This window comes from Gorilla gorilla, chromosome 23, assembly GCF_029281585.2.
Source record: "Gorilla gorilla gorilla isolate KB3781 chromosome 23, NHGRI_mGorGor1-v2.1_pri, whole genome shotgun sequence".
Lineage (NCBI taxonomy): Eukaryota > Metazoa > Chordata > Mammalia > Primates > Hominidae > Gorilla > Gorilla gorilla.
In genome coordinates, this window is record NC_086018.1 from 10398135 (window position 1) to 10470223 (window position 72089).

At 36.9% G+C, this 72089-nt stretch overlaps 1 protein-coding gene across 2 annotated transcripts; it reads right to left on the reverse strand.

The window, feature by feature from the left end:
• Positions 1-4987: 4987 nt before the first annotated feature.
• LOC129529430 (protein FRG1-like) lies at positions 4988-27087 on the reverse strand. Of its 2 annotated transcripts, none has more exons than XM_055374338.2 (8): positions 26912-27087; positions 25947-26100; positions 24736-24805; positions 15975-16100; positions 15138-15195; positions 13006-13117; positions 10643-10747; positions 4988-7455 (listed from the first exon to the last, which is right to left on the reverse strand). In XM_055374338.2, the coding sequence occupies exons 4-8, from the start codon at positions 16042-16044 to the stop codon at positions 7342-7344; spliced, it is 459 nt and encodes a 152-aa protein (XP_055230313.1). In that variant the 5' UTR covers positions 16045-16100; positions 24736-24805; positions 25947-26100; positions 26912-27087; the 3' UTR covers positions 4988-7341. The 2 variants fall into 2 exon arrangements, with proteins under 2 accessions (XP_055230313.1, XP_063560639.1); XM_063704569.1 differs by having other exon boundaries at positions 7342-7455; positions 26001-26100; positions 26912-27081.
• Positions 27088-72089: the final 45002 nt, after the last annotated feature.

Below are 72089 nucleotides of genomic sequence, written 5' to 3' on the forward strand. Positions count from 1 at the left end.
TTTATTCAACAAAATTTAGTGCTGGTTATGTTGCAAGCTCTTAGTGAACTTCATGCTGTACGTGCCTCAGATACTTTTGTGAATGTAATGGCAACATCAAAAACTTTGCCTTTATGCACCTTATAAACCTTTAATTTCAAGGCATGTTGATGAGTGAGCATCTGCTATAACATACTTTCATTGTCATTTAATTAACCATTATTTGGGTATACCTTATATTAAAACTGATTATTAAAAACTGGAAAATATTTAACACATCTTCATCTTGCCTTTTTCCTTAACATATGTAGATCAACGGAGTCACTGAGAATCAATTTTAGGGATAGTTATAAAAATCTTAACTTTGCAATATAACTTTGTCCTCAATGTAATAAGTGGAAAAAATAATTTACGTTTCAAAGGCTTTAATCTTTGTATTTTTTTGAAAAGGAGCCTTCACCGAGATTCTTTAAAAATTCTTGCTCTGTCTTACAGTAGAGACTGATAGACTCATGGATATGGTCCTCTAATGGATCTGTACCACCTCAGTTCTCTGATTGTCGCCCTCCTGTGGTGAAAATTAAAGCTTATTTTCATTTCATGTTTAGGATGTAGTATGTTCTTTTTGGAAAAAATGATGTTTCTTGAGAAATAAGTGCCCTCAGTATCACTGTGTGTCACAATAAATATGACTAGTATCTACTTTTACCAATTGCTGCAATTTGATCCTTAAACAGCCATCTTTAAATTATACTTTTTCTTTGGTTAAAGAAATTATAATAGACATTAATTATTTTTACATAATTTTCTTATGTGGACAGCCATTCTTAGAACTAAAACTTTCAGATGTTTATATTACAAGTACAATTATTATTTATTATTATTAATGTCAGTAGCCAAATGTAATCAACTCTCTTCCTTTTACTTCCTTTTTTGAATCAAAATGTTACACTTATACAAGCAAGAGCAACAGCTCTATATCTGCATCACTGCAGTGCCTAGAAGATACAACAGCACAATTTACAAATCCAAATTTCCAGGAAGTCTCTGCACATACCTCTAGTACAAAAGATGCTTCAGAGACTAGAGGGTCAGAGGGCAGAGAGGAAATATTCAACTCCCAGTTCAGGTCAAAAGGGAAGAAAGCCTGGTGTTGAAAGAAATCCAAGAATGACTGTATCTGCAACTCGCTCCTTTCTGTAAAGTATTCATGGTGTTTTACTTAAAATATTTGCTCTTATGATGGTCAATAATATTAATAGTTATGTTTTGTAAAAGAATTTATTCTTTACTTATAATTAATGGATCATTCTAAGTTATTATATGTTTAGTAGCTATAGTAAGATGATGTGAAAGATTTGTTGCCTGTTAAATGTTTCTGGGATCTTTGCTTTATTTTTATATTATGATATGTGCTTCCAAAGTTGAGCTGTAATTTTATTGTTTATATGAACGTAGAATAAAGCTTAAGTATGGGGAAAAAAATAAAAGCTAGAGTTTTCCTTTCAGCTATAGAACAGTCATTTATTTCTATAAATGTTCTTTATGTAGCTTTCCTAGTTCCACGTTTAAAAAGATAAATATGGGGATCTAGACAGGTCTCAGTAAATAATAGTTCTTGATTAATAATGCATGTGTTATAAAGCTTCAAGTTTAAAGTAGAATTTTGCTCAGCCTACATATCTTTTATGGTCAGGCTGCTCTAATTATGTAATACCCAGTTAAATTTCAATTTCAGATAAATAAGGAATAATATTTTAGTATAAGCATGTCCCAAATATTGTATGAGATATACTTACACTGAAAAAAGTATTTGTTTATCTGAAATTTCAAATTAACTGGGCATGCTATATTTTCTGTGGCAACCTGTTTTATAGAGAACAGAGTAAGTCAGCTGAAGTTTAGAATACTTAACCCTAACCTGGTGTTCTAGGTCTTTCCTTTTTGTAATTATTATTATTATTTGGAGTCAGGGTCGTGCTCCATCACCCAGGCTGGAGTGCAGTGGCACAATCACAGTGCCCTGCAGCCTTGAACTTCTGGGCTCAAGTGATTCTGGCACCTCTGCCTTTGCCTCCCAAGTAGCTAGTACCACAGGTACGTGGGCCCAGCTAATTTTTTTTTTTTCCTCATAGAGACAGGGTCTCTGGCTGGTCTGGAACTCCTGGGTTTAAGCAATCCTCCCACCTCTGCCTTTACTTCCCAAATAGCTGAGACCACAGGCACACACCACCACCATACCCAGCTTATTTTTTATCAGGCTGGTGCAAGAGTAATTGCGGGTTTTGCCATTGAAAGTAATGGCAAAACCAGCAATTACTTTTTGCACCACCCTAATAAATTTTGTGGAGACAGGTTCTTGCCCTGTTGTCTAGGCTGGTTTCCAGCTCCTGGGCTCAAGTGACCCTCCTGCCTTGGCCTCTAAAAGTTCTGGCATTACAGATGGAAGCCACTGCACCAAGCTACTTTGTATAATTTTTAACATAAACACAAATATTTTGAGAAATAGAAATGTTAAAACCATTGGAGGAAAATATATTGTAAAGTGTACAATAGAAAAAAAATCAAACAAAATACAACAAATACAACAAAAATTTATCAAAATATTCAGAGGAACAAAACAAAATCTAGTTTTACAATCTTCAGAATTCAATCCCATTATATCAAACATATAAAGAAACATATTCAAAGAAAAAGGCAATCAATAGAGACTAACCTCGAGATGACCCAGATGTTGGAATTAGTGTGGATTTTTAAAGTAGTTAGTTATTGTAATTCTTACTAAAATCAAAACCCCAAAAACCCTTAAAATAAATGGATAGAAAATCACAGCAGAGAAGAAGAAACTACAATAATAACAGGCTCAAGTGGAAATTCTAGAAGTGAGAAAGTTTTCAAAATTAAAAAATAGTAATCAGTTGTGTTCAGGAGCAGCTTGGAGGTGGAAAAGAGTCAATGAACCTTAAAATACAATTGAAATGATTCAATCTGAAAAATGTGGGCAGTCATAGGTTGGGGTGAGGGAGCTTTTCCTTTGATTAATGCTTTTAGGTAATCTTGGTTTTGATAAGATTACTAGACTGATCCTTCAGGGGCATGCTAAGCCAGAGTTTATCTTGGTTTCAGTAGTGCTTTAAACAAACTCATATCCTTGTGTACAAGATGGAAGAAGAGTGGACCAGATGACAATATTTAGATGCAGTCATTCTTAACCTCCGTTGCTCTCCCAGTGGTCTAGCTGGGGTTTGTATAAAGTGGAATGGGAGGAATAGGGAAGGAGCCCACACCTACCCTCTCCCCTTGTCCACTTGTCCTGCTTCACTAGTGGATAAAGTCCACGGAAACATGCAAGTTATTTTAAATCTGTATCTTCTGTTGTCAAGATCTGTAATCAGTTCTGCTCACTGGACTGGGGACAGGAACCAAGGGAACATGAGGGTGAACGGGTTGACATGGAGTCCAGGAACACACTGTGCCTACATGCAGAATATTTGTGCCAGGAAAGCCAGTCAGCAGGCAGATGGTCTCACGTACCAAGCTAGTGTTGTGAAGCAAGATTCAGTGTCTTGAAGGCGGTGTTCCTCATTCTGTGGTTTGTATCACTTGCTCAGAATGACCTGGAGTACTTGTTAAAATACAAATTTTGAGCCCAATCCTAGACCTCCTAAGCCTGCATCTCTAAGGATGGGTCTCAGTAGTCGATATTGGAAATGTGCAGGTTCCTAGGAGATGCTTATGCATATAGATTTGAACTGTTGTGTTTAAGGGTTAGGGAGCTGGCAAAAGCAAGGAATAGACCAAGCCCTTGGGTGGGAAGGCTCCACAACCTTGACACTGTTAGCATTCTGGGCGGAACAGGATTCTGCCGCATGCTTTGCAGCATCCCTAGCCTCTACTCTCTAACACTGTATTCCAGTTGTGAAAACCAAAAATGTCCCCTCGGAGGCAAAATAGTCACCAGTTGGGAACCAGAACCACTGCTTTATGGGATCAGAGTGGTTACTTTGTTCCCAATCCAAGGATCAGAACACATGATGAGAGAAAGTCCAGCTATTGGAACTGGAGTGCCAAGTGGAAGCTAGACCTACAACAAAAGCTCCAAAAGCTCCTTTATAGGGCTGATCCCATGCCTCAGCTACCTAGCTTGTACAGATGCCATGTAACTCTAGATTTGGTGACAGAAGGAATTTAAGGCTAGAACTAGATAGGGTCTTTCAAGTTAGGCCAGCACACAACGTGGACTTTTGACATCATCCAGATGCTTGAACCAACCTCAGTCCTGAGGCAGAATTTCCCGTGGCATCTGATACACAGCCTGGATTTGGAGCACTCACTGGGATTAGATGCCAAGGGAATATTGTGTTTAGGAACTCTGAAAGAGACAGGCTTCAACAAAGCAGACCTAAGCAACACGTAGCGTCTGAACTTCTTTATCAGCTTCCATTCCAGCCCACGAGGACAAAAGCATCACATACATACCCACTGTGGCAAACCTGTCCTCAGTAGGGAGTTTCCCCAGTACTACTCTCCCCTCTGTTCTGAGCCTACTTGCTCCTTTGTAATGTTTCCACTTTCTGTCCCACTCCCTAATAGATGATTTGTCCTCTCTGTCCAGCCCCCTAGTTCTGATATTTGGATTGTCTGTGATCTGGGTAGTACTTAGGAGGTAGAATCAAAGCCTTTTTGATTGGATTGGGAGTTTCTAACTTCCTATGAAAGGCACTGATTAAGCATCTACTGTTTAAAGTAAAGTAAGATTATGATCCATTAAGAAAGATTCCACAAGTAGCGCAGGAAGAATTGGTTTCTAGTACACTTCATGCTTCAGGACAGGAAATCCAGAAAAAAATTTTGTGGTACGTTAAATGTGTACTGTAAGTTTCATTTCCATGTGAAAAACCGTAGTTAGCTAAAAAGTACATCCATGAAGAATCCTGATTAAACTTGTTTAATCCTTGTTATACTAGCTACTAGCTAAACAATAATTTCACAACTACTCAAGAACTCTGTAAAATCATTTCCTCTGAATATTTTATTCAGAAAAAAACACAAAAAGATAAGACAGAAACAAAAATCCCAGTCATCTGCAGTATCTGTCGGCTTTCAATTTGGTTCTCTTGTTTAAATAAAGAAAAATAGTAAAATTAATCTATGTAAAACATGCCGTATATATTCAACTGCTACTAAATATAAAAAGCTTTAAAACTGTGTGTTCAGTTCTGGTTATTGTATTACCACAACACTTATATTAAAACATGTATACTTTTAAATTTGGTTTCCATAAAAAATGGATTCTAATCTTATAAAAGTTATTTCCTAATGTTCAATAAATGTTGCCTAAGGGCTTTTCAATCCAAATAGCAATTTTAATTTTTCTGGAATTTAAGGGTGCTCTAAATTTCCATTTAACAGGGTGAGAATGCTGTATTATTACAAGTGAAAAAAGCTACAGGACATTGAGCTTATTCCGTTTTAGAGTCCATATCCTGATTATATTTTATATCCTCTTCTTGATTTCTTACAACTAGATACATATTCATTTGCTCAGCTGGAAAAAATTCTTAGCATTATTTACTGACTTTAGGTATGAACTCTACCAGCTAGTTAACAGGAAATATGTAATTAAACATTGCCTTTATCAAGTAATGTAAAAAAAGGGTAAGAGTAACTTTGCAACATAGGACTTGAATGAGCAGCTGGTGATTATCAAAATCTGGCACTTAATTGATTTATACTTGTACACTGACAGCTAAACGTCTTTACCTGTTTTTCTATGTTGTAAATCTAGGACATCACTTATCTACATAGGAAGAGTAATAAATATTAATAATGTGCTATGATAAACATCCTGCACTCTTCCAAATCTTACAATAAAACTGCTTCAATTTCACTTATTTAGCTTTTATACTTAGTTTTTTAGTTGATCTATGCTTATTTTAAGGGACCTGAACTACTCTAACAGAATCCACATAATTTTTGTATTAGTCAAACTGCTTCTTTCTAACTCTGGTTCTAATAGTTATAAAAAGATAATGATAAATTTATGAAGTAGATACAGTCAAACCTGAATTTCTTAAAGTATATACTTAGAATCGGTTATAATTTTTAGATATTCTTTCTTGACAGTCTTTTCCCAAACTCATGATGTCCTCTCTAGGTAATATTGCCACACTCATAAATTATAAATAAAGACAAAAATGTGAAAACTACAGTAATTTAAGAGAATATAGGTTTTCTACATGCCATTTGTATTGGCTACTGAAAATAGTGAAAATAAGTAAATAGCTACCTGTCCAGAAGCGTTTCATGCAAAAATCCATCTTTCTGAGCCTTTTTAAGAATTTTACTGTATTCTTTACTTATTTTAAGTTTGTGGTCTTGGAAGCTCTGAAATTTCTTTCTGCAAAGAAAATGTCTTCATTGAAAAATACCTCAAACTCTGATTATACATATTTACTATTAAATTTATAAATACTGTTAATTTCTTTTTCACTTATTAAAAAAGTCTAATTGTAGGCCAGGCGCAGTGGCTCACGCCTGCAATCCCAGCACTTTGGGAGGCCAAGGCAGGCAGATCATTCGAGGTCAGGAGTTCGAGAACAGCCTGACCAACATGGTGAAACCCCGTCTCTACTAAAAATACAAAAATTGGCCGAGGGCAGTGGCTTGCACCTGTAGTCCCAGCTACTCGGAAGGCTGAGGCAGGAGAATCACATGAACCTGGGAGGCGGAGGTTGCGATGAGCCAAGATCATGGCACTGCACTCCAGTCTGGGGGACAGAGCGAGACTCCGTCTTGGGGGAGAAAAAAAAAGTCTAATTGTATTTTTTTAATAAGCTGGAGCTTTTGAACAACAAGATGAACTTTGTGACCTCTCAAGAGGAGGGCCACTCATTGACTGGGTAGCACAAGACCCCACTTCTATTAGGGCATGCTGGCTGGAGTCCCCTGTGTCCTGGCCAGAGAACAGCCTTTGACTGGCATCACGCCCATTCTATGAATGAATAGAGAGGGTGACTAACCCGACTGAGTAGCTTTGGGAGCTGGTAAGATGATTAGGAAAACCGAACCCTCAAGAAAAGAAAAGAATTTAGCTCAGTGCTCTGTCCTAGAGGCTACATCGTGTTGCCTCTTCTTGTCCATCAGTTTTTATTTTTTCAGACGGGATCTTGATCTGTCACCCAGGCTGGAATGCAGTGGTGATCAGAGCTCACTGCAGCCTTGAACTCCTGGGCTCAAACAATCCTCCTGTCTCAGCCTCCCAACTAGCTGGGCCTACAGACATGCACCACCATCCGCAGCTAATTAGGTAATTTATTTTGAAAGCACTTTGAGAAGCACTTCACTATCAAATCTGTAGGTCTAAAAGGAAAAGCATACACACACGTAATTGATTTCACATTGTTTTATATTTCCTTTGTCTTCTTCTGGAATGTCATCTTTTTTCTTGGTTTCTCTTTCAGCACAGGATCTAATCTAGATATTGGAAAAGAGAATCCAATGGGTTATATGTTTATCTTCCACCTTCCCCACTTTATGTATCACATAAGAATATTCGAGATGATTTCTTATGCAGAAGAAAAAATTAACTGAGCAACTATATTCAGAAAAAGACAGGTTCTGGCTATGCGTTTTTAATTCATATATATAATCTATATGAGTAAGTGCTATCACATGCTTCCTCCGCAGCCCTTGTGTCAGAAACACTACAGACAAAATTATTTCAGAAACATTTTACACATCAGATCCTGCTAGGCAATAAAGAAATCATTCATTTAATTTTGTCCTCCAAGTGAATACACTAGGATCAAATTATCCCTAGTAGACAAGTGTTCATTTGATCAGACTGAAAGCTTAATAGCTATTTTACATTGCACAGACTATTATCAAAGTATTAAAACTTTTAACATTACACAACTTGTTTTTAATTAATTGGAACCCACCTCTTTTACTGGCTTCTTATATTCTCCTAAGTTTGGACAGATGTTTGCTATCACATGTCATAAGTTAATTGATCTGCATTCAACAATTAGGATCGCCCACAGAACAGGCAATTGGCAATGGTAAGGACTCATGTCTCCTAAATGATCTCTGTGGCCAGAGTCCAGTTCCAGGGCTGCTTAGAAAGTGATGACAAATAACGTGTTTGTGCCAATGACATCTTTGTGACAGTTTTGATTAGAGGGGTCTCAGACCTGAAAACATTCCCTGCTAGGGCCTGTAACACAATGCTACCTTTAGTAAGAGGGATCTGTGTTCTGGTAGATAAGGCAAGGTCATAAAGGTGAAGGGCTGACAGAGATTAGGAGAGCCTGCAATTAAATGGTATGAAAAGAGTCCTAAATAATCACTCTTCAGAGCTTCCAAGTACTTGACTAACCAAAGAGACCCAGAAAACTTTGTATTTCATCTGAAAATTGCTTTAAATTGTGAAAAACATAATCTTTGTGTAAGTATCTTTGTATCTTTGTATAAGTGCAAAGCACTGCACATATACTTGTAATTGTTGCCTTCAATAACACTTTTGTGATGATATCCAGATGAAAAACAATTTACACATGATACAATAAAATATAAATAAATAAAATTAAATGTAATCACAAACCCATCTGCATTTCCTCAATGACCTGTTTCCTGAGAAGCAATGTGCTATGAAATACTGAGAGCGGCCTCTGGAGTCAGCTGGACCTGGGTACACATCCTGTCTTACCACACCTTGAAATCACTGTGATTTCCATGAACTGACTGACAAAAACCACGAGGATGTAAGGAGGGTCAGAGGCTGTCTTCCTGTCTGTAAGGCTGAGCTCACATCCACCTCACAGGAGCATTATGGAAATTCAAGACTACAACGCATGTGCTGGATGCATGCAACGAAAAAATATAACATTTCACTTCTCTAACTGTAAGAAAAACCTACATTTTAGATTGAAATTGTTTGAGCTTTAGATTTGAAATTATCTGAAATCAAGACTATTCTAAAAAGAAAATCAAACATATGACCGGAAATCTAACATGAAGCACGTACAGAGAATTGATAGATGCTTTTAAATTACACTGGTAGTAGAGAAAAATGTAACATTAATTTTTATGCTCTAATTATAAGAACGAAGGGCATTTTAGAAAAGGCATTTGCCCCCTCTCTTAGAGCCTTCCACTCTGGCCCCCACAATGCCTTACAGAGCAAACCTGGGTCAGACTGGATGCAACCTGTGATTCCCAACAGAGACAAACAAAGCAAGGTTCAGGATGCTCAGTACTGCGATGGAATGCCAAGACACAGAAAAGCCATGTGTCAAGAAGGGGGGAGTTATTCTTTAGACACATGCTGGTATATGTTTATCATTAAAGATCAGTGGCTTTTGTAAGTCTAAAAAATGAAGCCTTAAATGTTTTCATCACATTCCAGTTAACTACCTGATTAATCTAGGTTATATTAACAGTATTATTTAGAATTTCACCTTGAAATGAAGATCTCTGTATAACATTTACAATGATGTAAAACAAAGAGTAGAATTAGGGAGGCCACAGTCTACTGGTGCAATAGCTAATGCGTCTGACTATGGATGAGGGAATTTAGCCTGGAATAAGGAACTTTTATTTCCAGCTTAGTGATGCACACAAATTTTAAAAATAAAATAAAATCATGTTTTATGTGATTCATGTTTCTCCTAATGCAAAGAAGATGGGTATTATTAATAAAAATATTTTTAAAATGTAAGGGCTAAGGCCCCAGAAGTTCTGCTATGATTTTTTATGTTTCGTAGAGTGATTATCATCACAGAAGCTCAAGCATTACATAAATACAAACATGTATACCCCGACCTGGTAATTCTGCTTCTGGAAATTTATCTTCAAGTCCACCCGCACATCTACAAATTGATGCATATTCAATATTATGTACTGCAGCACTGTTTATAAGAGCAAAAGACTGGAAACAGCCTAAATTTCCATCTACAACAGACTAAATAAAGGTACATCCCTAAAATGGAATATTATGTAGCTGTTAAAAAAGAGAGAGAGAGAAAGAGAGGAAAAGCAAGAAAAAGAGAAAACTTTCTACATTCAAACTAATAGTAGAAAACTCTCCAAGATACAATTTTAAGGAAAAAAAATCAAAGTCGAGAAGACTATAGAGGAGACTGCCTTTAGTGTAAAACAGTTGAAAATTATAAATATATTCATATGTTTATAAAGAAATTTTAGGAGGCTATAAAAAAACAAAGGGAAAGAGGAAAAGGAGGTGGGAAACAGGTGAGTAAGATGCATGGCAGGCATATGTCTTCAACTTCATATGCTTTTATTTAAAAATGTTGGACCACGTGTACATGTTATCTATTTTAAAAATTAGATTTTAAAGTACAAGCAAGAAAACAAGAAAATGAATGCTTAAAAAGAGCATGTGGAACTACCAGAAAAAGATACTAATCCATGGAGATAATGGCAAGGTAGCTCCTAGATGCACTGATTTCTCTACCACATTGTATAAATAAGCCATCAACTATGGGATTTATAATTAAAAATGACTCCATTTGAAACACCACATTATAAAAAGCCATTAACAAATCTTCAAAATGACTGTAAATGATGACTTAACATTTTAAAAAGATACAGTCACATTGCATGTGTGAATGCAGTCATCTGTATAAAATGTCATCATTACCTTGATCATTTCTTTTTCTCCTGCTGTTTTACTTTTTGCTTCTATGTCCCCTGCTTCACTGCATCTAATAAAGGAGCTATTTGAGGCCGACAAAGCCATTTTCCCCTAAGTGAAACAAAATAACAAAATAGCCATGAGGATTCTTCTTGTAGAAGAAACATTAAGTGTTTACACTGAATTAATTTTTCCACCCTGATTTAAAAATCACAGAAAAGAACTTAGAGAAAAACCTGAAAAATATAATACAAGAACATATAGAAAAGGAAACCAAAATCACCTTTCATTTTACTATTCAGAGATTACCACAATAAATATTTGTAGTGTATCTTTCTAGTAGGACTATTCTAATTAGATGAGGTAGGATTGCTTCCTTTCTAAAAGACCTACTGAAGATAAAACTGATTTAGTTCTGTTTGAAAAATCAACTTTAAAGAGGAGAACATAATTATGAATGCATACTTTATTCAAATATTAGCATTTTAAGTAAAATTTATTTTCTTCACAATTAGAAAACATGAAAAGGTATATACAATGCCTTTGGTGTTTTTAATTTAAGAATCAATGTCTGAGGGACTTTCGTGTGCGAAAATAAATATTCATATACATTTTTAGTTGTTTAATGTTTGATGTATTACACTGCTTTCTATTAAACAAAACTTTAAAAACTGATTTTCTTGTGTATCTAAATCTGGGTTATAAATTTGGTTAGCTTAACTCCCGTAACAAATATAACGTTTATTTATAACTTGTATTTGGTTGATTCTTTTGGAAAACTTGGAATAGCATAACATTTAGACAAAATATTTATAAATACAATGATTACAAAATATGTTAACTTTATATCACATCCAGTTAAAAACGTGCTGATAACATCGATTTAATTTCTTAGTCAAGTCACAAGGGCTGGGTGGTCTCTCATCTGGATGGCTCCAGGTAAGCCCTGGAATATGGTGGTGTGGTCCAAGGCGATTTAAACCTGTGTCACAGATTATTCAGCTGAGTCCTTTTTGCAAGAGAATTTTAAGACCCTCTTTCATTTAAATTTAAATTTTTGAAACTTAGTGTCCTTCCTAAAAATAAAATGAAATGAACTTTCCTAAAGTGTTGTATTATTAGTACTATCTAAGTCATCATCCTGGCCTTATGAAATATTGGCATTTTCTACTGGTGTAACTTTTATTAGAAGCATCTCATCGTAACTAGTAGGATCATCTCAAAGGGGTTGCAACACATTAGCAGGTAGTGAAATCAATGTAGTGTTTCCTGAATGGTATTGGGTGGCTGGGTGGGGGGGGGGGGGGAAGGAAAACACACAGACACACAGAGGAATGGTAAAAGAGAATAAGAAATGTCAAAGTGCATAACACATGGATAAGTAAGTATTGTTAAGTACAACTCTTGCTTCAGTTATACATATGTGTGTGCTGGGCTGCAATGTAAAAATGCATTTCTCAATGGATTGGGTCAAAATACTTTTCAAGTCACTGACTTAAGATTTTATCCTAGGGGATGAGGAAATTAGTCTAAGTGATTACCTCTTTCTGGTGGGATGTTTGTTTAATCTGTCATCTTAGAAAACACTGCTGAGTTCCTATTTTCAGTTCATTATTGTGTACTACCAAAGCTGCTACTCAAAGGCTGAGCTTGTCTTCTATTTGCTTGTTCTGCGTGGTGCCCACTGGTCCTTACTGTTTTTGATATAGTTATCTACTTTTTAAAGACAGTTTAGCACTCACATATTTTTGTTCAATCTTTATTTCTCACGCAGAAAAAGGAAATTATGCATTCTGTATCAACAAAGATTTAACAAAACATCCATATACTATAACTACTTACTAAAATTAAGAATTAGTATACTATCTTTTTTCTTATATTAAATCTTTTCATACACTATTTTAAGCTTATGAACTGAAAGTCTTTTAGAGATAATTTACTTCAATGAACTATTATTATTTATATTTTATATGCAAATTGTCACAACTTGGTCTTAGCTAGCTCCACTGTTCGCTTACAGTCTGTAATGTTTCTGAAAGCATCCATGATTTCTGCTGCAAAGAAGATACTTAGGAACTATTCTGTTTTCCTACTCTGTGACCTAAAATTGACTGGTTCTTCAATGGAAATGAGATCCATATCTAGGCACTAAGGGTATACAGAAATAATTGTGGGCAAAAGTACTAATGCTATTTTTGTTGCACTATATTTTGAGGCCTCTTTAAGGCTCTATGTTCTTACCGATTTATTCCTATTTAATGTATTATACTATTGCATCCTACTTTTTCTTTTTAAATATGTTATGATTGACTGTTACAGACTTTCTGTTAAATTGACAGGGAGTTTTTATAAACAATAACAGCACTTACATTTTTAAGGACTGGTTCCCATTGTTCTCTTGGTCCAATTGCATCTGAACGCCCAACAAGTTCACCTGAATTTATACCAAAATATTTTCCATAGCCAGATTTCAGGGTGATTCTGTACATTAATAAGATAGATAAAAGTTAAAAACTGAGAGAAAATTAATTATAGGGCATCAAAACAGGACATGTGTATGTGTGTGGGTGTGTACATATCTAAAATTTCAGACTGGACATATTCCAAGTGTTCAAAAGATGCATGTGGCTGAGTGGTGACTCACTCCTGTAATCTCTGTGCTTTGGGAAGGCAATGGGAGAATTGCTTGAGGCAAGAAGTTCAAGATCAGCCTGGACAACATAGTGAGACCCCATCTCTACAAAAAATTTAAAAAATTAGCTGGGCATGGTAGTGTGCACATGTAATACCAGCTACTTGGGAGGCTGATGCAGGAGGAGTGCTTGAGCTCAGAAATTTGAGGTTATAGTGAGCTATGATCACACCACTGCCCTCCAGCCTGGGTGACACAGTGAGACTATGTGCCTTCAAAAAAAAAAAAAAAAGCTACATGTGACTGGTTGTTGCCATATTGGACACTACAGATTTAAATTTAGTTTTATATTTTGCTTTTTTAATATAAACATTGTACCTTATATATTACATAACAAATATTTTCAAAATTCATCATTCTTCAATTATACCTCTTTAGTTATAAACTTCAATAATAAATTACTAAAATTATGTCATCAAACTGTTTTCCAGAAAATGCTGCTTCCATTTACATTCTTACCTCAAATTAACAGAGTATGTTTTGTATCATGGATTTTTTTTTAAACATTATGACTCTAAAAAAATACTCAAAAACCTGATATGAAAAAAACAGTATCTTATTAATTTGCATTTTCGTAGTTAACTAGAATAACAATTGTTTTTCTTTTCCTTTCCTTTTTACTTTTTAGATTATCTGGTAATGTCCCTTGTCCATTTTTCTATTCAGATCTGATTGTTCACAATTTTTCTACTGGGGTCTTCAGTGCTATGAATTCTATACAAAATACATTTGAACAGTAAGAACTCACTGCCTATTAAGATTGTTGCAAATATTTTCCTCATTTGTCAGTTGATTTTCTTTATAATCCTTTTCTGTTTATAATTGTAAAGCTGTTTAAAACTATTGATTTTTTTCTTCGTCTGCTTTTATTCTTTGTCTTTCACCCTACTTATCAGTCTTTCAAAGAAAGAATAGAAATAATCATCTTAACGTGATTTTTTAAAATTATGATTTCTTTTACCTTACCAAGAATCTCCTCGGATGCCAGAATTGACTTTTACTCCTTTATACGTTAATGATTGTATAACAGAAATCATTCACACTGAAGATCTTCATTTTATACCTAAAAGTGCCTTGTCAAGAAATTTCTGCATGTTTTAAAAGATAAATATTTTTGTACACAGAGTTCAAGGGGAAATGCACTTTAAAAATCCCAAGAATGGATGTTCTTTGTGTGGTATGAGAGGTTGATTTGTATCTCAAAAGCAAAAATGTAATAAAGGAAGACAAAACAAACAAACAAAAAAAAAAAAACAGAAATCATTATCATGTTGATGTAACCAATTACTAAAATATGTAAATTCACTTTCAGTATCTTTTACCCAAAGAATCATTCTATACTTCTGCACAAGGTGAGAATAAAAAAGGTTAATTTATAAAATGACTGTAACAATAGTGAGTAAAAATATTCTTTTGGTCATTATGATACTGTAACATTCTCTGCTGGTTTCAACAATATTCCTTTTTTTAGTCTTCCTGTTTGTCTTTAGACTTCCAAACAGTGAGTTTAAATATCATACCAACAGTGAACCAGGTTTTGTACTATTTGATATATTTTTTAATCTATCTTATTTGGTGTGTGAAATTATTAATCTTCATTTTTTAACTTACATATCTTTTTTCCAGCCTAGCATTATATATTGATAGGAAATCCACTAAAAGTAGATCACAAAATCTACTTCTCAAAAAAGCTATTTCATTTTTTATATCAAAATTACCATGGGCTTAAGACAGATACTAAAATTTTTAATGAATACAATTAAATTTTTAAAATCACTGGTTACTAATTATATTACAACATAAGCTCACCTGGAATCAGATAATTTGACAGCCGTAAACTGCTCTGGAGGACTAGGGCCCTCATCAACTATTGGAGAAAAAACACTTGAAAATAAATTTGACATTTGCTATAAATATAAAGACATTATTTTGCTTTAAAAATGTGGCTATTTTCTTCTGCAATTAAATGTAAGAATATTCAGATATACTGATGTCACTGTAATACTGTATCTTTGGAATCAAGATCTATTTTACCTTCCTTTAACTACAGTGCTAATTTTATACACTGAGTAAGACAGGGTGATATAATGTTTATTTAATAACTTTTGAGATAGCTTCTCTTTATGTTTTAAAATACAGTCATAAATAAGCACTTATTTAAAAAAGCTAAATGCTTTCATTTATTCAATGGATGGCCTTGCTGACCAAATGATACTGCTTTTTATCTTCTAATTACTTCGTATCTCATTAGTGCTTCCTCTAATGGGCTAAAGAAAATGAGGAAACTTCAAATTGTTAAATGAACCCAGGTTAGTTTTGGTAATAGGTCTGAATATAAAAGTAATTCAAACATGTTTGACTCAAATAGGTTTTCTTTTTTCCTTCCACTTACTATTTTAATTATTCATATTCTTTCGATTTCCAAAGATACTCTTCTGGAACTACACGGAATGTTTTCAAATGCTTATATTAGAAACAGGGACTTGCCAATGGCTGGTAAATATTAAGGAATTAAAAAAATGGAAGAGTCAAATTCAATGGTTCCATTCCTTTGGAAAATGTTTGAGACTAGTTAGAGTTTGGCCTAAGTCAATGAATGTCCTAAAATCTACACTTGTGGCAGGATCTTCCCTTTCAGACACAAACCTTCTTTGTGTGGAGCTCCCAGGGTAAAAAGTCCATTGTCGAGTGCATGTATATAGGTTCCCTCATCCATTTCAATGGCTATGGTTCCTGAAATTTCACCAAAGTTTGTTACTGTCCACCAGATTCCTAAAAAATAAAATTGATATTTCTACTTTATATTTTAGTTTTGACACAGAGTTCTTTTTTATTATAACTTAGTTTTAAAAACTTTTTATTTTGCAGTCATAAGAAATAATACGAAGATCTGACATATCCTTTACTCTCTTTGTCTCAATGATGACATCTTGCGTAAGTATCATACATTGTTAGAATCAAGAAACTGACACTGATATAATCCATGAAGCTTATTCAGATTTCACCAGTTTTACATGTACTTGTTTGCATGTATGTGCACAGATTCATGCGACTACCAGCACAGTCAGGATTAGGTTTTTAAAATACAAAATAGCAACATACAGCCAGGCATGGTGGTGCATGCCTGTAAACCCAGCTACTCGGGGAGCTGGGAAAGAGGATCACTTGAGCCCAGGAGTTCAAGGTTATAGTGAGCTATGATCACGCCACTGCACTCTAGCCTGAGTGACAGAGCAAGGTCCTGTCTCAAAAAAAGACCAAAACAAAACAAAAGGCAACATGTGAAGGTACAAAGTGATATATGGAGAACGGTCTCTCTCATGATAGACCCCAGCCATCTATTCATGCCTGCTTTCCAGAGGCAATGTCTATCATAATGCTGACCTCGTGATCCACCCGCCTCTGCCTCCCAAAGTGCTAGGATTACAGGTGTGAGCCACTGCGCCTGGCCAGTAATCTTAACTACGATTTTAGATTGAAAGTAAAATGAGCAGAATCTATGTCTATGTATACTAATTTCCAATTTGCCAATAGAAATGTTAGATTCTAGCAAAAATTATTTTAGCAGTTGTCATAAAAGTTTATATCTTAACGTTAAAAAATATCCTCAAACCTCCTCCTAAATTGTACTTTAACTAGAGTAGAAATGAGTCAATCATTAACTGGATATGACATATTAAGGAATACTTGTTAATTTTACAAGGTCTGATAATGACATAGTATAACGTATAAAAGTAAAGAACAAAACAGATGATGAGAGAAAGACATACCACGTTAAGAAATGTACATTTATGTGCTTATGGGTAAAATGATGTAATATCTGTGATTTTACTTAAAATTTTCTAGGAAAAATTGTGTGTGGGAGTGTTTATGAAATGAAACGAGATTGGCAAAATATTGATAATTAATGTTGGGGCCTGGGCACATGGGGGACTCATTATATTCTTCTATGTATGGATTAGTTTGGATATTTCCATAATAAAAAGGTTTTAAAGATTCAGTTAATTCCACTGCACAAAATTTTCTATTCAACTAAACATTTCATGCTTTTCATAATCAATTTTAAAATATATAAAACTTTAGCTAAAATGAAGTTGGACCCTTATCTAACACCAAATACAAAAAGTAACTTAACATAGACCAAAGACCTAAATGTAAGAGCTAAAGTTAGAAAACTTTTAGAAGAAAATGGGAAAAGCTTCACGACAATGAATTTGGCAATGATTTCTTATATAGAACATCAAAGGCACAGGCAACAAAAGAAAACACAGACAAACTGGACTTCATCAGAATTAAAAACTTTTGTGCATCAAGAACCACTGTCAACAGAGTAAAAGGTAACTCAGAGAATGGAGACAATATTTGTAAACTACATACATTATAAGGAATTAATATCCAGACTATATAGAGAACTCCAGAAAGACAAATACCACAATTCAAAACTGGGCAAAGGATATACACGGACATTCCTCCAAAGATGATATACAAATGGTCAATAAGCACTCAAAAAGATGCTCAACATCAATAGTCACTAGGGAAATATAAATCAAAACCATAATGCAATGCCACTTCACACCCATTAGAATGCTATTATCAAAACAAACAAAAAACAGAAACCAAGAAAACCAGAAAAACAAATGTTGGGCAGGATGTGGAGAAACTGAAACCCTCTGCAATGCTGGTGGGAAGGTAAAATGGTGCATGTATTTAAATGCCACTGAAGTGTACACGTAAAAATAGAAAAATTGGCTAATTCTATATTCTGTATATTTTACCTCCACACACACACAAAACCAATGCAGAAAAAGAAAATTAATCAAAATTAAAATTTCAGCTAAAGACGATTAGAAAGCAATAAAACTAATGACAATTTAGGTAATTGAGTTATAGCTACAATTGTTTTCAGTAAAGGAAATAATGCTTTATTCAGAATCATTATGAACAGTGTTATGATTAGCAAGTCTTTCTTATAAACGTAATAGTTAATAATTTTAAATTAGTTTTATTTTGTATGTTCTATGCCTCGTTCACCAAGTACACTTAATATTAAATAAAATCATTTAAATATAATATCTCATTAATGTTTTGCAAATGAAGAAGAAATTTCTGGCAGAGAAGCTCCTCAAAATTTTCACCCTCTGTCCAAGTAGGAAAATGATACAATAACATTACTTATAATATTGTCAACTGAAAAAGAAATTACTTTGAGCAGATGCCAGTATTTCTTCTCAATGAGATTTCAAAGAATAAGAAAGCTAAACACAGTATCATCAAGAATTAAATGTGAGCATTCTGCCTACTTTCTGCAAGTGGCCTACATTCAACCTTTGGAGGTATGCTTATATGTTTAGCAACTAAAGTAACATAATACTTAACGGTGCCACTTGGGGGTTTTAGCTGTGAAAAAGCAGTGGATCCTAAGAACAGTGGGCACTGAAGTTGCCTGTCTCTACGTCAGGTTACAGCTCAAGCTGTGTATATGCTGCAGACGCCCAAGCTGAATTTAAGAGAATCCGCTCTAAAACATTACTTGCTATTTAGACACATGCTTAAAGTTGTTTCCTTTTAAACCTTAGGCAGATGGTGAAATATTCCCGCTGTGTTGTCTCACAATGCATAACAAAGCTTTTCACATATTTTCACATAGTTGAGAATGTTTCCATATGTCTGGCATGCCTGTAATCCAGCACTTTGAGAGGTGGAAGCAGAAGAATCACTTAAGCCCAGGAGTTCAAAATCAGCCTAGGCAACAAAAGGAGACCCCCATCTCTACAAAAAAATTAAGAAATTAGCTGGGTATGGTGGTACAAGCCTGTGGTCTCAGCTACTCGGGAGTCTGAGGTGAGAGGATTGCCTGAGCCTACAAGGTCTAGGGTGCACTGAGCCATGATCATGTCACTGCACTCCAGCCTGAGCAACAAAGCAAGAGCCTGTCTCAAAAAAAAAAAAAAAATGGCCTGATGCACCAGTGTCATGGCTGATAAGATACTCCCAGGGCACCCTCATTCTAGCATCAAGGCTGTGAGACAGCTCACCTCAGCTTCTGACTAACCCAGTGCTTCTGTGCTAAGGGCCCCCTTAAATCTCTACCTTCATTATGTGCTTGGCACAAAGGAATGATATATCTTAGATTTGGAAATGGAATTTTTTTCCCAAATCTTACTGTAGTCTAAGTACCCTTCACAGACCTTCTATTAACCCATAGCTTACTTAGCTTTAGTTCCTGGGTAAATCAAATCTGTGTTTTGCAAACTACGATGTTGTAAGTCAATTGTTTCTAAATCTAGCAGAGCTCAGTGAAACTATTTGCTTACAGACATGCTCATTTTTATTAATGTCACACATGGTATTCTCCATGTGAAAGACAGAATTTCTTTCATCCTATTTACCAATCCCTTCAGATCCTTGTGAGGAACCAACAGAACAGCTTTAAAAAATTAAAAGGTTTTTTTCTTTCCCTTCACAAATAGGCACATGCTTATTTTTATGGCGAGTTTAGAAAATCCACAATGCAAAAGAAGGTGGAAGGACAAAGAGAAAAAGACGCAGAAGGACTTCCTCTTCCAGCCAAGATGGACTTGCCCTCCCATCATGACCAATGAGAAAACTGAAACTGATAGAATATTTGAGAGAACTGTTTTTGGGGATTGGAACACTGGCAGAACAGGACTGTGATATTTGAGAACAGGAAAACACAGGAGGCAAATCTAACACACACTTCTGTTTTCTGCCCAATGGCAGTTTCTTGACCACGCAGAGAGAGGTAGAGACCTCCAAAAATGAGGCAATGTCACTGTCACGAAGCTGAGAGTCTTGCAGTGCTAACATGTTTGGAGTTTATAGAATAAGGTACTGGAGAAGAGGGAACAACATACAGGTGAGGCCTCAAAAGAGTATGCAAAAGTTCTCTGCAGGTCTGGGGCCAAGGGCTGGGGGGAGTGCATACAGTAGGCAGGCTCCACAAGGCCCATACAGAGTGGCTGGCACTTCTGAGGGCTGACTGGAGATGCCAGAGATCACACAAATTTGGGACATAGCAGAGTGGAGAGAACTCACCAAATATACCTAGAACATGTGGCTGAGGCCCATGAGGATGAAACTTTCCTAGAGTAAGAGTCACTGTCTAAGTCTACAGGCAAAAACCTAATAAATAAGCACAAACTAACAAAGGCCCAGGCTTAACAGGAGCAAAAGGGTGGTCAAATAATTTAACTAGGCATCAAGACATTTAACAGAAATAAAGGTTAAAATGTTACGAAAATGAAAGACTGAATTTATAAGGAAGACTTAACAATCCTAAATGTGTACACATGACAGCTTCAAAATACTTTAAGCAAAAACTGCTCAAGTAGACAGATCTAGAATTACAGCTGGAGATTTTAACATAACTCTCAATACATTGCAGGATGAGTGAAAAATCAGTAAGGACCCAGAAGATGTGCATAGTCACAAGCTCCACCAGTTGATATAACTGACATCTAAAAAACACTGAACTAACGGGCACCACAGCTCATGCCCGTAATCCCAGCACTTTGGGAGGCCGAGGCGGGCGAATCCCCTGAGGTCAGGAGTTTGAGACCAGCTTGGCCAACGTGGTGAAATCCTGCCTCTATTAAAAATATTAAAAAAATTAGCCAGGCATTGTGGCAGGTGCCTGTAATTCCAGTTCCTCCGGAGACTGAGCCAGGAGAATCACTTGAACCTGGGAGGCGGAGGCTGCAGTGAGCCAAGATCATGCCACTGCACTCCGGCCTGCTGGGCAACAGAGCGAGACTTCATCTCAAAAAAAAAAAAAAAAAAACAAAAAACAAATAAACCCTGAACCAACATCTGCAGAATACACATCCTTTTCTAGTGTACATGGAAATTCACTAAGAAAGTATGTTCTCCAACTATATTATAAGTGAATTAGAAATCAGCAACAATATCATACCTATAATATCTCTATGTAGTAGAAATTAAAAACAGTACACTTTTAAATAACTCAAGTGTCCATGAAAAGAAAAATCACAAGGAAAACTAGATGATATTTTGAATGGAATGAAAATGAAAACAAAATGTGTTGACTATAACTAAAACTAACATGGAATGAGGAGATCTAACTCCCTTCTTAAGAAGCAATAAAACAAGAGCAAAGTAAACTGAAAATAAGTTAAAGGGAGGAAAAGAAAAGACTAAAAATAAATGAAATAAAACATGAAAAAAAGAGAAAATAAGTAATGTTGAAACAAACTTGTCCAACCTGAGGGCTGCATGTGGCCCAAGCCAGCTTTGAATGCATCCCAACACAAATTCATAAACTTTCTTGACACATTATGAGATTTTTTGCTTTTTTTTTTTTTTTTTGGCTCATCAGCTTATCGTTAGTGTATTCTATTTGTGGCCCAAGACAATTCTCCTTCCATTGTGGCCCAAGGAAGCTAAAAGATTGAATACCCCCATACTAAAAGATCATTAATGATCTAAAATAAATGATTTTATAAAGAAATGATAAACCTCCAGCTAGACTGACTGATCCAGGAAAAAATGGAAAAAAAAATTACCAATATGAAGAGACTGCAATACAGATTAGATTCTACAGACATTAAAATGATATTAAAGGAATATTCTGAACAATTTTATGCCAATAAATCCAACAACTTGGATGAAATGAAATTTTCCTAAAAGACACAAATTACCAAAACTGACAACAGAAAAATCTGAAAATATCTCTTAAAAAATCTTAATTTTCCCACAAAAAACTAAAACCAAACCAAACAAAACCCTCTAGGTTCAGATGACTTCACTGGTAAATCCTATCAAACATGTAAAGAAGAAATCATACCGATCTTACACAGCTATTTCCAAAAACAGGGAAGGAGACAGCACTTCCCATCTAATTTTATGACACCCAATATCACCTTGACACCAAAATCAAATAAAGCCATTACAAGAAAAGGATACAAAAGTCCAATATCTCCCATCAACACCAATATAGAAATCTTGTAAAGAAGAAAAACGAACACCTAGAAGTCAAATCTAGCAATATCCCAAAATATAACGCACCACAACCAAGTGGGGTTTATCTCAGGGATGTAAAGTTAGTTTAAAAGTTGAAAATGAAACCAATGTTATTCAATGGCAGAATGAAGAAATTTATATAATCATCTCAACAGATACAGAAAGAGGCACTGGACAGCATTAAACATCGTTATGATAAAAACTCCCAAGAAACAAAGTTTAAAAGGAATGTCCTCATTTTGATAAAGGTTTTCTCTGCAGATCCTACAGACATCATACCATATGGTGGACTACTAAAAGTTTTCTGCCTAAGCTGGGAAACAATGCAATTATGCCCATTCTCGTGACTTCTGTTCAACACTATGGAAGTCCTGAACAGTATAATAAACCAATAAAAAGCAAGACAAGACATAAGGATTAGGAAGAAAGAAGTAAAACGATAGTCACAGGAAATATAATTGCAAATTTCTTAGTTTTCTATATAAACAAATCATTAGAAGTAAGAAGTGAAACAGACTTATCAGACTACAAAGTCACTATACAAAAATCAATTGTATATCTATATATACTGACAGCAAACAACTGGAAAATCAAATTCAAAAGTTCTACTGACAGTAGTGTAAAATTATAAAATACTTAAGAATAAATTTTTAAACAGGCATGCAAGACTGCTACATTGAAAATTATGAAATATTGAGGCCCAATATTAAGATGTTGATTCTCCCCTAAATTATCTGGACTCAATACTATTCTCCGAGAAAATCCAACAGGCTTCACTGTAGAAATTAATAAACTAATAGTTAGTAAGTACAAAGTTGGTGGACACACACTACCTTATCTCAAGACTTCATGAAATTATAGCAATCAAGAGAAATATACCAAAAGAAAAACAGAAAATCAATAGAACAGAGTCCAGAAATAGACCAATACATAGAAAGTTAATTGATTTTTTATGAAGATACGAAACTGGATTAATGGAAAAAGGAAACACCAGTGGTGCTGGCACAAATGGCTATCAAGGTATTAAAAAAAAAAAAAAGTAAATCTTGAAACCAAACTCACACCATGCCAAAAATTAATTTGAGATTAATGACAGATTTAATGTAAAAACTAAAACTATGATGCCTCTAAAAGACAATGTAGAATATTTTCCTGACTTTGGGGTAAGCAAAGATCTCTTAGATCAAAGAGATAAGGCCATAACCATAAAAGAAAAAAATAAACTAAGATTTATAAAAATTAAAAGCTTCTGACCATCCTGGCTAACATGGTGAAACCCTGTCACTACTAAAAACACAAAAAATTAGCTGGGCGTTGTGGCAGGTGCCTGTAGTCCCAGCCACTTGGGAGGCTGAGGCAGGAGAATGTCATGAACCTGGGAGGTGGAGCTTGCAGTGAACCGAGATTGTGCCACTGCCCTCCAGCCTGGGCGACAGAGCGAGACTCCATCTCAAAAAAAAAAAAAAAAAAAAAAAGGTGTCCATCCGAAAACCACCATTAAGAAACTCAGACTGGGAAAAACTCAGACTGGGAGAAAAGACTGATAACACCATCAACTCTTGGCAAGGATGTAACTGGAGAACTAATTCATTCTTGGTGGGAGGGTAAAATATCACAACCACTTTAGAAAATTTTTGGCAGTTTCTTATATAGTTAAACATTCACCTATCCTTTGACACAGCAATTCCACATCTACGTATCTACCCTAGATATTTACCCTAATTTTAGAATTGTTGATTTGCCATTTCAAAAACAATGATTCTTCCAGAATATTAGCTTTATACCATTCCATATTTTATATATTTTTTAAGCTACCATAATTTATGAAGATTCAAAATACAACTTACCAAGTTTTAAAAGAGAAAAAAAAAAAGTATGGAAACAGCCAAACAGAAAACAGGCTGGTTAAGTGTGTTTGGGTCAATTTATTTCCAGTATCATTTACAGGCTACCCTGATATTGTATTTAAAATTTTCATTCATTTCAGAGTTCACAAAATAATGATTTTTCCTGTGAAGATACTTCGTTTAAGAGACAACTGATTTCTACAACTAAAATGTATACATGTTCAAAGAAAATAACTTGTAAAATATATTTGGTTGAATAACATTTACATTAAGCCTTTAAAATTATGTATCAGAATCTCCAGCTATTAAGCAGTCTAATGGTGCCTACTAAGTCAGAGAGTTGTAATTCTTCTCTCCTGTGCTGTGTTCTGATAATGAAGTAAAGGCATCAGTAGCATCTACTGTGCTAAAGAATAAATGGAATTTACAACTGTAGGTAATATTTAAGCACTTTAAGACAAATATGAATACATCATAAATTTCTAACTAGGAAAATGTTTTCAATGAGATCTCAAGAAATGTTAACTTTTTTCAGAATAAAGCTCTGAAAACTGACTCACCAACATATCAAGCTGGGTTTCTTTATCTTCTTCTCTTTTTCTCTTCTTATCTTTGCTCTTTTTCTTCTTACTACAGGACATAATTTATATAGATGAGTTTAGGTATATTGATTTGTGTGATAAATAAATATCATAAGATTGAAACTTGGAAGTCTTTTAAGCTGTTTCATTTATAAATTATTGATTTAGGAAGACTTACATTGCTATGCTCTCTTAAATACAGTGCTGAGAATTTGCTTCAGGCTTTGTACATATTATGTTAAAGTTCAAAGCAGATTGTAGAGCCACACTTCCAGATTTTAAATCCTGATTCTGTCACTTCTTAGCTCTGCAATTTTTGGAAAAGGTACTGAATCTCTCTGTGAGTCAGTTTCCCCACTTAAAAAGTTAGGATAATAACTTAACTCTTAAGGCTATTGTGAGGATTAAGACATAATATGTATCTTCACACATTGCTGGTGGAAATGTAAAATGGTGCAGCATCTACAGGAAACAGTTTGGCATTCCTCAAAAAGTTAAAGAGTTACCATATGACCCAGCAATTTTACTCCTAAGTATGTATACCCAAGGGAAATGAAAACATACACCCACAAAAATACTTACATAAGACTATTCACACTAGCATTAGTCACAATAGTCAAAAAGGGGAAACAACCTAAATGTTCATCAACTGATGAATGGATGAACAAAATGTTACATCCATACAATGGACTACTACGCAGCCATAAAAAGGAAAATGTGCTACAACAATGATGGACCTCAAGAATGTTATAAGTGAAAGAAGCCAGACACAAAAGGCCACATGTTGCATGATTTCTTAGGAAATATTCAGAATAGGCAATTTCACATAGATAGCAGACTAGTGGTTGCCAAGGACTAGGAGAGGGGGAGCATGGGATGTGACTGCTTTAATGGGTAGGAAGAGATTTCCTTCTGAGATGATGAAAACACTGAGAAACTAGACAGTGGTGAACCTCTTGAATATATACTAAAAACCACTGTACAAAAGGGTGAATTTTATAATTATGAATTACATCGTAATAAAAAAATAAAAAACCAAGAGCGATTTGAAAAAAGTTAATGTGCAAAGTGCCTACAACTATTTCTTGGCACACTGAAAGTGCTATACAAGCATTAATTATGATTATTACGATAATCTTAAGACACTCTTGTCTGCATTATCATCATAAAGTTTTCAGAAGATAACTCACCACTTCTCACAGGAAATTCACAGAGTAAAAATCTCACATTCATTCAGGATATACCTGCCACTTATTCTGGCATCTTCATGAGCCCAGACTCCTCGAGAGGGTTCTCAAGGGCAGTGGCTTCAGCTCACTCCTTGATACTTTCTTTCCATCTCGCCTAAAAATATCAAAACCTCTGTTTATCACGGAGACCAGGAGGAAATGCTCAATATTTGTATGTACAGTCAACCTCGGGCAAATCTGCCAGTTAAAAAAGAAGCGGGGATATGAGTGCACAGGTATTTTTCTCCTAAAGAGCTAATAAATTACCACTATGACCTCCTCCTCACATTTGGTTCAATTTATTTACTGCATATATGTTCTCTCATTTAATCCTCACAGTATTCTAAAGGTATAAAAAACGGTCTGAAAGTATAAATGTGTAAACGGAGGTTCAAAGATATTTGATCTCTTAATGAGTAAATAGAAGTTCAGACATATTAACCAATTTGCCACAAATTACAAAATTAGTAAATGACAGAGTGCAGGTTCCAGCCCACATCCCTATCAAAGCCCATATACACCTCAACCACTGTGTGATTCATCCTGGTTTCACTCTACATATTAGCTTAGAAAAAATTAATCAATAACTTTTCCAGGAAGAGACGATGGAGAAAAGAATAATCCCTAATAAAGGAAGTTATCATCATGAACTACAAGATTAGACTAACGCAGACCCACCAGGCAGAGGCCTGGAGAGATGCCTCAGGGGACCCAAACTCGTGGATACGGGGCCACGGGTCACCCGACCCTCTCTGCACAGGCGCCAGGAACCGCGGTCCGGCCTCCATCCAGCCCGGACAGGGGCCAGGGCGAAGCCTGGGATGCCACAAAGCCAGCTCTCCGCGCCACGACTTCCACCGGATTCGCGGGGGTGGAGTGCGTCCGAAAAGAACTGAGGAGGCTCCCGCCACAGCTGCAGGACCCACCTCTTCGCCTTGGTTCCCTTGAACACGAGCTTGGTAAACTTCACATAAGAGTACTCGACTCGCAGAAGTTGGCTCCGGGAGACTTCTGCGCGGAGAGGCTGAAGCTGGCTCAGGACGAGTATGTGACCCGGAGCAGCACCAGGGCGGGGAGGAACAGAAGTGGAGGCAAAGTAAACACTCCCTGACAGCGTACGTCTGTCCAGAACCCGCCTTCGTCTTGACCCAAACGCTGAATGGCTGAGATTTCCACTTCCGAGTTTCTGCTGGGGAGCTACGGCGGCCGCAGAGGGCCGAAAGGTGCCGCACACAGCTGCTCTCTGGCTCCCTCTCGAGGAGCCCCTGAGGATTCGCACCTCCCTGAGGGGAGTAAAGCCCGCCCGAGGCGCCGGTGCTGGCGGTGGCGGGGCTGCCAGGCGCGCTGTGAAACGGCCTCCCGCTAGAGCTGCGGGCTGGCGACGGTCCCCGCGGGGGCGGGAAGCGGCTTAGGCTGCCCTCGTTGGCCTGCGGCGGCGCGGCTGGAAGCGCGGGCCACTCTTGCGCGGGTCACTCGGGGCTGTGCCTCGTGAGACTGTGTGTGTAGGAAACAAGCAGGAAATACCCTAAAATAGAATGAAGCACCATGTTGAGGGCCGCGGATGTCGTGAGTGCTGTGGGAATGTGGGCTGAGGTGGAGAGTTATGGTGGCGCGTGTTACAGGCTCAGGGGTCAGAAAGAAGGCTAATCGTGGAGGCGGCATCTGTGGAGGGTCTTGAACGCTGGGCAGGCTTTTGCCCGATAGAGATGGAGGAAGCTAGTCCTGTCTGATGGAGGAAACAGGGCGGAGGTGTGGAGGGAGCCATGCAGCGCTGGTGTGAGGAACCGTGAGCAGGTCAGGCCTGTAAAGCAGAGTGATGGGAACCAGGATAGAGAAGGCAAGTCGGAGTCCTGTTTTCGCTGGAGAATTTGAATGAAATCAGTAAACAGGTGAGAGGGATCCATCGCAAGAGCATGGGATGAAACGAGGAGTAGTCCACGGTGATTCCTCTGCAGCGGTGGGTATTATTCATTGCGTATGTGACACCAAAACGGTGGGTATTGTTGATAGCGTATGTGACACCAAAACCACCCCACTCCACTCAAGCTGTGGCTCTTTCCCTAAAGCAGAAAACAGAGACCAGTTGGGTTCCAAGCATCCACGAAGATTTTATTAAATTCGTGATCCCTGGTGGTACCATGGAGTCAGGATTGGCTCATCTCAAACCTGACTCAGAAACAAAACCATCTCAATGTGCAGAGATGAGTGGCCTTACCCGCTATCATAACGTATTTTCTGGTGTTTTCACAGTGCTGCGCTTCCTAATCCCCATTCCAGGGCAATCCACATGCCATGATGTCCAGAGGCATTAACAAAGGAGACACACAGGGGCTCCTCATGTTTGCTTTCCGCGGTTTTGATGAAAATCTCAGTTTCCTCATCTCATACAATGTGGTTAGTAATAGTATCATTTAGGGTTGAAGAATTAAATGGTACGAATTATATAGGGTGCTTATGATAACCTACATGGAAAATGCCTAGGATATGTTAGCTATGCTCATCACCAACATCGTTATATGATGGTAATAATCAGATAGTCAGGAAGGCCGACACCAAGAAAATGGATACATGCTCTGAGGGAATGAATATGGAGAGATCAGAAGGTCAAGAACAAAGCCGTACAATATGTCTGCAGTAAAGGGATAGAGAAAAGAAAGGCTATAAAAGAAGGAGTGAAACAGAGTTAGAGTAAAATTATAAAATCAAAGCTAAGGAGAATTTCTAGAAAGGGTAATATCATTTAATATCATTGAAGTTTAGGAGCACAAGATGGAAAAAAGGCCGGTGGGTAACTGACATTGAGGCAGTCTTTAGGGAAGCTCCATTTCCGATAGAGAAGTAGACAGAAAGTCAGCTTGAAGCAGGGACTAGGTGAAGAAGCTGTTGGCTGGTCGCATGGGGAAATAAATAAGGGATGGCATATGCCATATTTCTGGATTTCTTTCTTTCTTGCCCAGCCTCTATATATGCATAGAGTTTGGCAAAAACTTACAAAAAATAAAAATGAAACCAATTTCGTTTGTAGACTCAAATACAATGCTTTGTGTTAGAATCAAGATAAATTAATGTCTCTCCCTTCTATTGTCACAGTCAGTTTTGAAGTTAAACGTCAGCTCTTCTTCTTCATTAAAATCATTTTCAACTCCTCCCAGGTGTTGATGGTTTGGGGGAGTTACATAAACAGTCAGGTCTTGATGAGTAGAGGAGGAGGGAACAAACACTTTCAGCAAAGGCAGAATTCTGAAATTCTGCTCATATTTTTCTCCAGTAACTTTCCTATGTTTGTGAGGTTATTCAGTCATAAAGATCCTAGTGAAATTTTTTTCAAGTTTGACTAATCGTAATCACTGTGGACGTTTGTTTAAAATGTGTATTCCCAGGCCTCTCACCTGCTGATTCTGATTCAGAAGATCACGGATGGGACTCAGAATACATGTGTTTGACAAGTACCACAAGTGGCTCTTATGGTCAGGCAAATTTTGGAATCTAACCAAGAATTTATGTTTTTATGACTGGCAGCTAGAAAAGATTCCTAGAGTCTTTGCTTTTTGAAAATAAAATATTCCTTCTTTAAAAGGAAAATTGTATGACTAGATACAACATTTATATGTGTGGCACGTGTACTATATGGTGTGCTTTTGTCATATTTACAGTTAAAGATGTGTAAGAACACTCTGCAAAAAATTATATATTAAATGCAAAGAGGGGTAAGTCAGGGTTGGGGAGAAATGGGAAGGGTGTGCTTATTGTTGCTAAAAAGTAGAAAAGCCAGAATGATAGCCATCTAAGGTTGCAAATAGCACATTGTAAGTTGAGGGAGCTTCATAATCATGTCTGAAACCTTCTTTGATATACTGAGTTGTTAACAGTGGCTTTGGACAAGATTTGAGGGAGAAACCAACTATGCTTTAAAGTGTTCATTTAAAAAGCTTTAATTAAAGGAAAGTCTTTGTATTTACTTGAGCTAATTTAACTTCAGGACTTTAACAAATTACTAGCCCTTAACCTCTTAAAAATTGTCTTTCATTTCAAATGAAAGTTTAAGATGGCCTTTATGTTCAATTGGTATACTTGTGTGAAGACTTAACAGCAAGGTACTGTACATTTCTAAATGTTTACTTCTTAATTTTGCTGGAAGAAATATACTACTTAATTGATTATTTTTAAAGCAAAGTAAAACAATTTATTTTGACAAGCAACACTGTATTTTCCCAGTTTTCTGGTGGCAAAGATTAGGCTTAACATCACTAATCATGAGAGAAATGCAAATCAAAACCAAAACGAGATACTATCCTACACCAGTCAGAATAGCTACTATTAAAAAATCAAAAAACAACAGATCTTGGGACGCTGTGGAGAAAAGGGAACATTAATACATAATTGGTGTGAATGTAAATTAGTTCAGCCACTGTTGAAAGCAGTTTGGAAATTTCTCAAAGAATTTAAAATAGAATTACCTTTCAAGCCAACAATTCCATTACTGGTATATGACCCAAAGAAAGTCAGTTATTCTACCAAAAAGACATATGCACTTGCATGTTCATCGCAGCACTATTCACAATAGCAAAGACATGGAGTCAGCCTAGGTGTCCATCAACAGTGGATTGGATCAATAAAATGTGGTACATCCACGCAGTATTATTAGGCCATTCTTGCATTGCTATGAAGAAATACCTGAGACTGGGTAATTTATAAGGAAAAGAGATTTAATTGGCTCACAGCTCTGCAGGCTGTACAGGAAGCATGGTGACGGCATCTGCATGGCGCTTGTGGAGTCTCCAGGGAGCTTTTACTCATGATGGAAGGCAAAGAGGGAGTAGGCACATCACATGGCCAGAGCAGGAGCAAGAGAGAATGAGAGTGGGGTTAAGTACCACACACCCTTACACAACCAGATCTCGAAAGAATTCGCTATCACAAGGACGTTATCAGGCCATGAGAGATCCACCCCCATGACGCAAACACCTCCTACCAGGCCCCACCTCCAACACTGAGGATTACATTTCACCATGAGATTTATAGGGGCTACCTTCCAAACCATTTCACACACCATGTAATACTATGCAGCCATAAAAATAACAAAATCATGTCCTTTGAAGCAACATGGATGTAGCTGAAGGCCATTATCCTAAGTAAATTAATGCAGGAATACAAATCGAAATACCACATGATCTCACTTATAAGTGGGAGCTAAACATTGGGTACTTATGGACATAAAAATGGAAAGAATAAACATCAGGACTACTAGAGGGGAGAAGGAGGAAGGCATGGTTTGATGAACTAACTATTGGGTACTATGCTCATGTATTAATCTGTTCTCACACTGCTATATAGAACTACCCGAGACTGGGTAATTTATAAAGAAAAGAGGTTTAACTGACTCAGTTCCACAGGCTGTACAGGAAGCATGGCTGGGAGGCTTCAGGAAACTTATAATCATGGCAGAAGGTGAAGGGGGAAGCAAGGCACGTTCTACCATGGCGGCAGGAGACCAAGTGAGCCAGGGGGCATGTGCCATATGTTTAAACCATCAGATCTCATGAGAACTCACTTACCATCTAAGAACAGCAAGGGGAAAATCTGCCCTCATGAGCTAATCACCTCCTACCAGGTCATTCCCCCTGCATTGGGAATTACAATTCAACATGAGATTTGGGTGGGGACACAGAGTCAAAACATACCAAATCAGCATCTGGATGATGGAATCATTCATACCCCAACACTCAGCATTATGAGATATACCCATGTAACAAACTAGCACATGTACCCCTGAATGTAAAATACAAGTTAAAATTATCTTCAAAATAAATTAACTAATGACTAAATAAATATGATTAAATGAAATTAAAATTTTGAATTAAAAAAATTTGAGAGTGATTTCAGCTTGACAGTTATGTAAGTTATGTAAATGGGAACAGTGAGTTCTGTAGGGTTCAGATCAATTGCACTATCTGTACTAAGTTGATGTCCAGTTGTTTGGATGAAAAGAAAAGAGGAGAAACATATAGATCTAACAGGAAAAAAGTGGACAAGTTTTTATGATAGCAAAAAGAAGAATGGAGGAAATATGACTGAGGTTATAGTGACTGATAGATATTAATAGACGACTAAGTCAAAAGCCACCGGTTGCAGAAAATATTGATTAATTTTGTTTTATTCCAGTCAGACAACAAAATCCTATAGCCTGCCTCTAGAGAAAACCCTTTTAGCCCTGTAATTATCTTTATTCCAAGCACCATTCCATTCATTAAGTAGTGTATAGGGTGATTAATAAGTGAATTATTCACAGAATTAGGACAGAATTTTTGAGTATTTCAGGATATTAATCTATAGTCAATGAACTAAAATAAAATTTGACTAGAGGTGTGATCACCATGAATGCCATGTTGGTATTTTGTTAGATTTGGCAACCCAAAGTTGACAAATTTATTAATAAAATAAACGTTCCTTGATGATTAATTTACATTTAGTAAACATGCTCTTTCTTCTTCCTTCCCTTTCTCATTCATTCATTCATTCATTCATTCCCACAGAGCAGTGACTTTCATTCTAAGATTCCCAGAATCCTAAGGAATTCTTGAATGTCATCATAGGGAGCCAGGTGTGAGGATTCCCAAAAGTTGTACTTAATACTTGAAAAATCTCAAAAAGTTATATATTTACACCAGAAAAAGCTATACAGGTTTTAAGTTATATATATATATAGTCAAATACTTCTTATTTCCATCCAGGACTAAGTCATTAGAGTTAATAATGTTGATTATTTCATACTGACCTAATGGGTATCCTTTATATATCATTGATTACTTATTAGTAAAATAAGAACCCCCCCCAAAATTACAAAATACATATATTTTGTGGGTTTTTCTTAAGGCTTTTGAAACATAAAATCAGAGGAGAGGATTAAAAGTAACCTTGATTGTTAAAAAGGCAGGGAACTACTAACTTAGAAAATTGTATGAAAACAGCAAGATATATACATGGCCCTCAGACCAGCTGCCTGTTTTAATAAAGTTTTGTTGGAGCACATCCATGGATCTATGGTGCTTTCCTGCTACAATGGTAGAGATGAATGGTTGCTATAGAGACCGTATGGTTTGCAAAGCCTAAAATATTTATCATCTGGTCCTTTATAGCAAAAGTGAACCCAGTTTTAGAACATTCACTTCACAAATTAAGATACAGTGGATGCTGCCTTAACTGACTTCCACTTAACTGATTTTCAATCAGCACTTTCTGGTACCCCTGTACAACTTATTGACTGATGTCCACTGCAAACTGAAAGCCTTTGAGCTACTTTTAATGCCTGTACATTTCTCCTTCCATCACAGAAATTGTATAGTTTCTAAGGGGAAGCTGTGTTCATTCCTAAATATGTTTACACCATTTGTTCTTGTTCTTGTAGTTATGTGATTTAACTAGATATTATGTTGAGACGCAGAGACGGGTGGATCATTAGGTCAGGAGATCGAGACCATCCTGGCTAACTCGGTGAAACCCTGTCTCTACTGAAAATACAAAAAAATTAGCTGTGTGTGGTGGCGGGTGCCTGTACTCCCAGCTACTGGGGAGGCTGAAGCGGGAGAATGGCATGAACCCGGGAGGTGGAGCTTGCAGTGAGCAGAGATCGCACCACTGCACTCCAGCCTGGGTGACAGAGCGAGACTCCGTCTCAAAATAAATAAATAATATGGAAACTGAGAAAATGAGTATAACAACAGTAGTATTGTTGTTTCTTTGAGAAATAAACTAAATGTGTTGGAAAAATGAGAAACTCAAACAGCTGCTCTCAGCTTAACTGTTGTTGGCAAGACAACTAGAAACAAATGGGAAAAATTGTGTAATCTAGGATTTCAGATTGCTTTACCCCAGTTGTCTTCACAGAAAGTGAACAAGAAATCAATGACAACATATCATTGGCGTAGTTTCCACAAGAAACTCCACTCTGAATCTGTGCAAAGCTTTGACCTTGTCATCAAAATTCTGGCAAATTTATTTACACATGTCTTTTAAATTAAAGTTAAGTTTTAAGGACTTACATCTAATACTTCTTATGATTCCTCCATCTAACTTAAATTTGTGATTAATCTGTTTATTACTGTTTCCAATCTGATTGAATAAGGGGGTTTCTACCCTTTTTGCTAACCAAAAGTTTACTTTGATGAAGATGGAATTATAAATACAATAATTCAAGTTTAAAGAATTAGAATGGTAATGGTTAACACAATTTAGTATGCCTAAAAATCATTTGTAAAGACTACTAACAATGCAAATTCTTGTGCCTTAGGCCTGAGATTTTGATTCAATAGGTCTAGCATGGGGGATAGGAATCTGTATTTTTAGGAATGATAAAGGAAAATTGCTTAAAATAGGGTAAATTATAACTTACAAATATAAAATGAACACTTGTCTAAGATTTTTGTTTAACTCATTTATTTAATTAGGGAGCCAGTAAGATGTTATACTGAGCTTTATGGAAAATTAAAAGAACCACACATATCTAGGCACTAAGGAACACTGAAATAAATCTGCTTGATAGGTTCAAAACTGACTTCTTGATGGAAGGTGGAAAAAGGAAAATTAATTATACTTCCACCAAAATCAATCATTTGCCTGTCTATAGTCAAGAATATTTGCATTACTATCAGTAATCTACAACTAACAGAATTGCAAATAACAAGGAAAACAAAAGACACAGAGACCCTATAGAAACAGATAACCCAGGTTATTCTAGACAAGGCTGAGATTTCCATTAAAGACACTCAGTGGTAATTTCGTTGGTCCATCTTAAAATCTTTCCATTTTCTCCTGAAACAAATTGCTCAAGCAATTCAAATACAATGAATGTGGTCAGTGGGTCGCACCTGGAGAAATCATTTTCTAACCTATAATCAAGACTGTTGAATTACTCCCTTCACTGGAAAGAATAAAATATTATCTCATAGATTTGTATTATGATAATGGTCCACTATGAATGCTTTGGTGTTCTTAATTTTCTTAAGATTTATTAATATTTCTGAAGTAACTACTGAATGCCAAGCAATATATTTTCTAATTTAATCTTTCATTGACTTTTACTTTCACTTCAATTGAGCTACTCACTTTCATGGCTATAAACTTAACTTTTCAATAACTTAAAAATTGATTTCTAATGCTATAAACTTTAATGTTCCACTCTGTGACATGCTCTTTCAGACTCTCTCTTCCTTATTGCCAATTCACCTTCTCTTCTATCTCTTCCAGTGTCCCAGTATCTTGACTCTTACATTTTCTTTTTTCTTCTCTTTTATTAAGTGGATACATGATAATTTCACATGTTGATGGGGTACAATTTGGTATTTTGATACATAACACATTGTTAAAACCTCTCCTCCCTATCTTTCCCAGTCTGGTAACCACTCTTCTACTCTCTATTAGATCAGTGTTTTTAGATTTCACATATGAATGAGATCATGTGATATTTGTCTTACCGTGGTTAGCTTATTTCACTTACCACAATGTCCTCTATGATCATTCATGTAGTCACAAGTGACACGATTTTATCCTTTTTTTTATGGCCAAATGTGCATATGATATAGTTTGGATATTTGTCCTCACCCATATCTCATGTTATATTGTAATCCCCACTGTTAGAGATGGGGCCTGGTAGGGGGTGTTTAGGTCATGGAGGTGGATCCCTCATGACTTGGTGCTATCCTCATGATAGTGAATGAGTTCTCAAGCTTCCTGACTAGTCAAGCAGATGTTGGCACTATTCTCCCTGTACAGCCCATGGAACCAGGAGCCAATTATGTCTCTTTTCTTTTAAATTATCCAATCTCAGGTATTTCTTTATAGCAATGCAAGAATGGCCAAATACAGCATATATGCCACATTTTCTTTATCCATTCATTCATTGTTGGACACTTAGTTGATTCTTGGCTATTGTGAATAGTGCTGTAATAAACATGAGAGTCCAGAAATCTCTTTGACATACTGATTTAATATTCTTTGAATATATACTCAGTAGTGGGATTGCTGGATTATGTGATAAGCCTATTTTTAATGTTTTTGGAAGTTATATTGTTTTCCATAGAAATTGTTCTAATTTACATTTCCGCCAGCAGTGTATGAACATTCTCCTTTCTTCACATCCTTGCCAGCATTTGTTATTTTTTGACTTTTTCATAAAAAGCATTCTAAGCAGGGTGAGATTATATCTCACTGTGGATTTGACTTGCGTTTCTCTGATTATTAGTGATGGTGAGTATTTTTTCATATATGTGTTGTTGTTTTTTTGTCTTATTTGGAGAAATGTCTATTCAACTCTCTTGACTATTTTCTAATCCAATTATTTGTGTTTTTGCTATTGAGTTGTTTGAGTTTTCTATAAATTTGGGATAGCAACCCCTTATCAAGTGAATAGTTTGCAGATATTTTCTCCCATTTTGTAGGTTGTCTCTTCACTCTTGTGACTGTTTCCTATGCAGTGCAGAAGTTTTTATTTGGAGTAATCCCATTTGTTTATTTTTGCTTTTGTTGTGCATGTCTTTTGATGTGTTTCTAAAAAGTCCTTGCCCAGACCAATGACATATAACATTTCATTTATGTTTTCTTCTACTATTTTCATAGTTTGGGGTCTTACATTTAAACATTTAATTTATTTTGAGTTGATTTTTGTATATTATGAGAGATAAGGGTCTACTTTCATTCTTTTGTATGTGGATATGAACTTTTCCCAGCATCATTTGTTGAAAAGACTGTCTTTTCCCCATTGAATGTTTGCACCTTTGTCAAAAATAAGTTGCATGTAAATGTGTGGATTTATGCCTGGGCTCTCTATTTTTGTTCCACTGGTCTACATGCCTGTTTTTATGCCAATACCGTGCTGTTTTAGTTAGGATAGCTTTGTAATATATTTTGAAATTAGATAGTGTAATACCTCTAGCATTGCTCTTTTTGCTTAAGATTTATTTGGCTATTTGGGGTGTTTTGTAGTTTCACATGGATTTTAAGATTTTTTTTAATATCCGTGAAGAATGAAATTGGAAATTTGATAGATATTATATTGGATTTATAGATTGATTCGAGTAGTATGGTCATTTCAACAGTATTAATTCTTCTAGTCCATGAACATGGGATATCTTTCTATTTATTTTAATTTTTTAATTGTTTTTATCAATGTTTAATAATTTTCATGTTTCCATGGCTTAACTTACTTGTAAGTATTTTGTTTCTTTAATAGCTATTTTAAATGGGATTACTTTCTTGATCCCTTTTTCAGATAGTCTGCTATTGGTGTATAGAGATGTTACTGATTTTTTATGTTGCTTTTGTATCCTGAAACCTTATTGTATTCATTTATTATTTCTGATTCTCAGTGGTGTATTTGGGGTTTTTTACATATATGATCATGTCATCTGCAAAGAGGGACAATTTGACTTTTTTTTCCAATTTGGATGCCTTTTATTTCTTTCTCTTACTTAATTGTTCTGACTAGGACTTCTAGTACTATGTTGAAAAAAGTGATTAAAGTGAACATCCTTGTCTTGTTCCAGATCCTAGAGACAAAACTTCCAAGTTTTCACCATTCAGTGTAATGTTGCCTGTGGGTTATCACATATGATCTTTATTTTATTATGTTCTTTTATAACTAATTTGTTAAAAGATTTGATCATAAAATGATGTCTAATTTTGTCAAATGCTTTTTCTGCATCTATTGAAATGATATGTTTTTTATCCTTCATTGTTTAATGTGATGTATCACATTTTATTGATTTACATGTATTAGACTATCCTTACCTCCCCAGGTAAATACCACTTGTTTATGGTGAATAATCTTTTAAATGTGCTTTTGAATTATCATTGCTAGAACTGCTGGTTTTGAATGTTTGCATCTATGTTTATCAAAGATATTGGCCTGGAGTTTTCTTTTATTTGCTGTTCTTGTCTCATTTTGGAATCAGGAAATGCTGTCTTCATAGAATGAGTTTGGAAGAGTTCCCTCCTTTTCATTTTTTTGAAATAGTTTGTAAAAATTTGTATAAGTTTTTTAAATGTTTTGTAGAATTTGTCAGCGAAAACCACCAAGTCGTGAACTTTTCTTTCTTCCTCTATTTTTTTAGAGACAAGGTCTCACTCTATCACTGAGGCTGGCATACTGTGGTGCAGTCATAGCTGACTGCAGCCTCAAACTCCTGGTCTTAAGTGATCCTCCTGCCTCAGTCTCCTGAGGACAAGTACACACCACTATACCTGGGTAATTTTTATTTTTATTTTTAGAGATGGAGTGTCGTTGTGTTGCCCAGGCTAATCTTGAACTCCTGGCCTCTAGTGATTTTCCTGCCTTGGGCTCCTAAACTGTGAGATTACAGTTGTGAGCTACTGTGTGAAGTGGATTTTCCTTGACTGAGATCCTAAATCTCTCCTTCAGTCTCATTATTTGTCATTGGTGTGTTCACATTTTCTATTTCTTCTTTCTTCAATTTTGATAGGTTATATGTGTCCAGAGCATATGTTTTTCTTCTAAGTTTTTCAATTTATTGGCATATAATTGTTTGTAGTACTTACTCATGATTCCTTATATTTCTCTAGAGTCTATCATAGTATATCCTTTTTCATCTCTGATTTTATGTGAATTTTCTCTTTTTTTCTTAGTCTGAAAAAACATTTGTCAATTTTACCTTTTCAAAAAAGATTCCTTCATTTAATTAGTCGTTTGTATTTTTTCACTTCATTTTGTATATTTGTGCTCTGATCTTTATATTCTTTTGCTAATTTGGGTCTTAGTTTGTTCTTGATTTTATAGTTCCTTGAAATACATTGTTAGATGGTTTATTCATTATCTTTCTTCTTCATTGATGTAGAAATGTATTGCTGTAAACTTCCCTCTAAGGACTGTTTTGCTGTATTTCATAAGTTTTCATATGTTCTGATTTCATTTTTATTCATCTTAAGACATTTTTAAAATTATTTTTTTTTCATTGACCCATTGGTTGTTTAAGGATATGTTGTTTTATTTGTATATATTTGCACAATTTCTGAAGTTCCTCCTGTTGTTTATTTCTAGCTTTATTCCATATGGTCAAAAAAACACGTGATATGATTTGATTTTTTGATTAGCTAAGACTTGTTTTGTGGTCTAACATATCTCATGGACAATATTCCATATGCAGGCGAAAAGATAATGAATTATCCAATTGTTGGATGAAATGTTATGTAAATAACTGTTAAATTCTTTTGATCAAGAGTGCAATTTAAATGTTTCTTTGTTGAGATTCTCTCTCAATGATCTGTTCATTGCTGAAAATGGGATGTTGAGGTTTCATACTATTATTGTACAGTTTTTTGTCTCTCCTTTTAGATCTATTAATGTTTGCTTTACATATTTAGGTTCTCCAATGTTGAGTGCATTATATATTTACAATTATTGTATTCTCTTGTTGTACTGACCCATTTATTATTATATAATGGCCTTGTTTCTCTGTATTTACAGTTTTTCTACTTGAAGTCTATTTTATTTGATATAAATATAACTACTTCTGCATTCTTCTGATTTCCATTGTCATAAAATATATTTTTTCCATCTGATCACTTTCGATATATGTGTGTATTTACAGGTGATGGGAGTCTCTTGTAGAAAGAATATAGTTAGGTCGTGTTTTTAATCCATTTACCCATTCTCTGTCTTCTTACTGGATAATTTAATCTATTTACATTCAAGGTAGTTATTGTTAGATAAGGACTTGTACTGCCATATACTGTTTGCTTGTTGTCTTTTAGAATTTTTGTACCTTTTTGTCCCTTTGTTGTCTTCCTTTGTAGTTAAGTGATTTTCTCTGTGTGTTTTTGTTTCTTGTTCTTTTATTTTTAGTGTATATAATAAAAATGTTTGCCTTTTGGTCACCATGAAGCATGCAAAGAATATTTTATAGTTTCAATAGGTAATTTTGAATGGATAACAACTTAATTTTGATAATAAGAAATGGAGAAAAGCAATCACTCTGCTCTTTAAATCAATCACTCCCCCACATTTTGCATTTTTGATGTCTTAATTTATGTCTTTTATATCACTTATCCCTTAACAAATTATTGTAGTTGTTATTATTTTTGTTTTGTATTTTAACCTTCTTACTAAAAACATGTAAGTAGTTTATATTCAAATATTACTATACTAGAGCATCCTGAATTTGTCTGAATATTTATTTTTACCTGTGGATTTATACCTTCCAATTTTTTGTATTACATATTAGTGCCCTTTTCCTTCAGTTTGAAGATTGTTCTTTAACATTTCTTTTAAGGCAGGTATGGTTATAATGAATTTCTTCATCTTTTGTTTGTCTTAGAATGTTTTAACCTCTCCTTCATTTCTAAATGAGAGCTGTGCTGGATACTGTATTCATTGTTGACAGTTTTTTTCTTCAGCACTTGATTCTATTATCCTACTCTCTCCTGGTCCATATTGTTTCTGCTGAGAAGTCTGCTGCCAGGCACATTGAAATTCTCTTATGTGTTATATGCTTCCTTTTTCTTAGTGCTTTCAGGACCTACCATTTGTTTTTGACGTTCGAAGGTTTAATTATAATATGTCTTGTGGTTGTCTTATTCAGATTAAATCAAATTAGTGAGCTTTGGCCATCCTAAACATCTTAATCCTTCTCCAAGTTTAAAAAGTTGTCTGTTATTTCTCTGAATAAGCTTCTAACTCTTTTTCATTCTTAGTTCCACTTTAACACTGTAGATTTTTTTTCTTGATGGTGTCCCATGGATCTCGTAAGTTTTCTTTGTTTCTTCTCATTTTTTTTCTCTTTTCTACTCTGACAGTGTATTTTCAAAGAGCCTGTCTTTGAGCTCACTGCTTTTTTCCTTCTACTTGATCAGTTCTGCTCTTGATGCCCTCTAGTGCATTTTTCAGTTTGTTTACTGAACTTTCCACCTCCAGGATTTCCATTTGATTTTTTCCCATTATTTTAAATTCTTTGTTGAATTTCTCATAAATTTCCATATTTTTTCTCTGTGCTTTGTTGAAGTGCACAGATTAAAAAAAAACAGCTATTTGAGTTTTTTTGTCTGCCACATCATTCATTTGCATGTCTTTAGGTTCAGTTGCTGACACCTTGTTTTCTCCATTTGATGAGGCAGTATTTCCTAGGCTATTCTTATTTTTTGTAGATGTACATCTCTGTCTACACATTGATGAATTAAATATTTATTTCAATCTTCTCAGTCTGGGTTTGTTTTTGACTGTTTCTCAGTGGGCTTGTTTAGAAATTCTGTGTGGATTTCCATTATATTCCATTTTAGCATTAGGAGGTGCCCAAAGCAAAGGTTAGACATAAGTCTTGCAATGGGGCTTCACCATTGATGCAATGTAACTGGATGGGCCCATGGGTGATCCACAGAAAGACTGCTGTCTGTAGGGGGAGAACAAGTCAGGCCATCAAATCTGGACAGTCTGTGTATCATGTTTCCCACAGTGTGGTGCCCATAAACAACCTGCCTGGTATAATGTTTCCTCTGGTAGGAATGGCTAGCCACTGCTAAGTTTCATATAGTAAGTATTGCTAACCCAATCCCTTCTTTATGTCCCTAGCATGCTTCTGGTGGTTCAGCTCTGTTGACACTCATGGTGCTGCTTGTGGGCTGATGCAGGAGTGAGTCTACTGTGAAGGCACTCAGTATGGTGGAAAAAATATTCAAGTTCTGCTCACTTTATTCAGTGTAAGAACTGTGAGTTCAGGAGGACTTTCTGCATATAATACCATTATGGCCTGGGGGAGGAGTATCACAGTCAAAGAGTACTGTTTCCCTTACTGTTCAAGCGTGGTTTTACTCCTCTTTGCAGTCCAAAGGGGCTTCATAGACTCACTCACGTATTCAGGGTTCCTTAGCTCTTGTAAAGGAAATTTCATATGTGGATAGTTGTTCATATAGATGTGTCTGTAGTGGTATGATTACTGAAGAGATCTACTCCACTACCTTGCTCTGCCCAAATCCTTCCCCTTTCCAACAAGAGTTTGCCACCTCCTAGTTTTCTTTTTTCTTAACCAAACTAAGTTTAGCCTTTTAATCCTTCACCCTCTTCCACTTCTAATGCCATTGCTTCTTTGTATGCTTATTGTATTTTCCATTCTATATGACTTTCAGCTGGTTATTTACAGTATGTAAGTTTTAATATCTTGTAAAATGGGGATAATAATAGCATCCATTTGATAGGGATGTTAAAGATATTAAATGACACTGTCCATGTTAAATAACTTCTTGAGATATATTGAGATGTTTCTGTACTTCCTTGTTCTGGCCTTCTTGTTGAACCAGAGGAATCTATTGCCATGAAAAGCAATAAAACTGTGATAGTAGAAATTAAAAGTGAGTAGGAACTTATTTAAAAATCATCATTCTCCTTTTCAATGCAAAAATAAGAACTAGAAACTTTTAATAAGGCAATAGTCTGGAGAAATAATTTATGGAAGATAACATGGATTTTTTAATCTTAAAGGGTTATTTTACATATTCAAGGGTCGAGATTGGCTGCCTTGAATCCTACTAAAATTTCAATGTAAGTTTTAGAGAGGGAAGAAAGAGTCAAAGAAAAAAAATTGCACTGGAAAAAGTTAAATAAGTAAGGAAGATATTATTCAAGCTATTGCAATACGGGAGAGAGGCCAGACCTAGTCTGAACTCAGCTCCTCTGATACAAAGGGCCTTGGGGTTTTTGAAAGTGAGGGTAAGGGGGCGATCATAGGCCACCTGTCTTTGCTAACTGTCTTTTCTCAAACGAAAATTAAACTTTCTTTTATCTTTATGATATAAGGTAATTTTTACAACTTGGAGCAAGATTAGGCTCTTACTCTCTCATGGAGACTGGGAAATAAGGTATTATCTTTCTGGAGGATTACATTTGAAAGGGATGGCTCCCAGATCCTTGAAAAAGGAAATTTTCTGCTTACAAGTTACACATGCCACTTCTACCTGCATTTCAGTGGCCAAACAGGTCACATATCTAAATCTGACCCTTTCTTCAATAGGACAGAAATGTATAATCTTCTAGGAGATAGGGTCACTGCAGTAGGAAGACCAGATAATGGGAGAATGATAATATAATCTACCACAATGACCACAGTGAAAACATTAGTAATCCTCAGGGTCAAACCAAGTCTTCTTGGACACTTAGATTGATTCTAGGCTATTGTCAATAGTGGAATAGTAAAAAATAAAGAGAATAGCCCATTTATTTTTTGCAGAGAAGCTAGACAATTCACAGTAACTTATGGCCTAGACAATTTTGTTTCTTGATCACCACAACTCTTTATAGATGCCTGTGGTCCAAAAATGTGGATTCCTTATCATCCCCAAAATGAAGGGATCCTCTGCAAGGCACCCTGGGAGGGAGTTTAGGATTGTTCTGAGGCAGTGAAAGCCATTGAGATTCACATATAAGAGGCTAGAGAAAGGGAATCCACATGTTTTGATCCCTCCATGTGCTGGATATAACTTGGTCTTCATTATATTGCACCACCTTTGGTGTCAGAGAGAACTGGATTTGAATCCCAGTTCCATCATTCATTATGATTTGATGGTGAATGTGTTTTTAACTCGTCTGAGACTCAGTTTGCTCATCTATAAAAGATGGGATTGTTATGAGACTTGCATAAAGTAAGTGTTTAAAAATCTGGGAATAATCCCTGTAATTTAAAAGACGGGGTTGTGATAAGGCTTCAATAAGGTAAGTGTGTAAAATCTGGACACAATGTTACTAATTTTGTAGGTTTTCAATATATAGAGAAGGAGGATTATTTTTCTCTCATTTAATTTTTAGAACAAGTTTATAAAATTGGTATTATTCATATTTTTGAGATAATCAAAGGATCAGTAGGTTTAAATAAATCACCATAGTCACAAAGCAGTTCACAATATATTGACTGGATAATTGCTAGTGAAAAATAGCAATGATGTTCACACTGAAAATCTTGTGTTAGATGGTGGTTTTCTCTTGCATAAGCCTCTTCATTTGTTGAAACCATAGATTCTAAGTTTGCTCTATCAAAGTGATCATTAGAAAAATGTAATGTACTTAGTGTATAAATTTTAGAAAATTTACTTTTTAGTCCTGTTAATTTGATTGAATATGTGCATTTTGAATTATGAATATAAATAAGAATATGTATGGCATATGAAATATGACTTGACATCACAGAGTAACCTTAGATCGTGGCAATGTTTTTTTTCTGAAAGCACCTGCAGAAATGTATCTTCTTTCTAGTTTCCAAAAAACTCAGAGGCCATGGGGGAAGAGGGGACTTTGGCTGTCAGATAGTGCATGAGGTACATTAGGATATAGTAATTGCATCATAATTCATATTCATAATTCACAGTGAGGAAACCTGAAATTTGCTTCCAGCTACCAATAAATGAAAGGTGGGGCGGGGTCGCTGGGGGGCGCAGCTTTGTGAGCCAGTGCCTGGACTCACACGTCACAAATGGAAGGGCAGCACGTGGAGGGAACTCAAGGCCTGATTGGTTCTTCCTAAGCAGGACACGATCAGGTTGGCTGGGCAACCGGCCTTCAGTTGGTGGCCTTCAGTGGGTGCCTTAAGTTGGTGGCATTTGGTTGCCTTTCCTGGGGAGAGGCAGCAGGTGCTCAGCTCTGCAGACGTAGGGGCAAGCGAAGGCCCAAGCTGCCTCGAGAAGAGCAGAGGTGCCCCATGGGGACCACGATGACCGGTCGCATGTGCACCAAAGCCAGCCCCCGGCAGGGCCAGCGCAGTGATTCTGCGGGGCCATCCTGTGGCTCTGATATCTATGAGTCATTGGCCAGCAAAGGCACAGGCACCAGCAGAAAGGAGCAGAGACGCCCAGAACATCCTGTCCCCCAATGCCAGCCCCAAGCAGGGCCAGCTTAGGGTGCGGTGGGCAGAGCCATCCTGCATCTCTGAGATCCATGAGGAGAAGGTGGGAGTAGCGCCAGGCTCCACTGCGTTGGAGCTCGCACAATTTGAGCCCAATTTCATTCCAGAGCCATGACTTGCAGCACATTGGCGACGAGAAGACCCCCAAAGGTAGGGAGGCGACAGATACTGCTTGGCCTCAGGAGCTCCTCTGGCCGTTGCTGAACCAAGGTTCCCCCAGAGACATCCACAGCCTGGGGCTCCTCCCTTCTTCACCTAGTTCCTTTCCTAGGCTCAGGCCCCAAGCATGAGGACTGGCTCTGCCTGGCGTCTCCATCCCTTGGTCTTTCTCTGTTGCATCCAGGTGGTTTCTTTTCTCCTCCCTACCCATATGCCCAGTTATGGGCCTTCTTCTTTTTCCTAGAGGCTGGCCAAAAACTAAGTTTTCAAAGTACAAAATGGATGCTACAGATTTCGTTGCTTTAGAGGAAATGTCTGACAGCTCTTGTATTTAAACTTAAGTAGCTACACTGGGACTCAGTTTCATATCTTGAGTTCTAGACCAGAGCTATCTACCCTAAAGCAAAGGCAAGGGGTTAGAGGTACTCTTCTTGATTCGAATAATAAAAAATGATTTTTTTTTGTAGGGACAAGGCTCACTGTGTTGCCCAAGCTGGTCTCAAACCCCTGGCCTCAAGTGATTCACCCACCTTAGCCTCCCACACTGCTGGGATGACAGGCAAGAGCCACCACACCTGGTCATTGGAGGTGCTCTTGCTTTGTGTGTTTCGGCTGGTCTTCAGGCGCAGCTGTCAGTAAGATGCTCCTGCAGTATAGTTCTAAGTCTTTCTGCACAGATTCAGTGGGTCCTGTGTTTTTTTTACATGGAATAGCCCCTTTATTTTTTGCAGAGAAGCTAGATAATTCACAGTAACCTATGGCCTAGAAAATTTTATTTCTTGATCAACACAACTCTTTATAGATGCTTGTGGTCCAAAAATGCAGATTCCTAATCATCTCCACGAATATGGGGGCCATTGCAAGGTAACCTGGGAGGGAGTTTAGGATTGCTCTGAGGCAGTGAAAGCTATTGAAATTCCCACATGAGGGGGCAGAAAAGGGAATCCACATATTTTAATCCCTCCATGTTCTGGGTGTAACTTGGTCCTCGTTAAATTGCACCATTTTTGGCATCAGAGAGAACCGGATTTGAATCCCAGTTCCATCCCTCATTATGATTTGATGGTGAATGTGTTTTTAACTCGTCTGAGCCTCAGTTTGCTGACCTATAAAAGATGTGATTGTTACGAGGCTTCCATAATGTACATGTGTAAAAACCATGGCAAAATGCTTGTAATTTAAAAGAGAGGGTTGTTAGGAGACTTCTATCAGGTAAGTATATAAAAATCTGGATACAATGCCTATAATTTTGTAAGTGTTCAATATGTGGAGTAGGAGGATTATTTTTCTTTCATTTAATTTTTAGAGCAACTTTATAAAATTGGTGATACTCATATATTTGAGATAATCAAACCAAGGATCAGAAAGACTAAACAAATCGCCATAGTCACAAAGCAGTTCACAACACATTTACTGGATAATTTCTAGTTAAAAGTAGCAATGATGATCACATTGAAAATTTTGTATTATCTGGTGGTTTTCTCTTACATAAGCTTCTTGGAATTTAGTAAGATAAGTTGCAGCTCAAAAAGCAGATCCATAGAATATTGTATTCCAGAGATTGTAGTGGGGGCCAAAGTATTGCATGTGTTTTGTTGGGAACAAGGTGTAGGCTGAGAATCTAAGCAAACTTCAGTTGGTGGTTTTCAGTTGGTGGGCAGTGGCAGAAGGAGGAGGAGCTCTGTCTGTGATCTCTCTTCCCCCAGTCACAGCCCTCAGGCTTGTTGCATCCAGGCCCTTCTAAGTTAAACCAGACAGGTTGACAGGTTTATTTATCATTTAGTAGACAAGTCAGCTCAGGGTAGGCGGGTGAGGTGGGGTGTGGGCTGCTAGTACAGTGCTGCCCTTTGACCCAGGGCTGCCTGTGCCCATGGGGCTATTCCATATATTATATATATATATAATATTTTATATATATGTATATAAGCCTGTTGGTTTGTTAAAACCATGGATTCTAAGTTGCTCTATCAACGTGATCATTAGAAAAATGTGATGTACTTAGTGTGTAAATTTTAGAACATTTCTTCTGTTAGTCTTGTTAATACTCAATTCTTTTCTAAAACACCTAGCCCAAATCTCCATAGGTTTTAATCGAATTATATTATAATTTGGATTTCTGGTCTACCTATCTTCCAAATAATAAAGTTCTTAATATTAATTTTGTATTGCTGCCATAACAAATTACCACAATTTTGTGGCTTAAATCAAAGACTTACGACCCCATAGTTCTGTAGGGCAAACCTCTGACTGTGGTCTTACTGGGCTTAAGTCAAGGTGTTGTCAGGGCTGTATTGCTTTCTGGAGGCTCTAGAGAGAATCCATTTCTTTTTCCAACTTTTAGATGCTGTCCCTATTCCTTGGATCATGGGACCATCCCTCCATCTTCAAAGCCAGTAATGTGGGATGTCTGTGGCCATTGTTCTATAGCCATATCACCTTCTGACTATAGCTAGGAAAGATTCTCTGATTTTATAGACACATGCAATTAGATTGGCCCCCAAGATAATCAAGGATAATCCCCTTAACTCAAGAGTTAATCACATCTCCAAAGTCCCTTTTGCCCCATGTAAAGTAATATGGTCACAGATTCCAGGGACAAGAACATCTTTATGGGGTCATTATTTTGACTGTCACAAAGGCAAAGTCTTGGACTTATGCATAGCTAGATTTTCTTTGCTTAATTTCTGAGCCTAGAACACATTAGACTCTAAATAAATGTGAATGAGTGATAAATATTATATTTACAGATTGCTGCCACATTGCAATTCTGTCCTCCCACTGGTGGTGGAATCCTATGTACTTTTTACCATCTCCATTTTGCATTCAGACTGAACATGGCTGTGTTACTCCTTTCACCTGGGTGATTTCAAACCATCTCTCTATTTCTATTTGTAGAGATCTTATCTATCAAGCCCTTCTCAAATGCCACTTCAAGAAACTTTTTCTAATCCCCAATTGTCTTGGTCAATTTATGCTGCTCTTACAAAAAATAACACAGACTAGGCAATTTATGAAAACCAGAGGTTTATCTGTCATAGTTCTGGAGACTAGGAAGTCAAAGATCAAGGCATTGAAAGGTCTGATGTCTGGTAAGGGCTGTTCTGTCCGTTCAAGATGGTGTTTTGATGCTGCATCTTCCAGAGACAGGGAACACTGTGTCCTCACATGGTGGAAGGCGGGAGGGCAAGAGGGATGAACTCCCTCCATGGAGCCCTTTCATGAGGGCTCCTAAACCCATTCCTGAGGTAGGAGTCCTGATGGCCTAATTACTTCCTGTAGGCTCCACCTCAACACTATCACATTGTCAACGCTGAATCTCGGAGGAGGCACAGTGAAACCACAGCACCAATCAAGTATGATCTTTCTCTCCTCAGAAACCCCCTCATATGTTTAGACCTCCCATGCACTTTTATACATTTTGTCTCATGGTTTCTTCCTGTACAAATAAGGTGCTATAAATGGATAGCTATAGTTTTGGGTTTCATTTCAACAAAACACCCTTCCTAGTTTTTTGAACCGCAAGCGAAATATGAGGACAGGCCCCACCTTCCATTACAAAAGCTGAAAGGAGTGCATGATCCTTTTTCCAGTTTCTTGGCCACTCACATGTGGGCACATATCTAGGCCCAGCCAACTGATGTCTCTTTATTAAAACTTGGAACCCGATGAAATGATGCAAAAGACCTGAAATAATCAGAGATGATTCTGAGAAACTGAGCAGAGATGAGATGCAGGTCCAGGAATGTGGTAGCAAGTGCCTAGGTTCAGCAGAGCCCAGCTACATGGTGACAAGTGTCAAATGGCAACATCCTAGTGGTGGCATCCCAAGATCTGCTTCCGTCGAATGAACTTGGCTGTGCTGAGTTTCCCTCAGTTCTTACCTTGCTTCTCCAGCATCTTCAATGATTTTTTGAACTATTCAATATCCTTTCATCGAATTCCTATTTTGCTTAAGTTGTCTATAATTTGTTATTTTCAGCGAAAAATATAAACCAATTATCCCCTCACATTAAAACACACTCCACTTAGGCATCTCCTGTGATCTCACTGGAGAAAAGTGTGGACGTTATTTGTAATTTGACTCAGAATGATAGGATTAGTTTGGTACTGGTAACAATGGAGATAAGTAACTAACTTTTTGTGAAACTTCTTCCTGGAGTGAAACAAAATCTATTGTGGAAACTCTTTCCAATCATCTCTGGAAATTTATTAAGTGACCTAGTATGTAATAATTTACCGTGATACTTGATAAAATAGTTTTGTGTGTTCAGAATAATTTCTTTTTTCTTTACCTTTGAAAATAATGCATCGATAGTTAATTTTCTCCTAAATTGTCTGTTTTTATTTCCATAAAAGGTATTTATTGAATGTCTCCTTACTTTTAATATAACTAGGCATTGTGTGATCAAAGCAAAATAAATATGTTCTTGTTTCTGGAATTACTAAAGCTTTGAAAATGGACTTATCGACCTCAAACCAATGGGACATATTCCCATGTGGCCTGCTCCCCTGTTAGGTTTCCCAGGGTAAGTGGTGATTCCTTTTCTGTCTTTGTAAAGATTTTAGAAATGCAGCTTCTGCTGTGGGCCACTAGGTGGAGTACTTCAGAGCTGGGTTTGTGGGAGTACAAAGCTAACTTCTGCTGCTTTTGCTTGATGCTTCTGCAGCTTCCTTGACTACTGTGGATGATAAGTAACTATTTTCTTCCTCTTCTTTCTTTTTTCCCCACACTCTTTGGAGTGAACTTCAAACATTTAGGAAGTTTGTTGATCAACATATACCGTGTTTATGAAAATCCGGCTAAGATAATATGGTAGGACTCCTTTGGTTATAAATAATAGAATTCAAACTCAAACTGGTCTAAGCCAAAAAAATATATATTAATTTGTGGACTTGTATAATGGAAAAATGCAGGGTGTAGCTTCAGAATGTCTGAACGTAGGGACTCAGGACTTGGCTCCTCTCAGCTTCCTTGCTTTTTCTTCCCCATTGATTTTATTCTCAGACAAGTTTTCCCTTTGTGCTGCAATGTGGCCATCATCACTCCTCCAGTTTACATTTCCTTGGTTCCACAGCCCCAGAATAAAGCAAAAACAGAAACACTTCTAATAGTTTCAATAAGAGACTAGAGATTGACTTTGGGTGTGAGGCTTGGATTTCATGTCCATTTCTAGTTTCATCTGTGCCAGGATTAGAAGTATATTCACTGGCCAGGCCTGTGTCACGAGCATATACAGGGTTTCCACTGTCCACACAGTGCCTTTGCAAGTATTAGAAAATGGCTCCCCTTTCTCCAGTTAGATGCAGCCCTGTATCAGGGCATGTGGCTTGGAAAAGAGCATGCAGGCTGGATTTCAACCCCCTTTCTCCCTTAGCTGGGTTTCTTCCTTGAGAGAACAACATACTTGTTAGTAGCTGTCCTCTGCTTATTCCTGAAACTGGGGGTGAAATTAGCCACCACGCCAAAACTGAAGGATAGAAGGTGGCTTCATCTAGGGTATCAGATAATGGCTAATAACAAAGTGAGGGGACAGTGGGTGCTGTGTGGGCAAAAGGAGCAAAAAATAATCCTAACCTGTCTAGACTTCAACTCAGAAGCCATATACAACCTTCTTCAATGGAAATATTTAACACTTCAGGAGTGCCAAGAAGGCTATAAGGAGCATATCTCTTAAGGACTTAAGTTAGGGCATTCTAGAACGTATGCTTTACAGATTTACCTTATAAATATATAACTGACTAATACACACAGAAAATATATTGCAGAGTAACATAGATGACAGAAGTTGAAATACATGACATTCTACCACAGTCTGTCATTATTTTCTAACTTATCAAAAGACTCAGAGGATCTTTTTTTCGTATTGATAAATTTCTAACCAGAGCCCTATTTACTTGTGTCTTGAAAAACAGTATTTGCAAATATGTCTGAAGAGGGAAGAGAAAGAAAATGATTCCAAAAAAGCTGATAACATTAAGACATCTGTTTATACAAGATGTAAATTTGCAACCACAAATTAAAAGCTTATAGGAGCTACACAGAATGTGAAGAAAAATAAATGAAACCAAACCACTACAAGAAATAACCAAACTAAGAAGACAGCAAGAGAGGAAAAAAAAGAACTGCAAAACATATGAAAAACAATTAACCAAACGCAAATTACTCCTTACCCATCAATAATGACTTTAAATGTGAAAGGATTAAACTATCTAATTAAAAGACGTAGAGTGGCACAATGCATAAAAGATACTCATCAGTACATATTTATAAGGGAGTCACTTTAGATATAAAGATACATAGAGGCTGAAAGTGAAGGGATGGGAAAAGATACTCTACACAAATGGTAAACAAAAAAGAGCAAGGGTATCTATATTTAGATCAGAAAAAATAGACTTGAAATCAAAAACTGTCACTAGAGACTAGGAAGGTCATTATATAATGATAAAAGTTCACTTCAATGGGAAGATTGAAAATATATATCCACCCAACATTAGAACACCTAAATATATAAAGTTAATATCAACAAAGCTAAGGGGAGAAATCAGTAACACTAAAACAATAGTAGCCAACTACAGTACCCCAAATTCAATAATGGATAGAATATCTAGGCAGGAATAAAAAAAGAGGAAACAGCTGACTTGAACAACACAGTAGATTAAACACTGACAGATACACAACTTTCCATCCAACAGCAGCAGAATATACATTCTTCTCAAGTGCACACAGAATCTTCTCTGAGATAGATCAAATCTTAGGTCACAAGGCATAATACAAATTTAAGAAGTTTGATATAACGCCAAGTATCTTCTCATTCCACAATGGAATAAAATTAGAAGTCAATAACAAAGAAAACAGAAACATTTACAAAAATGCAGAAACTAAACAACACATGCTTGAACAACCATTGGGTAAAAGAAGAAATCAAAAGGGAATTTTAAAAATATCTTGAGACAAATAAAAATGAACATACAACTCAACAAAACTTACAGGATGCAGCAAAAGAAGTGTTAAGAGGGAAATGTTACAGTGATAAATACCTACATTAAAAAATAAGAAAGATCTAACTCGAACAACCTAACTTTAAAAATAAACAATTAGAAAAAGAGAAACTAACTAAACCCAAAGTTAGCATAATGAAATAAATAATAAAGATTAGAATATAAAGAAAATAACTATAAAATAGAAAACAATAGAAAAATCAACAAAGCTAGAGTTGAATTTTTGGAAATACAAACAAAAATAACAAACCCTTAGCTACACTAAGAAAAAAAGAGAAATTCAAGTAAATATAATCAGAAATGAAAATGGAGACATTATAGGAAATGTACAGGAATACAAATGATTATAAAGGACAATTAAGCAATTATATGCCAATAAATTGGATAACCTAGAAGAAATGGATAAATTCTTAGAAAGATACAATCTACCAAAATGGAACCAAAAAGAAATAGAACAGACCAAAAGCAAGAAAAGAGATCTAATCAGTAATCAAAAATTTCCCAACAAAGAAAAGCCCAGGTGCAGATGCTTTCATGGGCAACTTCTACCAAACATTCAAAGAAGAACTAACACCAAAACTTCTTAAACTCTTCAGAAAAAAATAGAAGGGAGAATACTCTCAAACTCATTTCATGAGGCCGATGTTACCATGACTTAAAAGCTAGACGAAGACAACGCAAGAAAAAATAATTACAGACCAGTATCCTTAACGAATATAGATGCAAAAATTCTCAATAAAATACTAACTAGCAATCTGAATTCAAAAGCACATTGAAAAGGTCATACACCATGACCAATTGTAATTTATCTATGTGATGCAAGGATGTTTCAATGTGTAAAAATTAATAATGTGATATACCACGTTAACAGAATGAAAGATAAAAATAACATTCCAATGGATGCAGAAAACACATTTGACAAAATTCAATATACTTTCATGATAAAACTCTCAACAAAATAAGTATACAAGAAACTTACCTCAACACTGTAAAGGCTGTATATGAAAAACCTATATCTAATATTATAATCACTGGGGAAAAACTGAAAGCTTTTTCTTAATATCTGGAACAAGACAAGGATGTCTACTCTCATCACTCCTATTCAACATAGTACTGGAAATCCTAGACAGAGCAATCAGGCAAGAGAAATAAAAGACATCAAAATTGAAAGGAAGTATATAGTTACCTCTGTTAACAGAAAACATGATTATTATACATTGAAAACTCTAAAGACTCCACAGAAAATGGTTACGAATAATACAGTCAGTCTTTCATATCTGCTGGGGATTTGTTTCAGGACCCCCTCAGATAACAAAATCTGTGATGATCAAGTCCCTCACATAAAATCGCATACAGTTGGACCTATGTATCCATGGGTTCACATCTGTGGATTCAAACCACCACAGACGGAAAATGTGTACAAGTTATGTTCATAGTTGATTGAGTTCATGGTTGCAGAACCCATGGATATGAAGGACTGACTATATAATAAATTTACTAAAGTTGAAGGATACACAATCGACATACAAAAATCATTGCTACTTCTAAACACTAACAATGAATTGTCTGAAAGGGAAATTTAAAAAACAGTATCAAATAAACTGCTTAGGAACTAACTAAACAAAGAAGTGAAAGACTTAAACACTACAAATTATAAAAGATTGATGACAGAAATTTAAACCAAAGTAAATTGAAAGGCAACCCATGGATTGAAAGAGTTAGTACTGTATTATTAAAGTGTCCATATTACTCAAAGCAATCTACACATTTAATGTAATCCATATAAAAATTCCAATGGTATCTCTCACAGAAATAGAAAAAAAATCCTAAAATTCATATAGAATCACAAAAATCCCTGAGTGGCAGAAGCAATTTTGAGCAAGAACAAAGCTACAGGTATCACACTTCCTGACTTCAAATTAAATTACAAAGCTGTAGAAAGAAAAAAACACTGTGGTACTGGCATAAAAACAGACACATAAACCAGTGAAACAAAATAGAGAACCTAGGCATAACCCACACATTTGCAGTAATTGATCACCCTGGAAGGTGACAGGGAGACACTATAGGGAGAGGAAATGTTGTTGACCAAATGGTGTTAGGAAAGCTGGATGTCTACATGTAAAAGAATGAAATCGGATCCCTGGCTCATGCCTTATGTAAAAATTAACTCAAAATGGATTAAACGTTTAAATGTAATCACCGAAACCATAAAACTCCTAGAAGAAGACAAGAGAAAACATTCTTGACATTGGTCTTGGCAATAATTTGTTTAGATATGATGCCAAAAGCACAGGCAACAAAGGCAAAATAGATAAATGAATTACATCAAACTAAAAAGCTTCTGCACAGTAAAGAAAACAACAAATGAAATGATAACACAACCTATGAAATGGGGAAAATGTTTTAAACCATATCTCTTATAAGGAGTTCGAAAAAATAAGAAGGACACATACACATCATTTCCAAACTTATGAATAACCTAATTTTATTTTAAGACAAAGAACCTAAATAAATACATCTCAAAAGAAGAAACTCAAATGGCTAACAGGTATATGAAAATGTGCTCAACATCTCTAAACTTCAGAGTAATGCAAATCAAAACCACAATGAGATATCATGTCACACCTGTTAAAATGGCTATTATCAAAAAGAGAAAAGATAAGTGTTGGTAAGAATGTGGAGAAAAGAAAACCATTATACACTATTGACGGGAATGCAAATTAGTAAAACACAGAAAACAGTATTGAGGTTCCTCCAAAGAAAATTGAAAATAACACTGGCCTGGTGTGGTGTCTCACACCTGTAATCCCAGGATTTGGGGAAGTCAAGGCAGGAGGCCAGGAGCTCCAGACCAGCCTGGGTAACATAGCAAGACCCCATCTCTGAAAAAAATTTAAAATTAACCAGACATGGTGTTGTACACCTGTAGTCCCAGCTACTCAGGAGGCTGAGGTAGGAGGATCGCTTGATCCCAGGAGTTCAAGGCTGCAGTGAGCTATGATCTTGCCATTGGACTTTACCTTGGATGACAGAGTGAGACCCGGTTTCAAAAATGAAAAAAAAGAACTACCACATAATCCAACAATTTCACTTCTGGATATATGTCCAGTGAAATTGACATAAGAGTCTTAGAGAGGTGTCTGTCATCCCCTGTTCATTGCAGCGTGACACACAATGACCAAAATATGAAAATAACCTAAGTGTCCTTTGGCAGAGGAACAGATGAATGGGTAAAGAAAATGTGATGGGTATACATAAAATGAAATATTATACAACCTTGAAAAAGAAGGAAATCCTTCTATTTGTGAAAACATGGATGGAGCTGGAAGATATTGCGCCAAGCAAAAATGCAAGACACAGAGACAAATACTTCATGATCTCACTTACATGAGGAATCTACAACAGTCAAATTCATAAAAACAGAGAATAGGACAGTGGTTGCCAGGGGCTCAGGGAGGGGAAATGGGGCGATGTTAATTAAACTGTGCAATGTTCAAGTTATAATAATTTCTGGAGATATAATGTACAACATGGAACAACACTGTATCATATTCTTGTGTTCTGCTAAAGGACTAGATCATAAATTAATTACTGTCAACACACATACAATGGTAAATATGTAGAGATAATATGCTAATTTTCTTGATTGTGGTGATCATTTCGAAAAGTATAGAAATATCAAAACATTAAGTTACCTTAAATTTATACAATTTGTATATGTCATGTTATCATCATAAAGCTGTTAAGAAAGATTTAGTGAATCATGTCAACCACCTGGGAACTTTCTCATGACAGGGAGGGCTGGAGTAGGAAAATGGAATTTTGCAACAAGGATAGGGTGAGGGACATGGGAAATGATTGATCAAGTATTTAAGAAATGACCTGGGTGGAAGCTACATCAAAGGGTATGAGATTTAGCGCATCAGTCCTCAAATTTTTGGTTTCAGGAACACTTTACATTTTTAAAAGTTATTGAGGACCCCAAAGAGCTTTTATTTATTTGGATTATATCTATCTATATTTATCATATTAAACATTAAAACTGAGAAATTAAAACAAAATAATATATGTTTACATAAATCACATTTTTATTTAAAATTATCATTTTTAAGCAGTAAAGTTGGTGAGAACAGTGACATTGTTTTATATTTTTAGGTATGTCTTTAAAGTCTGGTTTAATAGAAGAAAACTTGGTTCTCCTTTCTGCTTCTATGTTTAATTTCTTGTGACATCCCATGTCAGGTAGCCTCTGGGAAACTCTAATTATACTTGTGAGAGAATGAAAGTGGAAAAGTTAAACAAAACCTGTGTCTTTTTATGAAAAGACTTTTGACCTTGCAGAGCCCCTGGAAGACACTCAGGGACTTCTCAGGGTTCTCTGGCTCATGTGTTCACAGAGTAGAGGGTAAGTCCGCAAGAGAAAGCAGTGATTGGCTGTGGGAGGTCTTGCTGAGAGGTGGTAGAGAAGAGGTTGGATGTGTAGAAACTATGGTCGTTCTTTTCGTTTATTTTCCCTTTCCTTTGGCCTCTTGTTGCTGGGATTTCCTCTTTAGATGATCGTATCATAAATTAGAAATAGCATTAATGAACATTCTTGATACTGCCTAATGAAAGTTTCTGTTTGTCTTCCTGAGTCTTGATACATTTCAAGAAGTCTTCTATCTCATTTATTGTTCCCACCGAAATTTGGAATTTAGGAAGAGTCGATATAGCTATATTTAGATGATTTATCTCCCTGAAGACATTTTGGGATCATTTCTAAATCTCTATAAACAATGCTCTGATGTTCCTTTATTTTGTTTAGAGACTGGGTCTTGCCGTGTTGTCTGGAGTGGAGTGGTTCGAGCGTAGCTCACAATACACAATACAATCAAACTCCTGGGCTCAAAGTGATCCTTCCACTCAGCCTCCACAGTAGCTAGGTCTGCAGGTGTGTGCCAGCACGCCTAGCTTTTGATTACTATTATTATTTTTGTAGAAATCAGGGTTTCATTATGCTGCCCAGGCTGGTCTTCCAACTCCTGGCCTCAAGCGATCCTCCTGCCTTCCGCCGTCTGAGGAGCTGAGATTACAGGTGTAAGCCACCATGCTGGTCCTGATGTCATTTAAATACAAACATGATACTCTATTCCTTGTAGAAAGTGCTACATAAATATAATTTTTTCGAAATAGGGTCTTGCTGTGTTACCCAGGCTGGAATGCAGTGGTATGTTCACACTCACTGCAGCCTTGACCTGCTGGGCTTAAGTGATCCTCCCACCTCAGCCTTCCAAGTAGCTGGGACCTGAGGTATGAGCCACGAAGCCCAGATAATTTTTCAATTTTTGGTAAAGATCGGCGTGTCATTGTGTTGCCCAGGCTGGTATTGAACTCTTGGGCTCAAGTTACCCTCCGCCCAGGTCTCCCAAAGTGCTGGGATTACAGGCCTGAACCACTGCACCTGGTCCTAAAAATTTATTCACTTTATTTGTTTGTGCACAAGGTGCTGCTGTTTCCCTTCTAATAACATGAGACAGCTCACTCAAGAACATCAAGAACACGACATTCTCTAAAAAAAATCACAGTAATTCCTTTTCCATAACTATTAAGTTTTCAAGATGTTATCAGGTTTATCTCATAGAAAGAATGTGTAAAATTTTTCATGTAGAAACATAATCTTTTAGCAATGAGTTAGTTAAAAAATTTGGCATTGTTAAAATGAAGATTTCCTTTTCCCTATAATTTTATTTATTATAATTATATTTTTAGTGATATCAATTGCTTTATAAAAACTCATTGCATTATATACCCAATGACTGTGAAATCGTCTGCTTTGAAGCACAGTGAAGTCATCAATCAGCATACTGGGTCTAACACAGTTCCCTCCATTTTAAGAAAGCTATTTACACTCCAATTTGCAAGTTGGATTTTACAAAAATTAAAACATTTAGAAAATATGCTAACTATGATTGTTTTAAAAAGTAGTGGTTTTTTATGGTAAGGAAATAAATTGAAGCTCTGTTTTGGAAAGTGCAGAAAACAAATCAGCATCTTTATAAATAGATTTTACTGCTGGTTTAGAAATTACCTTATGTGCTTTATAGATGATGGAAAATGAAATCAGCTGCAGTTAGCAGTGTGCATGCATCGTACTTGCTGTGTCACTTTCAGAAAGATTATGGAATATTGGCAGGTCAGGATTCTCAAAATGATAAGTTCTAAGAAGAGGCTAAATGAAAAAGAATTTTAAAAGCAAGGCTAATTGTTTAATATATACATGGACGAGTTATGGGGAAATCCTGGACTGGGAGCTAGCAGATCTATGTTCTGACTTTTACTAAGTCATTGGCTGCTACAGCAGGCCAAGCAAACATAACTGCCAAGGCTGCCTGGGAGTTGGGTTGATTGGCAATTGGCACAGGGAGAGAGGACAATTGCCAGAATAATGGCCAAATAGTCAGGGTTTCATGTTGAGTGAAGCAGGACGTGCATTTGTATCCCAAGGGCAAAACTGACGCTAGAATCTGGGCCTCCTGGCTGAATCTGAGTCCACAGTCTGATGAGTAGGATGAAGTAGTCTCAGAAATCCAAGCCAGCCAGAACCCATGAGGTGTGCTCTGCAGATATTGGCTGGCGAGCTGCATTAAGATGTTTCATTCCATTGAGCAAACATTTCCTGGATTGGTTAGATTAGCATCCCACAAGAGCAGAGACAAATTCTTCAGAATTTGTCCATGAAGCTATAGTCCCAGAGCTTATATTTCAAGGGAGGAGGGAGGAAACAACATCTCAGGATGGTAGGTGATTACAGCTAAACTGAATTCTGAAAATAAAAGGAACCCTATGTCTTTGTCTGCTCAGGCTGCTTCTACAAACAACTGTAGACTGAGTGGTTTAAACAGTACATACTTGTTTCTCACAGTTGTGGGAATTCAAAGATTAAAATCTGGGCCAGCAGAGCCAGTGTCTGGTGAAGGCCCTCTTACTGGTTTCAGGTGTTCTTTTTGTATCTTCACATGGCTGAGAGAAGAGGGCTCTAGTCTTCTACTCTTCTTATTAGGATGCTAACCCCATTGTGGGAGCTCCATCCTCATCAAAACCAAATTACTTCCCAAAGGTCCTCCTTCTAATGGCATTCTATGGTTAGAGTTTCAACACGTGCATTTGTTGATGCAAACATGCAGTGCACAGCATCTTATCTAATCAAGTCAGTTGTCCCTTGAATAAAATTCTAACTCCTATAACAAGACTTCAAATTATGACTTGGTTGTTGCCAAAACTATCTATCTGGATTTGCTAGAAATCAAACATACTTGAATATTTCCTCTAAAGATTTTCTCATTCCTACCCTATTGTGTATATTTACAGAATTCTTAAATAATTACATACTCAAGGCTTCTATTAGCTCTGACGAGAGCTTCTATTAGCTTTGACTATTAGCTTTATAGCACTGTAGGTAAAAGCATGTGTTTTGAAATCATACAATAAATTTATTGAATGCTAAGCACTTTATAATCACTATTTAATTTTATCATCTTAATAACCTTCATTATTACCTCCATTAAACCCTATTTGTTGGCTACTTATATTATTCTGATTTTGCAAATCTAAATTTGAGAGGCTTTCCCAATGTCACATAAGTTAATAAGTGGCATAGCTGGGGTTTGAATTAAAGTCTACCTGATTCCAAGATCTATTTACCATTGTTCTACAATATGTAGTTTTTAGGTCCCTGAGAATGCTAACAGCCTTTCTTTTGAAATCTGCATTATTTCTGGATAGCAGCTTTATTAATACGTGATTACAGTACCATATTTCGGGCAACAAAATTCTTTGAAATCTTTCATTTCCATAGGGAGATAAGGATCAGTTCTGTGGCATTGTCAGCCAGAAAACATCATTTGGAGACTATCTTGTACAAGAAGTAGAAAACACAGCTGGGGGCCTGCGGAGGACAGAAAGCTCACAGCTTCTGTCAATACCCCTTTCACTTCCTCCTCAAGGAGATTGACCTCTGTGGTTGGTCAAGCTTAAGGATCTTTTATGGGCCACAGCTAATGGTGAAATCTTCCTAACTCTAGGTGAAGATTAATGGGCAAGTTGGAGAGTTAAGGTAGCTTATGGCTGCTCCTTTTAGAAAAAGTCTGATCGTTGCTTTCTTATTTGTGAAACCCCTCTGTTCCCCCAAATGCTTGGTAAGACATGCCTGAAGACCAATCCTGTGTCAGTAGACTTCATATCCACTCTCTTCTACCAATCACACAACTACAGACAAATAAGAAAAATAAAGCAAAGCTCAGACACACTCCCCTGGCACGGAGGCCACTCTTTGGCTGGCTGCTTTTCTCTACCATGCCGCCTCCTGGGCATTTGGCTCTTTCTTAGGTCAAACAGAGACATGGGTTTGGGATTAAAGAGAAGTAGGTGAAAGGGGTCTCTGGCCTGTTTTGGCATTAGACAAAGTAAATAACAGAGTTCTGGCTTAAGCTCGGCTCTGTAGAGCTTTCTCTGTCTTTGGGGAAAATCTCCGATAGTAATGAAGAGGTATTTTACTGTGCTTCGTTTTCTGTACATATATCTCTTTCTTAGGTATGTTGTGAGGAGATTCGTTCCCTGGACAAATGCCATCTTAATCACCTTCATTATTACCAATTTTATTTTATTAGCAGAATTAAAATTTAAATAGACATTCAGGAAACAAGTCTGGTGAGAGAATTATGTTATGAGGTTAATCTTTCAGCATCTGCCTTAGGGACATTGATTATTTTCCCCCTTGTTTTTCACCAAGCTCCAGGCTTGCAAAAGAATTGTGATGTTGTCTGAGGCAAACTTACTGACTGGCTAGTGGTAAGTTAAACCATAACCTGTAGGACCGCTGGGAACCATTGCTTGTCACCGGCCAGAAATCCACCGTTTGGAGGTGTGCACTGGGAAGGCTGTTCATACTTATTGATACATGCTTTGTTCTTGGCACTATGTTAAGTACTGGACACATGCAACAATTTGGAATATCGTTACATTCAACCCTCACAATAGTCTGATGTATATGTTATTAGTCCCATATTAGAGACGAGTAAACAAGATTAGAGGAAGAGAAGTACACAGCTGGAACCACACAGGCAGCACTGGGACTGGAAGCAGTTCCATCTTACCCTGGACCACCATTTCTTTGCTGTGTCTCCACTAGAGGATACTTTCTTTGGTTCTTCTGAGTCATTCGTCATCAATAATTTATCTCCAAACTGTAGGCTTCACAGGAGGAGATGCCACTTGAAGGTTCATGGCTTAAAACGGAGATGGAATGTGGAACATGGTGGGAAGCACCGGGAGGGGTTTATTGATAAATTTCAAGTACTTTGTGGGGCTCTGAAAGACTGTCTTCAAATTCTTTGTCCTACTACCTCTTTCATATTCAAATGTCATGTGGGTATATCTTTTAGGTTAAACTAAGGAAAATCTCCATGAAAAGTAAAAAACAAACAAAAAAACCCCAAAAGAATAGAAAGAGGTACCATGAAAAATCAACTCAGATTTCTCAGAGTTTTATTAACTCAAAGAAGCCTTGGTCCAGTTGGAAGAAGACAGAATTGATTTTGACAATCTCTAGCAAACGCTTTAGCGTTCAATGCACTCTAGACTATGAGTATAAAGAAGTTCAATTAATAGGTTCACCAAATTAGTTAGTTTGTGTAGTTCAAAGGGAAACAGACACACAGGACTGTGAGGTTTTGACAGCTGCGAAAGGCAAGTCTGGGTCCAGTGAGCCCAGGCAGGCCATGAAGGGGCAGGGCAGGAGAAGGACGGTGCTGGGAGGCTAGGGAACTGGCCACCTCTGTGCTGGCTGAAGATCACAAAAATCAACACAGCTTTCTGCAAATGCTGCCGGTGCCTGATGGAATTAAACAGAGCTCTGAGAAAGACAGCACCGGGGCCGAGGATGGGTCCTGAGCTGCCTACAGTCATCAATATCTTGGCCAGTGGCTATGCACTCAGGGACAATTTGGCTAGCTTTCTTGATCCACACCAGAAAACTCGCTTTTGAAGTGGTTTGGAAAGCTCCAAAAGGGAAGTGCTTCATGCTACTGGTATTGCTGCCTAAAAAAAAAGATTCTGCTTTTCATCAGCTGCTGATTTTTGCTCTCTGTATTTCTCTAGCATGTGTTGCTGGTGGCCCTGGTTATGCTAACAAGTAGATAGTGTAGCTGCAGCAGCAGAACAGAAAAGACTCTCCTGGATTCTCAGTTCCAGGCTGGCCTGGGAACAGGCTTAGGGATGTTTCAATGTTTGAATGCAGGTGAGCTGGAGATCTGTGGCAATTCTTTTGACATGAGGCTGGACATTCTTTATAGCTTCCCCAGACGCAGAAATTGGCAGGGCTTGAAAAAGAATCACTGGCAGGAGGTTCATTTTCTTTATTGCTACCTCCCCAGCCATAAAATTAAAAGCTTTTTACCTAAATAACGTTAGCCATCTCGTGGGAGTAGGAGTCTAGTCCTAGGATGGTTTGAACGGTCCATTTGAATTTGAGGAGCTTTCTAATTGATGCTTCTCATCCCCTCTCCGACCAGTCTTATTTGGTGTCATCTGCCTTTCCCCTTCCTCCCTACAAAACCTCAGAGTCTTGAAACAAAAATCTTAGTATTGTAAACTTCATCATGCTAATTTCATCAATTCAAACGAACCTTACCTTGTTTGAGTGTCCTCCAACTATGTGACTTAGGGCTGTTGAACTCTTTCAAATACACAGGAAAATGGAAACCTCTTTTGGTGTCTAGTGATTGTATAATAAAACATTTTCAGATGCTAATCACATGCTTTGTGCTTTGTTAATGAATGAAATTCCAAGAATATTCCTATTTGAAAGGTTTAAAAATATAATAACTGTCATTATATCTAATTCTGTCTACATTTCTGGTGTGAAATGAGAAGTCAGGAGCCCTGCCATCTACACAGTGTGTGGTTCTACCAGCTATTTCTGTGTCACTTCTAGCAAATCACTTCTTTTCTGCCTTTTCTTTCTTTTTATGTAAAATGTGGATAACTATCTGTCTCACTGAATTCATAGAGTGACTGTATTATGTACAACAAAATTTATTGAAAAGCATAAAGCTCTATAATTAGGTAGAATGTTACCTGTGATTTATAAGCTTTTTAAATCCTGGGGCAGTGGAGGAAGTATTCCTCTTACTGGAAAAGGACATCCCTCTAATAATCTCCCTTCTTTTCCTGACTTTTCAGGGATTCTGTTCATTGCTTTTCCATCTGTCATCTGCATCTTCAATCTCTCTCCTTCTTGATGCATTTGGTCAGCATTTAAATATAAATTTTTCATTTAAAAATTCTTCTATCTTGGAGGAACCTTAACTTTGACTCTGTGTGTCTTTCTAGCTATCAAGCCATCTCCTCCTTTCTTGGCAAATTTTTCTCAAGGATTTTCCACATTTACTATCTCCTTTTGCTCATTTTCCTTTCACTCTTTATTCAGGTCAGTTTGGCTTTCACTTTCATCAAGCCTATGAAACTGCTTGTGCTAAGGTCACCATATAAGAGTGCTAGGGGCTTCCATCACAAGCTGCCACAGATTGAGTGGTTTATCTTCTCACAGCTCTGAAGACTGGAAATCCAGGATGGAATGTCAGCAGGTTTGCCTTCTTCTGAGAACTGCTGCCTTGCAGATGCCTCCCTTCCTGCTGTGTCCTCAGGCTGTGTTGCCTGTGTCTCAATCTCTTTTTACATGGACACCTGCCATATTGGTTTAGGGTCCACCCATATGGCTTCATTTGACCTCACTTACCTCTTTGTATGCCTTCTCTAAATCAGTCCCTCTGAGGCAGTGGGGATCAGCTCTTCAACATAGGAATCTTGGGGGACACAATGAATTGGTGATTCCTAAACATCATGAACACTATTCCTCTTTCTTTCTTTCTCTTTCTTTCTTTCTTTCTTTCTTCTCTCTCTTTCTTTCTCTCTCTCTTTCTTTCTTTCCTCTTTCTTTCTCCCTTCCTTCCTTCCCTCCCTTTCCTTTCCTCGCTCTCCCTTCATTCTTTCCTTTCCTTTCCCTTCCCTTCCTTTCCTCACTCTCCCTTCCTTCTTTCCTTTCCTTTCCTCACTCTTCCTTCCTTCTTTCCTTCCTTCATTCTCTCTCTTTCTCCCTTCCTTCCTTCTATTTATTTACTTTTGTTTATATAAAATTTATGGGATACATGTGCAATTTTGTTCCATGCATAGTGGTCAGTTCAAAGATATTAGGGTATCCATCACCCAAGTAAAATATATTGTACATATTATGTAATATATAAGTCCAATGGGGTCTCAGAAACATTCAGTAGAGTAGACCCCTGACCTCTTCCTCTAGCTTGAACTATTTCCTTATCAGCTTCTCCCTCTTTGCCCAAACTTTAAATGTTGAAGTTCCTAAATCCTGGGTCCTCTTCTGTTCTTATTCCATACTAGGCTTGTCCAACCCATGGTCTGTGGGCCATGTGTGGCCCAGGACAGCTTTGAATGCAGCCCAACACAAATTTGTAAACATTCTTCAAGCATTATAAGATATTTTATGATTTTTTTAGCTTATCAGCTATTGTTAATATTAGTATATTTTATGTGTGGCCTAAGACAATTCTTCTTATTCGAATGCATCCAGGGAAGCCAAAAGATTGGACACAGACTGCCTACACAGACTCTAGACAAGGTTTTATTAATTACTATGGCTTTAGATACAATTTATATGCATATGACTCCTACAGACCTCTCCTCCCAAGCTCCAAAACATTATGTGCACCTGCCATCTTGAAATCTCCCCTGGGATTTTCACAGCCATTCCTAAAATCAGATTTCAAAACTTTTGAGTTCTGCCCCCTCATGTATGCCACTTCCTCAATCATTTCTCTTTTGTTAGTTTATTTCTTTTTCAGCCTTACCATTCTGCATAAAAATTATCTCCATTTACCCATTTGCTTCTTCCAGAAAGCATCATCATCCTTGATGATTTCTTCTTCCTGCAACCCCCCCTACCATCACAACTTGCAACCAAGTACTGTAATTTCACCTTCAAAATATGTGCTAAAATTATCCGCTTCTGTCATCTGCATCTTTCACCTGGTGTGCAAACATATACTCCTCTTTCCAACTTTTTGCCTCTCCAACACCTTCTCTATGGCATACCCAGAGAGGTTCTTCAAAAATTTCAATTAGATCATGTGTCTCCTTTGTTTAAAAATCTTTAATGATTTTCTACCCACGAAATAATTCTGCTAGTCTGCAAGCTCTACAGATGCAAGGACTAGGTTTGCCTTATTTATTTCTGTTTATGCAGAGCCTAGCCTTGCATTTAGTAGGAATTTAACACATTGACCTAGATCTTGTCCACCTTCTCAGCCTCACCTCTCATGGAAGCATACATAGACCTCAGTCCAGTTACTCTTTTCTCAGATCCCTGAGCTGGCCTGGTACAGGGCTGCCTCGGCCGTGATGCACTCACTCCTGATTTGTTGGCTGGTATCTGCTTATATTCTTGCTACTGTAACTGATGTCCAAGGCAGTCACATAGGCATCCCTGGAAGCTTGTTAGAGCTCAGGCACCACCCTAGATACAATGAATCAGAATCTGCATGTTGACAAGGTCCCCAGGTGGTTCATATGCACATTCAAGTTTATGGTGCTTTGCTCTGGATCCCAGCCTGAGTGTTAGTTCTTTAAAGAGACCTTTCCCAACTGGCCAAATCTTATTAAGTCATGTGATGGATTCACCCACATGGTCTGTAATACAGAAGGGAAAATGAGTTGAGGTCTATTGATCAGAAGCTGCTCACTTTAGAGTTTTACCTAAGGGTGATCCTATCAAAAGTTCTGGATTTTGTAGAGAAGCATACAAAGTATGTGAATAGTTTGATTTGAGCAAGTTGAAAATTGCCAGTTTTCTTTGCTTTAACCAATGTTTGCTTTCCCTCTGAAAATCCCTCGTTACAGGTCCTTAGTTTTAGTTTGCCACATTATGACACGATGGGAATAGTGCACAGCAGTGATCCTCAGTTGGTTTGGGTTTTCAATACATAATTGATCCATGGTTGTGGCATGCATTGTAGCATGTCCAACTAGAATACCTATTCTTTCAATTACTTTCATTACTTTCTTTTTTTTACTTTTTTTTATTATACTTTAAGTTTTAGGGTACATGGGCACATTGTGCAGGTTAGTTACATATGTATACATGTGCCATGCTGGTGCGCTGAACCCACTAACTCATCATCTAGCATTAGGTATATCTCCCAATGCTATCCCTCCCCCCTCCCCCCACCCCACAACAGTCCCCAGAGTGTGATATTCCCCTTCCTGTGTCCATGTGATCTCATTGTTCAATTCCCACCTATGAGTGACAAAATGCGGTGTTTGGTTTTTTGTTCTTGTGATAGTTTACTGAGAATGATGATTTCCAATTTCAATCATGTCCCTACAAAGGACATGAACTCATCATTTTTTATGGCTGCATAGTATTCCATTTTGTATATGTGCCACATTTTCTTAATCCAGTCTATCATTGTTGAACATTTGGGTTGGTTCCAAGTCTTTGCTATTGTGAATAATGCCGCAATAAACATACATGTGCATGTGTCTTTATAGCAGCATGATTTATAGTCCTTTGGGTATATACCCAGTAATGGGATGGCTGGGTCAAATGGTATTTCCAGTTCTAGATCCCTGAGGAATTGCCACACTGACTTCCACAATGGTTGAACTAGTTTACAGTCCCACCAACAGTGTAAAAGTGTTCCTATTTCTCCACATCCTCTCCAGCACCTGTTGTTTCCTGACTTTTTAATGATTGCCATTCTAACTGGTATGAGATGGTATCTCATAGTGGTTTTGATTTGATTTCTCTGATGGCCGGTGATGATGAGCAATTTTTCATGTGTTTTTTGGCTGCATAGATGACTTCTTTTGAGAAGTGTCTGTTCATGTCCTTCGCCCACTTTTTGATGGGGTTGTTTGCTTTTTTCTTGCAAATTTGTTTTAGTTCATTGTAGATTCTTGATATTAGCCCTTTGTCAGATGAGTAGGTTGTGAAAATTTTCTCCCATTTTGTAGCTTGCTTGTTCACTCTGATGGTAGTTTCTTTTGCTGTGCAGAAGCTCTTTAGTTTAATTAGATCCCATTTGTCAATTTTGTCTTTTGTTGCCATTGCTTTAGGTGTTTTAGACATGAAGTACTTGCCCATGCCTATGTCCTGAATGGTAATGCCTAGGTTTTCTTCTAGGGTTTTTATGGTTTTAGGTCTAATGTTTAAGTCTTTAATCCATCTTGAATTGATTTTTGTATAAGGTGTAAGGAAGGGATCCAGTTTCAGCTTTCTACATATGGCTAGCCAGTTTTCCCAGCTCCATTTATTAAATAGGGAATCCTTTCCCCATTGCTTGTTTTTGTCATGTTTGTCAAAGATCAGATAGTTGTAGATATGCGGCATTATTTCTGAGGGCTCTGTTCTGTTCCATTGATCTATATCTCTGTTTTGGTACCAGTACCATGCTGTTTTGGTTACTGTAGCCTGTAGTATAGTTTGAAGTCAGATAGTGTGATGCCTCCAGCTTTGTTCTTTTGGCTTAGGATTGACTTGGTGATGCAGGCTCTTTTTTGGTTCCATATGAACTTTAAAGTAGTTTTTTCCAATTCTGTGAAGAAAGTCATTGGTAGCTTGATGGGGATGGCATTGCATCTGTAAATTACCTTGGGCAGTATGGCCATTTTCACGATATTGATTCTTCCTGCCCATGAGCATGGAATGTTCTTCCATTTGTGTGTATCCTCTTTTATTTCCTTGAGCAGTGGTTTGTAGTTCTCCTTGAAGAGGTCCTTCACATCCCTTGTAAGTTGGATTTCTAGGTATTTTATTCTCTTTGAAGCAATTGTGAATGGGAGTTCACTCATGATTTGGCTCTCTGTTTGTCTGTTGTTGGTGTATAAGAATGCTTGTGATTTTTGTACATTGATTTTGTATCCTGAGACTTTGCTGAAGTTGCTTATCAGCTTAAGAAGATTTTGGGCTGAGACAATGGGGCTTTCTAGATATACAGTCATGTCGTCTGCAAACAGGGATAATTTGACTTCCTCTTTTCCTAATTGAATACCCTTTATTTCCTTCTCCTGCCTGATTGCCCTGGCCAGAACTTCCAACACTATGTTTAATAGGAGTGGAGAGAGAGGGCATCCCTGTCTTGTGCCAGTTTTCAAAGGGAATGAAACAGACTTTAAACCAACAAAGATCAAAAGAGACAAAGAAGGCCATTACATAATGGTAAAGGGATCAATTCAACAAGAAGAGCTAACTCTCCTAAATATATATGCACCCAATACAGGAGCACCAAGATTCATAAAGCAAGTCCTGAGTGACCTGCAAAGAGACTTAGACTCCCACACATTAATAATAGGAGACTTTAACACCCCACTGTCAACATTAGACAGATCAATGAGACAGAAAGTCAACAAGGATACCCAGGAATTGAACTCAGCTCTGCACCAAGCGGACCTAATAGACATCTACAGAACTCTCCAGCCCAAATCAACAGAATATACATTTTTTTCAGCACCACACCACACCTATTCCAAAATTGACCACATACTGGGAAGTAAAGCTCTCCTCAGCAAATGTAAAAAACAGAAATTATAACAAACTATCTCTCAGACCACAGTGCAATCAAACTGGAACTCAGGATTAAGAATCTCACTCAAAACCGCTCAACTACATGGAAACTGAACAACCTGCTCCTGAATGACTACTGGGTACATAACAAAATGAAGGCAGAAATAAAAATGTTCTTTGAAACCAACGAGAACAAAGACACAACATACCAGAATCTCTGGGACGCATTCAAAGCAGTGTGTAGAGGGAAATTTATAGCACTAAATGCCCACAAAAGAAAGCAGGAAAGATCCAAAATTGACACCCTAACATCGCAATTAAAAGAACTAGAAAAGCCAGAGCAAACACATTCAAAAGCTAGCAGAAGGCAAGAAATAACTAAAATCAGAGCAGAACTAAAGGAAATAGTACACAAAAAACCCTTCAAAAAATTAATGAATCCAGGAGCTGGTTTTTTGAAAGGATCAACAAAATTGATAGACCACTAGCAAGACTAATAAAGAAAAAAAAAGAGCAGAATCAAATAGATGCAATAAAAAATGATAAAGGGGATGTCACCACCAATCCCACAGAAATACAAACTACCATCAGAGAATACTACAAACACCTCTATGCAAATAAACTAGAAAATCTAGAAGAAATGGATAAATTCCTCGACACATACACTCTCCCAAGACGAAACCAGGAAGAAGTTGAATCTCTGAATACACCAATAATAGGAGCTGAAATTGTGGCAATAATCAATAGCTTACCAACCGAAAAGTGTCCAGGACCAGATGGATTCACAGCCGAATTCTACCAGAGGTACAAGGAGGAACTGGTACCATTCCTTCTGAAACTATTCCAATCAATAGAAGAAGAGGGAATCATCCCTAACTCATTTTATGAGGCCAGCATCATTCTGATACCAAGGCCAGGCAGAGACACAACAAAAAAAAAGAGAATTTTAGACCAATATCCTTGTTGAACATTGATGCAAAAATCCTCAATAAAATACTGGCAAACCGAATCCAGCAGCACATCAAAAAGCTTATCCACCATGATCAAGTGGGCTTCATCCCTGGGATGCAATGCTGGTTCAATATATGCAAATCAATAAATGTAATCCAGCATATAAACAAACAGAGCCAAAGACAAAAACCACATGATTATTGCAATAGATGCAGAAAAAGCCTTTGACAAAATTCAACAACCCTTCATGCTAAAAACTCTCAATAAATTAGGTATTGATGGGACGTATTTCAAAATAATAAGAGCTATCTATGACAAACCCACAGCCAATATCATACTGAATGAGCAAATGCTTTCATTACTTTCAATGGCAAAACCACAATTACTTTTGCACTAACCTGATAGTTTTGCTACAAGTCAGTTGTTCCATTTTTTTGTTGTTGTTTGTTTTTATTTTTGCAAACACTTTAGATACTACATAGTGGATGGATTAGTTTGTGGTTCCTGGGATCTTCTGTGTATTCTGTTGAAGCTCAATAATCACATTACTGCGGACCTGCAAAATTTTACAAAGGACTGCATAGTGAGTATTCTGCCGATAAACTAAACCACAGCTTATTACTGTGAGAAGAAAGAAAGCACACCAATTAAAAGTAAACACTGTTTAAACCTATCTCAATGAATTTCTAAAGTGTCATACATTTATTATATTCTCTACTTGTAAAATATTTTGTTGTGTGTATTGCCAAGTATTTCAGAATTTTATGGGTATAATGTATTCTATTTATTTAACTGGAAACCTTGTAGTTATTCAACAAGCAAACTAAAAGTGTTGGCAGAGATGTAATTTCGAAAAGAGTGTTTCAAAACTTCTCTTTCAAAAGAAAAGTTCAACTCTGTGAGTTGAGTACACACATCACAAAGTAGTTACAGAGAATTCTTCTGTTACTTTTTATGGGAAGATATTTCCTTTTCCACCATAGGCCTCAAAGCGCTCCAAGTTTCCACTTACAGATTCTACAAAAAGAGTGTTTCAAAACTGTTCTATGAAAGGGAATGTTCAACTCTGTGAGTTGAATGCAAACTTCATAAAGACCTTTCTGAGAATGCTTCTGTCTAGTTTTTATGTGAAGATATTCCCATTTCCAAAGAAAGACTCAAAGCTATCGAAATAACCACTTGCAGATTCTACAAAAAGAGTGATTCAAAACTACTGTATCAAAAGAAAGGTTCAACTCTGTGAGTTGACTACACACATCACAAAGAAGTTTCTGAGAATACTTCTGTCTAGTTCTTATGGGAAGATATTTCCTTTTTCACCATAGGCCTCAAAGTGCTCCAAGTTTCCACTTAAACAGATTCTACAGAAAGAGTGTTTCAAAACCGCTCTATGAAACGGAATGTTCAAATCTGTGAGTTCAATGCAAACCTCATAAAGAGGTTTTTGAGATGCTTCTGTCTAGTTTTTATGTGAAGATATTCCCGTCTCCAACGAAAGCCTCAAAGCTATACAAATAACCACCTGGAGATCATACAAAAAAACAGTGTTCGAAACTGCTGTATCAAAAGAAAGGTTCAATTTGTGAGTTGACTACACACATCACAAAGAAGTTTCTGAGAATGCTTCTGTCTAGTTTTTATGTGAGGATACTACCTTTTTCACCATAGGCCTCAAAGCGCTCCAAATGTCCACTTCCAGCTACTACAAAATGAGTGTTTCAGAACTGCTGTATGAAAGGGAATGTTCAACTCTGTGAGTTGAATGCAAACAACACAAAGAAGTTTCAGAGAATGCTTCTGTCTAGTTTTTATGTGAAGATATTCCCGTTTCCAACAAAATCCTCAAAGCTAGCCAAATATCCATTTGCAGACTCTACAAAAAGAATGTTTGAAAACTGCTCTATCAAAAGAAAAGTTCCACTCTGTGAGTTGAGTACACACATCACAAAGTAGTTTCTGAGAATTCTTCTGTCTAGATTTTATGGGAAGATAGTTCCTTTTTCACCACAGGCCTCAAAGCGCTCCAAGTTTCCACTTCACATTCTACAAAAAGAGTGTTTCAAAACTGCTCTATGAAAAGGAAAGTTCAATTCTGTGGGTTGAATGCAAGCATCACAAAGAATTTCTGAGAATGCTTCTGTCTAGTTGTTAATTGAAGATATTCCCGTTTCCAACGAAAGCCTCAAGGCTATCCATATATCCACTTGCAAATTCTATAAAAGGAGTGTTACAAAACTGCTGTATCTAAAGAAAGTTTCAACTCTATCAGTTGAGTACACACAGCACAAAGAAGTTTCTGAGCATGCTTCTGTCTAGTTTTTAGGTGAAGATATTTCCTTTTTCACCATTGGCCTCAAAGCTCTCAAATATCCACTTCCAGATACTACAAAAAGAGTGTATCAAAACTGCTCTATGAAAAGGAATGTTCAACTCTGTGAGTTGAATGCAAGCATCACAAAGAAGTTTCTGAGAATGCTTCTGCCTAGTTTTTAT

Coding starts and splice junctions, on each gene's coding strand:
- LOC129529430 (XM_055374338.2), bottom strand. CDS start 16,044: ATGGATGAGGGAACCTATATACATGCACTCGACAATGGACTTTTTACC. Junction 13,118..15,137: donor GTCAAATTATCTGATTCCAG/GTGAGCTTATGT, acceptor ATTAATGTACAG/AATCACCCTGAAATCTGGCT. Junction 7,456..10,642: donor GAGAAAAAGAAATGATCAAG/GTAATGATGACA, acceptor TCCAATATCTAG/ATTAGATCCTGTGCTGAAAG.